The sequence below is a fragment of the Natator depressus genome, chromosome 1 (genome assembly GCF_965152275.1).
Source record: "Natator depressus isolate rNatDep1 chromosome 1, rNatDep2.hap1, whole genome shotgun sequence".
In the NCBI taxonomy this organism is placed as follows: domain Eukaryota; kingdom Metazoa; phylum Chordata; order Testudines; family Cheloniidae; genus Natator; species Natator depressus.
The window spans coordinates 104253043-104325131 of record NC_134234.1 but is presented as its reverse complement, the minus strand read 5'-3'; the positions used below and the strand labels follow the sequence as shown (position 1 = coordinate 104325131).

The 72089-nt window shown below is 42.6% G+C and overlaps 1 long non-coding RNA gene across 1 annotated transcript; it reads left to right on the top strand.

The window, feature by feature from the left end:
* Nucleotides 1-20976: 20976 nt before the first annotated feature.
* On the top strand, nt 20977-60324 carry LOC141982555 (uncharacterized). The gene is made up of 3 exons (XR_012638119.1): nt 20977-20987; nt 59826-59923; nt 60089-60324. It is a non-coding gene; the product is annotated as an uncharacterized LOC141982555 (long non-coding RNA).
* The last annotated feature ends 11765 nt before the right edge of the window (nt 60325-72089 follow it).

Genomic DNA, 72089 nt, shown 5'->3' with positions numbered 1-72089 from the left:
CTATCCTGAGATAATAACATATAAAATATGTAAAATATAATATATACTCTGTAAATCTTAAAATTTCTGATAAATAAGTGGTAAGAATGAAACCATGTAATGAAATATCCTAGGTTTTCCCTCCCGGATTATACCACCATTTCATTTCACAGAAGGTAAATTCCATCAATCAGCTTGTCCTTTGCTGCCAAGAAAAGAGCTTCAAGTTTATTTCTATAAAGAAGGTAATGATCAAATGGGCAAACAGTCAAAGTAAATAAATTAAATTAACAGCCAAAGGGAGGAAATATATCAGCTGTGGATTTTTCTCATCTAAAAATCTGAGAAGTCAACCTGATTGTGTTGTAAGGTTAATTTTAAAGAAGAAATTATATAGACAATGAAAACTTAGAAATGGGTAGGATTAAAATAAACCCAGTTTATTAATGTATGTCCATTGTATACCAGCAGCACTGTGCCATTAGGCCTGATCCTGCATCAGTTCTAAGCCTCTCATACCTCAACTTCCTTATAGTAGCTGAGGGGGCTCAAGATCTCAGGCCCGTAAGCGGGCAATGTTTAAGAAGATCATAGATCAGGCAAAGCATTCCCCATAAATTCCATTCCTGTAAATTCAACCCAAATTGGTGGTTTCAGCTGGGTTTCAATTTGATTTTCGGGGAGTCATTCAAACCAGAAACTCAAAGTGAAAATCAGTTACCCAGATTATGATCTCAGTTTCACCTGAGTAAACGTCAATTAACTTGGATTGGAATCTGGCCCAAAGTAAGCAAACCAGTGTGAACAAAAAATAGAATAAAGACTTGCACATATACCTCCCCCCCAAAAAAGAAAGTGCTAAATCTCTCAAAGCTCTAGTCTCACTGTGGATGAGCTAAGAAATGTGCTGTTATTGAGCACTGACTGTAATTGGAATATTTGACCTATACCAATGGACATCTCTATGCAGTCAGTGGGAGTTTGTGTGTGAAAGGACTGGAGAGATGTTGTACTAAATAATTTCCTAAAAACGCTATATGACAGCTGAAGAGGACAACTGAGAAGAGGATTGTCACAGTATCTAATCTAAGGCTCCATCCAGATCAAATTGAGATTCAGTAGAAATATTTCACCCACTTCTTAGTCCCTGCAATATCAGGTTGTGCTGCTTCGAAAACGGGTGCAGATTTCTTTCTAATGTAGCACTATGGATTGGAGAATATGTAACCATTAAATGATGGATCAATATTTATACCTTACACTACATCTAAATATTTTACTACATAAAACCAAATGACTGGCCAAATTAACCCCTGGACTAAGCAAGCACATCAGCATTAGCTTCAAAATAGTTATGCCCGTTTATGCCAGCGGTGACTTTGGACTGTAATTGCCATAAGACACTCCTGAGCACACACTTTGATGGATCTAGTCTCTTTTCAGGTGGGAGGATGCATTTAGTTCACTTCACCTTGTGCACCTGAGGCACGCTGATCCATCACTACACATGGTGTGTCACGTCTTGTGGCTTAAGTAAAGCTGTGCTGAAATGCTGTCAGCAATATATTTATTGACCAGCATAGCTCAGCTAAAAGAGAATTTATCTTCCTTAAACATGTGTTATCTTTGTTACCTAACTCATCATCATTTAAACAGCTTAAGTTCACACACATGAAAGACACATCGGCCAATACTGCCATGTGTACTTTGAAATCATCCATGAAGGAGGCTATATTGCCACTGCTTAATACTCAGATACTAGAAATGATTTACCTTCTGACACTTTTTTACATCACTTGAATGCTGACTGTTTAAAATAATGTATTTATTTCCCTAAGGAGGCTAAGTTTAGAGGTAGTATCTACTTTGCAGTTTTGCAGCTGGCTAGATTGAGGTCAAGTGATTCACCTGAGGTCACACAATGAATGAATGGCCGACAGAATGATTTTGAACCCAGGGCAGGACCTTTCAATCTCCCTGCTGTAACCACTGGAGCTCAATGTCTCCCTTGAATAAGTCTGAGTATTGGTGTCCAGTGAAGGTATAGATTTCATAGTCCCCTGTGAAATGAAAGTTTGCACTTACATTGTTTTAAAATTAGAGTAAGGCAGGAACAAATAGTTCAGTGTAGAGATGGCATTGCTTCCAATCAGCTTGAAGTACACTATGAAATTCTGAAGAAATGGGACTAACTACAAGCCCAGATCCAAACACTTCCAACTTCAGCCAGAACCTAACTTTGTGGTTTCAGAGCATCTCTAGTTTTGATCCACTCCACACTGGTTAAAAGTCTCACTTTATCTTTCAGGGAGCTCCCAGCACAATGGAAAATTCTGACAGAGTTAAATTTTCTTGCAGGGGGGGCATGATGTTTTGACCCTAACTATCTCACATGTCAAGCCTTAACTTATGACCCATAACAAGATCAGGCCCTTGGTATGAAAGTTCTTCAGGCCAGGGATACTAACTCTGCTTTCACTTCTGCTGGTTTTACAGATTTCAGTGGAATTATATCCAATTTACAACAGTGTAAGTGAGACCAGAATCAGGCCCATTATTTTTTGTCTGCAAAGCGCCAGGCATATTTATAGCATTGTGTAAGTAATGGATGATAATGCTATTAAAGATGAATACTTCCTCTTTCACAAAACCTTAAGACAAACAAAACAAAACAAAATCAGCAGAGAATACTAAATTGACACAAAGACAATGGCAGGATCTATAAAGGAATAAGTGCCATCTGAGTACCTGCTCTGGTACCGAGTCATCTCATCTGATGTCTACGAGCCTAATTTTCTTTTTCCCCTCTTGACTCATAAGACGACACTACATGGGATGCATCAATGTTATGTTTTTAATTTAGAGCAGACCCTGGAGTAAAATACCTCTTTACAAATCTTTTAAATAAGCACTCACATAATTTGGTTGCGTATGTGTGGCAAGGAGGGAGAGCAGGATAAGCATGATTAAAATTAAATTTGGATCATTAATAGCTGTTCATTTCAAAAACTCAGCTCTTCTCAGGCTGGCATCTAAAGTTTTCTTTCTTCTATTGTCAATTGCTTTGGAGTCATAGCTGGAATTGAAAGTTGTTCCTAAAGTGCCTTCCCGCATATCCATGTGTGCAGCCATTGTCAGTTCACATTCCATTATCTATATACAGAGCAAGGCCAACAGTAAAAGTAGAACAAAGCAAGAAACATCTAGAGAAGTGTAGGTGATGTAGGTCGTACCTAAATACACATACTATACTCCTCTAGGTTTATGTTCAGGCTGGGGCAGGTTACTTTCCCCAGTCTCATCTCAGTATGTCCCTTTATTTATTTATTAGTTTTTAACAAGACCCTATTGATTTTTGACTCAGTAAACTTTCTTGTTATGACGCTATATGAATCTATTTTGTCGTGGTGTAGCAAAAATTCTTCCTGGCATCTGCTCTGAATTTGTTTTTCTTTACTTATGTGTGCCTCTTTTTCCTATCATCTGGTTTGAACTGAAAATAGCAATTTGGAATATGGAGTAGTAATAATAACAACAACAACAACTATCTACATCTCCAGAGACCTCAGCAAGGATCACTTTATGTACTAACGACATGCAGCTACCTCAGATTGGAATACCACAGCCATTTTATACTACACAACAGTTTACAGAAGAGGAAATGAAACACACATTTATACACAGTTGAAATTACAGGGAAATTCTAGGGGTGCAGAATACAATTAACTTGGAAATTTGGCCAGAACGTTGGGACTGATAGCTGTACACTTGCAAAAAAAAAAAAGTGACTTGCGATCTTTAATAAGCATGAGTGGCCAAGTCTTCAGCTCTGTGTCTCATTTGAAAGACAGAGTATGTCTAGCGGCAGGTTGGTGGGGCAATGGTTCAGTATTGACTCAAAGGAGAGCATTAAGAAGACCTGATCCAACTCCCATTAAAGTCAATGGGAATCTTTCCATTGCTTTAAATAGGAGTTAGATCATAGCAAATCACCAACCCCACTGTCTATTACACCCTTTGTTTTTCCTTCACATTTTCCCAGTGATCAAACCCACCTCTTTTTAGTTTATGAGATCTGACAGGATCACAGCCTGAGGTGGTATGGCTTTTATCTCACATGCTGTAATTTAATCTACTCTGAAACCCTCTATTTACTGAGTTGTTTATCTTGTTCATTTAGCTTTCAGCAAAGAAAAGCTGGCTCAGTTACGCTACGCACTGTTTAAAATGTGTTTTTCATTTTCCCATGGGGATTTATTCTAAAAAAAATGCAGGCCTTGCTGAGAAATACAGTAGTTAATTCCATTGGTTTCATATGGCCTCAGGCTCTCTGCTGCTATATGCAAAAACATACCCTTCAATTTTCAAAGCAGTAACAAATAGAATTAGATGTGCGATTCTTCAGTCATACTTTGAGAATTTAAAAATTTATTGTCCACAACACTTAGGGTCCGATCCTTCTCCCACTGAAGTTAGTGGGAGTTTTCGCATTGACGTCAATAGAAGTAGCATTGGACTATTTTCAGCATAGATTTCAAAACAAAGGCATGAAATTGGCAGAAACAATAACTATGCCATAAATCAATAGAACAAATTTCCACATGGTAGCTTTTCAGTGAGATATGCAAACAAATTGGTTTGATCAATACAAGTATTTGAAAGAAATGGGGGAGGGGCAGAGGGAGAAATTCTCCAGAAGTGTTACTGGATGGTCAAATTTGATTCTCTTGACTCAGGAAAAGTCTTTTGTGTTTCACAAATTTACCTTATTTGTAACCAGATATGAGTGATCTCAGCCTGCATTACAACTTCAACTTAATTTCTAGAATTATAAATTATAAAATTATAGAACTGCCCATTGCACCATTGTTTACATTGGCACTGCTGGACCAGTGAAGGAAAATAGCCAGAAAAAGCATGGGGTAAACACATTACTACCACCAGGAATTGGTTTTGGAAAGTAACTTTGATTCTGTTTAGAGACTTGACCTGTACTAGTAGTGAATAATTAAAATTGGATTTCTCTGAATTAAAAAATCTTATTATTATTTTTTTCTACATAAACAAATAAAGGGATATATAGGCCTGAGTGACAGAGAGACTACTAAGAAAAACAACTGTATGCTGTCACAAATCCTCTTCTCAGCTGTCATATAGCTGCTTTTCAAAATAAAATAAATAAATAAATAAAAAGGGAAACATTTAGTACAACATCTGTCCTGCAGTCCTTTTGTCCACAAACTCCTGCTGACTGTGATGAGAGCTGTGCATGTGGAATGACAGATGAATCATTGTTTAGGCCCAGTTCCTCAAAGGTATTTCACCACCTACCTCCCATGGATTTCAATGGGACTTAAATGCTGAAATACCTTTGAGGATTTGGGCCTCAGCCAATAATATACCCCACATTCCAATCAGATATGTGACCAGCCCAATCAGGCAAAGTATATTTTCTATTTTCATATTTGTCTTCTGAATACCACTGCACGTTCCCGTGCCTGCTGGCATTTTGCCATCTCTATTTTAAGCTGTACACATGCACTGGGGACTGGGGAAATAGCTGCCTCTTCTTTTTAAGGGAAAAAAAAATCAGAGTGACTATTTAAACAATTTAGACTGTAAAATGTATATATACTTAAAAGGCTATACTGATTTTAATCAAACAAATTGTACTGCATCTTTGAGCTGGTTAAATTAACCTTGTGTTCCATATATTCAACTCTTATGGCCTGCACTGACCTCTTAGGCAAGGCAAATCAAATCAGCTGTGAACTGCTTGAACAAACTTGTCTGAACTGGCTGAGCAGTAAATTCTACCTCTGCAATATTTACTAGTGCGAGAAGCTGTACGTTAAACACTTCCTATACTTCCTTCAGAATTACCTATGGATCATCTAACCAAACTAGGCAAGGGCAAGCATTTGAACTAATTACCTGCAAATGATTCTTTGGATTGACCAAGTATTTCACCCCATCAACACTCTGGATCCCTGCTATAGCATGGAACAAGGGGTAAAAGTGTGATGTAAGAAAAGAGGAGATCATACAAGTGCTGTAGGACACCACAAATAAAAACTTTTAAAGTCTGCTGGAGAAGTTTCATTTAAAATGGTTCCCCCTCTCAACATACATATGGCATATGCTACAGATGGCTAGGCAATGATACACATACAGCTGTATGTCTCTTGTACACTTGGTCCAGCTTTATGTTGCCAGCTGGCCAGAAGCAGCCAGGTTTGCAGGATGATTTGATTCCCCACAGCTGTCGTACAAAGCAAGAGGTCAGCGGGAGGAGGAGCGGGGGATATAGTCGACTAATCCTCACCTATAACAGATAGAGATTGAGCCCAACACAGGGAACAACAGCTTCCCAGACAGCAAAGTTCTTAGTGTACAAACCCTTCATTTAAATGATGTGTTAATGTGAAGGTTAGGTTTGGATAAGGTTAGGTGACTGTGGAATCACTCACTGCATCAAGCTGTGAAAAATATATGAAATGAGTGATCCAAGCCTGGTGCACAGGGAGTATGGGATGCAGCTTTTTGTAATGTTCCTCCCCAGACCCCTTTATTGAGCCCACAGAGAGAAACAGCCAGGAAAACTCATTCTGACCAGCATATGCTGATGTCTCAACAAGCAAGCCGACTTCTGAAAGCCATTTTTACTCTCAAGAGATTTTTAAATTAGTAGTATAGTAAAGGCCTCTGTATTTGGAACCAAAGTTAACCTAAGTTAAGGGCCTCTGCACACTTCTAAGAGACTTCATTTTATAAATGTGTTTTGGATGTAAAAACCCAGTGATTCATTGTGACTAGGACTGCTAATTGTGAGTTTGTCTCGGTAACTTCCAGGAAAAGATGCTGGTTAGTCATGGTGCAAAGGCTAAAAATCACATACAGACTTTTCCAGAACCACATAGTAAAGTATTGTGTATTGGTGATCTATTTTAATAGCATGGATAACCAGAAATGGACAAATGTAATAGCAAATTATTTGAAAACAAACTTTTTAATAATGAATTACTTAGTTATGTGAAATTGAAAATTTTCAACTGTTTTTTGTTATTTCTGCTTTGTGAAGAGAGGTTGCTCACCTAAGTCACCTGGTATTGTTTCTGCTCCCTGACTGGATAACAAACTTTTACTCAGAGGAGGAGGGAAATGCTAACTTTCAAATGTCAGCTACTCTTCATTTTATTAGCCTGCAGGAGAGATATTTTCAAATTGTGCCACCTGTTAAACATTTTTCATGTTCTCTGTAGAGTTGGGAGATTATTTTTAAAATCAGCATGCTATCCTAATATTTTGCCTTATAACTTCATATAGGATAGAGGTAAAAGGGGTAAAATTTTCTTGGGCACTTAAGAGCCCAAGTCCAATTTTCAAAAGTGACTCATGCAATTTGGAGCCTAAGTCTCATTGACAGTCAATGGGATTTAGGCTACTAAGTGCCTATGTAATTTTTTGATCATGGGACTTAAGCACTTTTGAAAGGTACTTACCAATACAAACCAATGCAAACAACAACAGTATGGTGAACAGTGACTCACACCCAGTGATGTGGAAGGACAGACGGGGAGGAAGAAAATCTCTAATTTCAAGCAGGTCTCCCTCCTTCACATTCAGTCTGGGAGAAGAGGATGACCCCTCTGGAAAGCTGCTGCTCCTTCAGTGTTGTCTCCAAGCAGGACTCTATAAGTACTCATGTCCATATGTTCCTTCAGATTTTTTGACAAACTGGGACTCCTGAGGCACTTGAGTTCCTGCAGTGGCCTGGAGGACTCTTCTTCAAGCACAAGTAATAACCGACGAACAACTAGTCACCGTCAAGGTCATAGTCGGTGTAGGACATCCCACCCTACCTCTTCCCTCAGATCTCGATCAAATCATCTAAAGTAATTGGGTCAGTAATCACAGGTCATTTGATCTTCTATCCCCAGTATGGGAACTCTGAGTCCGTCACATGATTTCCCCTACACACGCAGAGGAGAATACTGACACATCTACATGTGCATTCTCAAACTCCCACACCTGTGCCAGGCACCTACATCACACGAAAGGAGAGAATGAGCAACACTTTAGGATGGACAAGAGTAAAGAAGATAGGAGCTGATCTCCTCTAGTCACCCATCTGGATGCAACCTTCTTCTGGGGAGGACACATTACACCCTTCCCTGGATAATAACTTCCCCATTCTGTGAGCTCCTAACTCCCTCAGACCCTACCACCCATAGCTAGTCAAGAACTTTTCCATAGGAACCCATCCCCACCAAATACAGGAAGGACTTATCTCCAGTCAGGATTGCTAGACTCAAAGCTCTAACTGGACACTTACCTCAGGGATGCTGGCAGCTGCTCTGTTCCCAGTTGGGCCACTGTTGCTTGCAGCGGTCTATGCTAAACAAGGTAAACTTGCCTGTCTCCATGTCTCAGGTCTGGGCTCGGATCCTCTTACAGCAGAAAACAAACCATGAGAAGATAGAGAGGTTCTTTGTCTGTAGAACACAACGTTCTTTATATACATTGTTTCTGACAATTTTATGTATATATGTAAGGGGATTGTTGCCCCCTTACTAACATTCAGTGAGGGTGTTTTGGCTGGCTACCTCCCAGTACTAAAAAGGGGGAAGGGTCGATGGGGAATCAGGACCCTGAGACTGACAGCCCCCATGAACAATGGGGAGAGGCCGATGCTCCAGGTCAGCCTGAATGATAGGGCGGGCAGGCTAATCAGGGAGTCGGGAGGCCAGGGAGGTCCCGACCTCCGGGTGAGCTGGATTTGCCTGGATCAGACAAAGTGGGGCCAAGCTAAGGAGAAAGCAGGGGCCCGAGCTGAGCTGGGGAACAGAACCATGTCAGATCCAGAGAGAGCAGACCCTGTCCTGGGAGCAGAGCTGCAGCCCCAAAGCTAGAGGCACAGCCCAGAGAGAGCAGACTTGCCCTGGGAAGAAAGCTGCAGCAACCAGAGCCAGAGGGGCCAGAAAAGCAGCCCACGAAGCAGGTCAGTGCTTGGAGCAGAGTCACAGAAGCAGCCTGCAGAGCAGACCTGTCCTGGGAGCAGGGCTGTAGCAACCAGAGCCAGAGGGGCCAGAAAAGCAGCCCAGGGAGCTGGAGGCAGAGCAGCAGAGACAGAGTGGTGGAGCTGGGGCTGGAGCAGTCCGGAGCTGGGTGCGGTGAGCAGCTGGGGACAGCAAGGGGGACCCTGGGCAGCAGGCCCAGCACAGGGAGACGCCTCAGCCAAGAGGCTCTGCAGGCCAGGCTTGGATCGTAACCCCGACAGGGCGGGGGCAATACTGGGAAGAAGTATCAGAGCCTCAGAGCCTGAGAGCGTGTGGCCACCACCAGAGTAAGTGTCCAACCCACAGCATCCCTGCAGCACACCAGGGCCTGAGAAGAAGGACTGGGACTTACAAGGAACAGACTGTGAACTGCCCTGACATTCCAGAAACACTGTTTGTAATGTTCCCTGCCACAGAGCGGGGTGATGTGTTTCCTTTAACCTTTCCCATTATTCCTTATTCTTTTTAAAATTAATTGTTGATTAAATAACTTGCATTTGCTTTAACTTGTATGTAATGGTCAGTGGGCCAGAGAAGTGCCCAGTGCAGAGAGAGTATCCCGGAGTGGGGACCCTGTCCTAGGTGACCACAGCAGGGTTGGGGGTCGAGCCCCCCAGGAATCCTGGGCCCAGCCTTGTTGGGGTTTCGAGGACTCTACCAGACAGGAGAGTGGAAGGGGAGTCCTCAAGGGCAGGGAGGCCACTGGGTTACCGAAGTGGGAGCGAGGACTCAGATCCTTTCGCTAGCCCACTTCACCGGGGTAGTGCAGAAGCCAGGAAAGTTCCCCATAAGAGCGGGGCTATTCCCCTGCTTACATATAACTAGGCTGCGCAATATATTAGCAATAGAGGTTGGGTTCTTGAGCCTGATTCCTTAATTTCCAGGCTAGAAGGGTCTGCAGCACTGTGGGATAGGCACTTTGGCCCCAATTCACAAAGTCTGTGTTTAAGCACCTAAATCTCAGTTTTAGGCTTTACTGCAATTCTCAAACTCCTGCCAAATCCTGTAGGCACCTAAACTCACTCACTGCTTACATTTTCTTGGTATAATTTCCCTAAGCACTTAAGTTTCTGCCTTTGGGCACATGCACAGTTGCCTCCCTTTAGGCGTCTGGATGCCTATCTCCTGCTTAAGCCCCATAGTGATTCATGAATCAGGGAAAATACGTGTTCATCTGCCTAACTTGCATAGCAGGCCTGATCCAGGAGGTGTGCTCAGACTGCAGCGATCAGATTGGGTCCCATCTAAAGTCTGGCCACCAGAGGAGAAGGAGGTGGTAGTGGTGCCCACCTTGTACATTTTAGCCCAGTGGTTGTTAGAGCACTCACCTGAGAGGTGGAAGGCCCCTGTTCAAATCCTTTCCCCCCATCATGGGCAGCTGGTGAACCAGCCACTGGGGGAAGGTTAGTCCCTGGCCCCTCCCCTTCTGCCTCCCATCCCCCACAGGAGCCCAGCTCAGAGTACACACACTCCGTGGTCCCTGATCCCCCTGCCCCAGAGTTCCAGGCAGGCCCCCCCTGCCCCAGAGCTCTGGGTGAGCCCCAACCGCAGCACCCCAAGCACTGGGTGGGTGGCGCAGCCCCAGAGCCAGCCATTCTGAGTCCTGGCAGCACACCGGCCCACCCCAACCCCAGCCAGCCTGGGCTAGGGAAGAGTGGGAAGTACGACACACACACAGCCTCTCCTGACCTATAATATCCACTGCCCATGCTCCCCATCAAGAAGTAGGTGGAATTGAACCTGGATTTCCCATATCCCAGATGAGTACTCTAACCACTGGGCTAAAAATTATAAGGTGGACACCATCTTCTCTTCCTCAGCCAGTCACGTGTGGAGCTAGGCACCTGCCTAAGTCATTTTCACATGCACCAGCTTAGGCCCCTGATTCCTGAAGAGGGGTCTCATTTATGAATCATTAGCAGAGATAGCACCTCCCTGAAGCCTAGACTTGGGTGTCTGTCTCCCTGAGGGGGTGGTGCTTAGGACACACACCTCTCATTGGCATCTCCCATTGGGTAGCTTAGGTGGCTCCCTGCAGAGAGTTCTGGCATTTGTGAATTGCATTCTAAGGTACCTGTCTCTCCCCATTCATTGTAGAGGAGCCTATGCACCTAACTCGGGCTTTGTGAATCACAGTGTGTTCCTGTGATGTTCTAGACACCTAAAAGTTAGGCATTGCAATGCTCTGCATCACCACACCTAAGTATCTTTGTGAATTGAGGCCTTTTCCCTGAAGTATTACTCTATTTCACTCTCTAACAATGACATCTATGGTAGCTGATTAAGGGCAGAATTGTGGCTGTGCAGAGCTGTGCCATCCCAGAGAGTAGCCTGGAATCTATTGTGCCCCTTCGAAGGGGATTAATGATCCAAGACTGACCTGGCACACAGAGGAAGTGCAGGTCCCCTTGTAGCTTGGCTGGAGCAGAAGGATTCAGGGTCATGGCCAACCTTTTGGAGTGCCTAAGGCTGATAATGGTTCTAGCTTTGTTAAGTCTCTGCACTTATCCAGCTGTAACTGCACTTTTACCTTATGCCTGTTCAAGGCCATAGGAGAAATATGCTTGCACCCTCTTCGTTCTCCTGAGTAAAAATAGGGAACCATCAGTCCTTCTGAAAATAGCATCAGGAGATCCAGAAGTTGCTGCACGTAGACTTCATGGGTGGCTGGGATGTCTCTTTTGTAATGTAAGAGAGGTGCTCAGGGATCAGAGTTTATCCTTTGCCTTTGGTGAGGAAAAAAAAGATGATCAGTGTGTGCTATTAACTGCTGTAGAAATTTGGCTGCCTTTCAAATAAAAAAAACATTGAAAAGGCTCACAGATCCTATCGGCTGCATGCAGAATCTGCTCCAGACTTCTTGTCAGATATTATTTTTCTGAGAGCTATGAAGGGTTTTCTCTGAGAGTTTTACATCCCAGAATGAAACCCGGATGGTCTGTGCCATCAGAGCAAAAACTTTTGATGATGCATTAACACGACACTGACCCAGCTGGCTGGTACACACTGTCACTCTGAAATCCCATTAATAGGAAGCCTGCGGACATGAACTCAGTTTGACTTTAAAGCTTCATGTGTTTCAATTAAAAGTGCATTTATTTAATTAATGCACATTTTAGAGAGAACATATCTTTTAAAAAGAAGCAGTGGATTTGACAGACTAACTTTGTCTACCTCTCTCCAAGTCAGCTGGGAAATACTGCTTTATTTATACGCAGTATACGCAAGGGGGAAATGGAAACCTTATAAGTGCCTACAGCAGGGCCACCGAGGAAAAATCCGCCCTGCTGAACCCAAACTGTAAGGTTTGAAGGTTGGCAGATTTGATATTGTTTGCAACTATTCAGCCAGCACTAATCTAATTTGAAGGTGCAAGCAGGAAGAATATTCTTTGGCCACAATGAAATGTATGTCAGCTGGCATCATTTCAATATAGGGACAATATTTTATGTAGTTTGGTAAATGGGACAAATTCTACCTTCAATTGAAACCTCATTGAAAGAAGCGTGTGAGTAAATGAGGAAAGTATTTAGTCAATAGAGGTACATCAGAGATGAATTTGCCTTACTACGTCTAAACACAATGAGCCTGATTTTCATTTACAGCAAGAGGTCCCTTAACACTGAGAGGTTTAACCCACTTTAAAAGTCACTTACCCAGCTCAATTTCTGGAGAATATTATGCTAGGAAAAACAATGCAGTGAATTTTGGAAGTCACCACTTATGCTGCTTTTATATATTGAAGTTTCTGGTACACAAACTGTAAAGTGAATTTTAAATAATTAGCTGCCATGGAGACTGCAGTTACAAATGCATACATCCTTCCTGAGACACTCTGGATGGTATCCACTCTTATCATCCTAGCGTAAACAGAGATTTAGTAACTGACAGACACACCACATAGATCTTATCTATCCTAGCAATAGCAAATTAGCATTTCACTGACTCATTCTTAGGTAGCTATCAACTTGGCTGGCAGCTGTGATTTTTCATATCCAGTACTTCTATTCAATACCATATGCCAGAGCTAGATCTTGGGATTCTGGCACCTTGGTTTTGTTGGACAAGTTCTTTGACATGTTTTTCTCCGTCATGTGAGGTGAAACAATTCAATTGCATTTGCACCTCGTATTGTCAGGATTATTTATTTACTTTGGATAGTTTTACAAATGGGACAATTCTGCAAAGTGATACAAATAAGAAGGCTTTGACACATCACAGGATAGTGATTAAGACTGCCCTGATGAATATGTAGAGTAGACCCAGAAGTATTACTTTTGGAACTGCTGTCATAAAGCTTTCTGTTGCCTAATGGAATGAGAGTTAATGTTCTTTGAATTAGAGGTTATGACCCGGTGATGAAGATATGAAACCTTCAAGGAGAGAGTAGGAGAAAAATAAAACACAATAAACTCCTTAAGAGACCATAATATAATACCAAATTGAATCATATTACTTCTTCATGTTTTGACTATGATCTAATGGAGAAACAGTTTAATATCTGATCTGCCCTCTGCTGTGGTACTGTAGCCAGACAGCCAGCCCCCCCCCCTCAGACCAGCATTGCTGGAAACACACGGGAGCCAAAACACCAGGGCACTCCAGCACAGCCTTTGAAGCTGAGAGAAGCACAGGTGTGCTGCGACAACGTGCCTCTGGGAACGTATACAACAATTGGGCTCACAGCAGGCAGAGGCGCTGTGACAGACATGGCTCTTAGCCCCTACTAAAACAGCATGATGCACACACACCAACATCCTAGGTGGGAAAATATTTACCCTGATAAAAGAAGTGTCCAGTAGTCGAAACTTATTGTTTCTCCCTTGCAAGTGTGAACTACTCTTGCGAGAGCTGGCGTCACCCCGACAGACCAGCCCCAATTTGGCATAGAAAGGAGAAAGAGAATAAAGGAGTACAGAGGTATAAGTAGGGGACCTACAGCACCATGATTTTTGAGTGCTTTTCACTATCTATCTGCTGGTCAGATAAGTGACAGCCTCCCAAGGCTTCTGCAGCTAAGAGGGTCCCTAAGCCTTGTCCCTTATTCGTCTTTCTGCGGAATTGAGTGACCGATCCTGGCTTGGCACCGCTGGAATCGAGAGATGCAAGGAGGGTAAGAAGCACCCACACCTGATCTCCTATCTTTAGTGTACACATATTTTGAAATAGAGCTCTATACTTTGTTTTCTTTCTTTGGGATTGTAGCTTCAGTTTTGTAACTTGTTTGTGTGTGTAACATCTCTACACTTAAATAAGTAGACACTAGCAATTTTGTAACCACATGATTAGAATCTAGTTTAATAAATTTTGGTAACCATTTATGCATAAGCCTGACTTGTTTCTCTGGTTTACTGTAAAGCAGCCAACACAATTAAAAGAACCTCAGCCGTTTTGGCTATAAAGCCTGGCCATTAGGTGAGAGTACTAAGAGCCTAGCGTTGAGTTGTGCCGCCTCCACGGGGCAAACTCTTGGGGCACCTGTCAGTCAATCCTGACTGCCGCTGCGAAGGAGCTCTGAGCTCTAGCAGTTAAAGTCACGGGTGTGGAGAGGCTCTTAGTGCTGCCATTGGGGCACCTGTCAGTCAGTGTTGACTGCCCGCTGCGAAGGAGCTCTGAGCTCTAGCAGTTAAAGTCACGGGTGGTTAGGACCTTGGGGCATCCGTCAGCCTAGCCCGGGCTGCCCGCCGCGAAGGGACAGTGCGTCCTAGCGGTTAAAGTCACGGATGGTATAAACGGGCATAGCTGGCACCTCACCAAACATCCCTGGCCATCGGCTAACAGATTTGGCGTCACGAACAGGATTGTGATATAGGCTGCACTACAGTAACACAATGAAACCAGTCATGATAAACACCACAGAATTCCCTGAGCTAGAGAAAAGTTTGACCCAAGAGGGATGGGGAAATCCTCTGTGGAGCAAAGAACTGCTGGAGAAATATTGGGGAAAACCAGCAGAGATCTGGCAGCATTTCTGTAACTGGAGAACTGCCTGCAAGATGAAGAAAGGGAAAGGAAAAGGTGCTTGTATATGGCTGCTTACTAACATTTGGCAAGCTGCCTGTAAAGATTATCATAGTCTGGCAATAGAATTTAATAGGCTACAACAGGAAAGGGACACACTGCGCAAGGAATGCCAGAATTTAGATACCAGAGTAAGAACACTGAATAGGGATATGGAACATCTTCAGAAAAGATTACTTCCCTTAATTGAGAAAGAAGGGATAGAACGAAGGGAAAAGCTGGAGATTAAAACACGCAGAATCAACCGGGCTAAAGTTGAGACTGCTCTCTGGCTAGACCCTGAGGAATGGGATGGAGATATTTGGGATTCAGCAGATGAGTCCCCCTCCTCTGAGGAGGAAGGTCCCTCTGTAAAATTAAGACCAGCTATCACACAGCACAAATCAGAAGAACATGAGGGAAATTTGAGTGGGGCAGAGCAGGATGAAGAAGGGGATGACAATGATCCATCCACCTCTTCAAAAACAAAGAGGGGAGGTAAAAAGGGAAAAGGGAATAAAGCTCCAACACACTTTACCAAAATTACCACCCGCCAATATACTCCCATGGAGTTAAAAACAATCCAGGGAGATTTTGCTAAAAAGCCTGAGGAAGGTATAATAGAGTGGCTGGTCCGCCTCTGGGACACTGGGGGTGGATATATACGCCTGACAGCCCAAGAAACTGAGCGCCTTAACTTAGGTGCAGGAATATTCCTGGAACATTCAGAGGGGAACACCCCTAAAACACTTTGGCTTGTCGATGGGCAAGAGGAATTTACCCAGCAGACCGAGATGAACCCACAGTAATGCACTGGACCAACATAGATGAGGTAAAAGCAGCTCTATTAACTGTGGCTGTCATTAGCATGCTTGGCCAAAACCCTCAAGAGTTAAACTATGAAAGTCCATGGGAGGGTCAGGTAAATGTAGATGATCTCAGACCCCTGCTTAAGGGAGCTCCGAGTAACCATAGGGCTATGGCACTGTCCCTTAGAACAGAAGCTGCAGCACATAACAGTACCTTTCGGGCACTGCTAAACCTTCTGGTGTCATACTTTAGAGAATTCGGAGACATCAGAGCACTGACAGGCAAAGCTAAGATGCGTTCCCTTCAGGGAAACAAGGGGGCACCATCTAAAGGACATAAAAACAAGCGAGAGCCAACCCAGGAGGAAAAGGAGCTTAGAGCCAAGTTGTGGAGACAATGTCTGGCTTTAGGTTATCCCAGAGAGGTGATAAATGGACTGCCCACAGAGCGGCTAAAATTATTCACCACCTTCAAAAGAGCTGACTGGGAGACAACTAATGCTAGTCCCAGTGCACCTCTGCAGCTCTCTCCTCCTCCCCCTCCTACAGACACTCTGTATACTCCATTGCTCCAGCAACTGCAAGAGTTACCAGAGCAGGGAAACTAGCTTGCAGTGGTCAATCTCCTCTCCTAATAAACCAGCTTAAATCCAAAGAGGAGAAAACAGCAGCAAAAGACCCCCGGATACATGTAACTGTAAATGACAAACACATTATTCCTTTCTTAATGGACACAGGGGCTCAAATGTCCATGATTAAGCGAGAAAGTTTTCAGGGCTTGCCACTTACTGGCCGAAAGCAGGTACTTGTTACAGGAGTAAATGGCAGTACCATAACTTACCCATTAGTTAAGATAAAACTGGATATCCCATTGCAACCCCAGCATCAGCCCCGAAAATATGAGGTGATTTTGGGCAATGCCAACATACTGGGCATGGACGTTTTAAGAGGAAAGAAGGGAAGGATTAATGGGGAAAGATGGGCTTTTGGAGTCAGTTCTGTTCCTCATGCCACCCACCTGGAAGAGGAAAGCCCTCCCCACTATTCTGTAAACTTACTTAGCAGCGCGCCTGCTCTCCCGCCCTCAACAGTAACAAACATAAAGCAGTATAATGTCCCAGCTGAGGCCATAAGCCCTGTTACTGACCTGATCAAAGATTTGGAACAGCGAGGAATTTTAATTTGTACCCACTCTCGCTTTAATTCTCCTGTGTGGCCCATCAAGAAGCCAAATGGCAAATGGAGACTCACTATAGACTATAGGAAGCTAAACAGTAACACTGGACCATTAACTGCAGCAGTCCCTAGCATAACAGATATTGTAAACACCATACAAACCTGGGATAAACCTTGGCTAGCAGTATTAGATGTAAAGGACATGTTCTTCATGGTCCCTTTGCAACCAGCTGACCAGGAAAGATTTGCTTTTACTTGGAGAGGTGTACAATACACTTTTACCCGAATGCCACAAGGGTTTAAACACTCACCCACTATTTGCCATGGGGCACTGGCAAAGGTCCTAGATGACCTTATACTGCCAGCCAATGTACAAACTGTGCAATACATTGATGACATCTTAATAGGTGGGAAAACCTCAGAAGAGGTACAGGAGGCTATGAATCAAATCAAAGGAGCACTAGAAGCCCTTAATTTAGAGTTACCAGCTGAGAAATGCCAAGGTCCCTCCCAAGAGATAAAATTCTTAGGTACTGTATGGATGGGAGGTAGGAGGTCTGTGCCTAATGACACTGTGCAAGAGCTAAATCAGGCACCCTCCCCTGAAAGTAAAGATCAATTGAGACAGATTTTGGGAACCCTGGGGTTTTGGAGAAAACATGTACCTGGCTTTGCCATTATAGCCAGACCATTGTACAATTTGTTAAAGAAAAGTGCTGCCTGGGAATGGGCTCCTGCCCATGAGGAAGCCCTCAGGCAACTGATAGGGGAGATACACACCTATCAGGCTCTGGGTCCCATACATCCTGAAGCCCCATTCCATTTGTACCTAACTGTGGGAGCCACTGGAATGTCTTATGCTCTCTGGCAAGAAAGTGACACTGCTCCCAGACGACCAATTCAGTTTGGTTCCAAGTCATGGCAAGGGTCACAGGCTAACTACACGCCTTATGAGAAGGTGCTCCTGGCAGCTTACACAGCCTTGAGAGAAACTGAGGAATTAACTCAGGATAAGGACATCACAATTCACACTCCTCTTCCAATCATTAAACCTATATTGGAAGGGAAAGAGTTACCACCTGGTGTAGCACAAAAAAATGACTATCCAAAGATGGGCACTTTACATACACCACAGGGTAGGTAGTGCAGACACTGCACAAAACCCCACTATGATTCAGGAATCCCTATGGAAAGTGGGAATGCCTGATGAATACCGCCTACCTCCACAGCAGTCTCCTATTAAGGATGCTGCCCCATTTGATCCTTCTAAGCCTGAGGGAGTATGGTTCACTGATGGCAGTGCCAGGCTGGTTAAAGGAAAATGGAAGGGAAAAGCTGCAGCAGTGCCTGCAGACACCTCTGCAGCACCCCTAACTGCTGAAATTGATGGGTCAGCACAACTTGCAGAATTGGCTGCAATTAAACTGGCTTGTGAAGCAGGAGCCACCGCAGTATATACGGATTCCTATGCGGTATGGGCAGGTGCCACTCAGTGGATCACTAACTGGAAAAATAACCACTGGGAAATAGGAGGTAAACCAGTATGGGGACTGGAATACTGGAAGTGGTTATATCAGCATGCCCTGCAACAACCCCTGTCTATAGGACATGTCTCAGCTCATCAGAGGAATAATACCCCAGCTGCACAGTTAAACAATTTAGCAGATGCAGCTGCCCAGCTCTTTACCACACAAGTAGAATGGGAACGCTTATATTCATGGTTACCTGATAATTTAGGACACACAGGAAGTGATGAGTTAGTGCGGCAAGCACATATCAGGGGGTGGCCTATCACCCACAGACAGGCTAGAGACCTGGTGCAAGCCTGCGCTATTTGTGCTGAGACTAGAAAACATATAGCAGAAGGACAAAGGTTTGCCAGGCTAAGAGATGGAAAAACACTATGGGCAACCTGGCAGGTCGACTATGTCGGACCACTGCCCACTACAAGGCAGAGGTGGAAATACATCTTGACTGGGGTAGAAATTGTTTCAGGGATTGGTTTTGCATATCCAACCCGATTGGCAACAGGGTTGTCCACAATTATGGGACTAAACCGCTTAACAGCAATTGTCCCAATGCCTCAAGAAATCCAATCAGATAATGGTTCGCATTTTAAGAATAAACTTGTAAGGGAATGGACCCTTAACCATGGAGTCCAATGGACCTTCCACCTCCCATATCGACCTCAATCTAATGGCATGGTCGAGCGCTGGAATGGGTTGCTAAAGAATCACTTGAAGCCTACTGATGGCACATGGGGAGACAGACTGGACGAAATGGTGCAGAGATTAAACAACAGACAGACTCCTACAGGAAGTCCAATCAGCAGGGGATTCTTCCCTACAGGGAAAGCTATCTCCCCTGCCAGAACACCACTGCACAGTTCCAAGTATGCTCCCGGAGACACTGTGGTGATTAAACACCCAGCCCTGGGAACCTTTACCTGCGTTTTGCACGCCTATAAAGAGAAAGGTGTATGGAGTGCCTTAAATGCTGATAAAAGGCTAATAACCATTACAGAGGCTTGGATCGCATCCAAGACCGGCTGACCATGTGATTTATTGCAGGAATGGTCCCATGGTTCTGAGCAACCTGCCAGCTAACCTGTCAGCAAAATGGACCATGCAGCAGACCTGTTTGATCACTAGAGACTACTATGGACTGTTGATATATTTGCCATTACTTATAATAGCAGGTGTAATTTTTGCTTTTGGTTTTAAAATAAGTTTTTTAGCTAGACCACGACCCACCAGAGATATGTTCCTGCAAGCCCTCATGATCCTTCTGTTGGCTCCAGTCACCTTGGCAATACCAGAACATCCTCTTCGGGGAGCAATCCAAACCATCGCCTCAGCTGCTGGTGCTACAAATTGCTGGATGTGCACCTTGCTAGATTCAACCAATGGACTGGGAATTGAATTTGTACCACTCAGCCAAATGATTGGTGGAACAAAAGCGACATCTTTTAGTGGGGACCGGCATGGTACACCAACAACCCTCGCACTGACTCGGGGGGGGTGGGACAATGGCATCGCACTGTTTGGGGACGGCCTGTGGAATATGTAACGGGATACACTTGGGATTTTCCCTCTCCCCGTTTTTACATTCGGTTGTAAATACTGTTTTAACCATTTTAATTATTGTAATTGTTTTTTGTGTAACTTTATGTATTATGAAGCGTTTGATTCAAACTGCTCTTTCCTCCACACAAATCAGATACCTAGAGCTAAAAAGGGATCCTAACCAATTCCGCGAACCCTCATCCTCTAATTTGGTTGTTGGGTATTTCTAGATTTCCCCAAGGAGGGCAAGAGGTGCTGGCATCACCGCCACCTTGCAATCTGGGATGTAGTGTGGTGCATCAGGGGGTGGAATGTAGCCAGACAGCCAGCCCCCCCCCTCAGACCAGCATTGCTGGAAACACACGGGAGCCAAAACACCAGGGCACTCCAGCACAGCCTTTGAAGCTGAGAGAAGCACACGTGTGCTGCGACAATGTGCCTCTGGGAACGTATACAACAATTGGGCTCACAGCAGGCAGAGGCGCTGTGACAGACATGGCTCTTAGCCCCTACTAAAACAGCATGATGCACACACACCAACATCCTAGGTGGGAAAATATTTACCCTGATAAAAGAAGTGTCCAGTAGTCGAAACTTATTGTTTCTCCCTTGCAAGTGTGAACTACTCTTGCGAGAGCTGGCGTCACCCCGACAGACCAGCCCCAATTTGGCATAGAAAGGAGAAAGAGAATAAAGGAGTACAGAGGTATAAGTAGGGGACCTACAGCACCATGATTTTTGAGTGCTTTTCACTATCTATCTGCTGGTCAGATAAGTGACAGCCTCCCAAGGCTTCTGCAGCTAAGAGGGTCCCTAAGCCTTGTCCCTTATTCGTCTTTCTGCGGAATTGAGTGACCGATCCTGGCTTGGCACCGCTGGAATCGAGAGATGCAAGGAGGGTAAGAAGCACCCACACCTGATCTCCTATCTTTAGTGTACACATATTTTGAAATAGAGCTCTATACTTTGTTTTCTTTCTTTGGGATTGTAGCTTCAGTTTTGTAACTTGTTTGTGTGTGTAACATCTCTACACTTAAATAAATAGGCACTAGCAATTTTGTAACCACATGATTAGAATCTAGTTTAATAAATTTTGGTAACCATTTATGCATAAGCCTGACTTGTTTCTCTGGTTTACTGTAAAGCAGCCAACACAATTAAAAGAACCTCAGCCGTTTTGGCTATAAAGCCTGGCCATTAGGTGAGAGTACTAAGAGCCTAGCGTTGAGTTGTGCCGCCTCCACGGGGCAAACTCTTGGGGCACCTGTCAGTCAATCCTGACTGCCCGCTGCGAAGGAGCTCTGAGCTCTAGCAGTTAAAGTCACGGGTGTGGAGAGGCTCTTAGTGCTGCCATTGGGGCACCTGTCAGTCAGTGTTGACTGCCCGCTGCGAAGGAGCTCTGAGCTCTAGCAGTTAAAGTCACGGGTGGTTAGGACCTTGGGGCATCCGTCAGCTAACCCGGGCTGCCCGCCGCGAAGGGACAGTGCGTCCTAGCGGTTAAAGTCACGGATGGTATAAACGGGCATAGCTGGCACCTCACCAAACATCCCTGGCCATCGGCTAACAGGTACTTACAGCCCCTTGTGAGTGCAGGATAAAAGAAATAATCTATAGTAATTTCCATCAGCAGAAGTCATCTGATGTTCTGAATACACCTACAACCCAGCAGCTATAATGGTATAATAGTATATAAGATGCTTTTTGACTAGGGAACTCCATCACCTCATTAAAATAGGAAGAAGCGGTAAAATGTGTCACATTTACAGAAACAAAAAAATCTGTAGCTAAATTAATTCAAAATTAAGTTGTTTTAAATTATTTGAGCAAACTTCTCTTCCTGGTAGTCTAAAAGGTCTTTCTAAAATGATGAGAAGTGAGTTCCAATGGTGTATAGGTCTCCAAATAAATGGCTATCTAAGCCCAGGTAATAGCTGGGTGAAGGTTATCATAAAAAACAACAAAATCACAAACAGTCTTTTGAATTTAACAAATTTGCTTCAGTTTTTTTCTCACATTTTTTTTTTTGGTCTGCTTTTGGTGAATACTATAGCAGATGAGTTTACCAACAGGAATGTTTACTGAGGTAAGAATTTTTAGCAAATATTATAGAGGATTCACAAAAAAATAATTTTGGAAGTGTAGCTGCATGTTTTCACACTGGAAATTTTATTCTACGTTAGGCTTTCACAGTCAGGGAACAGAAACATCATATGACCTGTCTATGCAATCAGAAAAGCTTGAATTTCAATATTCACAATGAGAAAAGGAGTACTATAAGGTGCCACTAGTACTCCTTTTCTTTTTGTGACTACAGACTAACACGGCTGCTACTCTGAAATACTCACAATGAATTGCTTTCAAGCAACCTGGAGATCAAGCATAGGTGCCGACTCCATGGGTTGGAGTTCCGGGGCTGGAGCACCCGCGGAAAAAAAATAGAGGGTGCTCAGCACCCACCAGAAGCCCAGCAGATCACCTCCGCCCCCTCCCCCCCCAGCGCCTCCCATCCCCAGCGGCCCTGCCGATCAGTTCCTCCCCCTCCTTCCCAGCCCCTCCTGACCGCTGCAATCAGCTGCTCTGAGACTTGCAGGAGGTGCTCTGGGGGAGGGGGCAGAACAGGGCGGGAAGACGCAGAGCAGGGATCAAGCACCACCGGAGAAATGAGGAAGCTGGTGCCTATGAGACCGAGCATTATTCATAGAAATTAGTGTGTAAATAGTGCTGAATAATGAATACATTTGAGAAAATTGTGGTTTGTTGGTGGAGAATTCAACACAAAGATGTGTTAAATTACTTATTAAATTGCTTTTATTTTTATTTATTTACAAATGGTTGGTTCACCTCTACCGCCCATAGAAATCCAGGAAATATTTATGTGGGTCTAATCTCAAAGGTGTGTTCTAATAAAAGCTGCTAGAAGTATTAATTAATGGAAGAACATATGGTCAGAATCAGTGGTCCCTTCTGCATGTTCCCGAGTCCCTTCCCTAGAGAGTATGTACCTTGGGAAACTCACAAGTGAAAGCTTGCAGAGATTCTGCATAACTTTTCCTCTCCTACAGGTTTTTCTGTTGGGGAGAATGATATGGCACACGGTTTTTACCTTTTTAAATTACATCTCTCTTTGTTTATAAAGACTTCAGTTTGAAAGCTGTTAAAAGTAATAATCCACATCTTTTTGAGGAATACAGCTCCATAATTTAATCATGCCCACAGGCAGCAAAGACACAGCAAATAATTGTCTTTGTGTCGTTCAAGCATGAAATGCCCAGCATTGTTTGAAACCTAATTCTAACTAACCTCTACTGTTCTGTCTCAGAAATCCCCTGATCACGGACGACTATAATCTCATTTCTCAGTCCCCTAAAAACACAGTTTGATGAAGTATCCCAGAAGGCAGAAGTTTTGTTTGCCTCTGCAAAGTAATTTTTTTCATGTCTGCAAGATTTCATATTTTCCATCTGTGTACCAAATCACAAATCCATTAATATTATAGCAGTTCAACAAGACATTCATTCATGTAATTACTTACATCTTAAAATGCCTGCTTTAATTCTGTGCAAACCACAACTGCATAAAGCAGACCAAAATGTCCAGAACTACTGTGGTTAAACACACATAATAAAACCCTGCAATGATAATGGAAGTGTTTTGGCATAAGGTACCTTTCTCGGACCAATGCCAATGCTTCTGCAGAGTGATAAGCACTTGTTGAGCCTCTTACTGTACTCTTCCCAGCTACCATCAAAAGCTTTGCCAGTTCACTCATTTATCACAAAAATCACTAGGTACAGGCACTTTGAAATCAATTAGCTGGGTAACGTTACCATTCTGTCACATAATTAAGAGTGTTCCTGTAAGAAGAGTAGGCACACACTAAAATGGTATTGTTAAAGGGCCAAATACTTCACTCTGAATCTGCAAGCAGGGGAGCAAAGAATAGCAGAGTCAGGTGGAAGGTTGTGTTCATATGTATCATGTGGTTTCAAATCACTCTGTAGTGTATGTGTTCTATGCTATACGGCGGAGGTGGGCAAACTTTTTGGCCTGAGGGCCACATCGGGGTTGCATAACTGTATGAAGGGCCAGGTAGGGAAGACTGTGCCTCCCCAAACAGCCTGGCCCCGGCTCCCTATCCGCCCCCTCCCACTTCCCATCCCCTGACTGCCCCCCTCAGAACCCCCGACCCATCCAACCCCCCCTGCTCCTTGTCCCCTGACTTCCCCCTCCCAGGATTTGGGCCTCAAACTTCCAGGAGCTTAACCCTCATCTAATATTAGAACTGCAGACAAGGAGGGGAAATCAGCATCCTGAGGGAATGGGGGGAAGAATTTGGATATTTTAAAAAAGGAAATGTGAGATTCTGCTACACTGTGATAAAATTAAGTGTTTTCTTCAAAAAACTATGCCTATTTGAATAGAACCTTCCTTTTCAAACATCATTTAATATAAATAAAAAAGGAGAAACTTATGCTCCTTGCCTTTAACACAGAATATGCAATAACTTTTATACTTAGGAAGTATCACTGTAAACTCAAATAGCATCGGACAGTTGATATTACTTTAAAAAAAATGGTGCCACTGTATAGTTTGAAAAACAAATTCATTTACCTAAGTACTGTAGTTTCACTAATGTTTTCTCCACATGTGGGGGGTGGAGGGAATGACCATGGGCACAGGTTGGGGGGGGGTTGCACCCCCAAACAGAGGTGAGGAATGGGGTTACTGCCATTGCCTCCCCCTCATTTCTGCAAGCACAGAGCTGCCCAGCTGAAGGAGGCTGCATCTCGCCTCCACTGATTCTGCAGCTGAACGCCGCCTCCTGGGTCCTAGTGTCAGTTCTGCTAACGATGTGTGTGCTGGGAGCCTTCCTGTGTTCTGTGCAACAGGGAGTGCCCGTGGTGGGTCTGGGTAAGGGGCGGTGGGGGAAAATGAGGGATGGGAGTGTGGATGTGGAGGGAAGAGGCAGTGAGGAATGATGGGGGAGTGGAATAGGGCACGGGGAGAGGAATGTGGAAGTGGGGGGGCAGAGATGGGGAAGAAAAGGGGAGAGAGGAATCGCAGAGGGAAGTGGGAGCCCAGCATGGGGCATCCCCTCAGCAGCAGCTGGGACTCCCCCGTTAAGCACCCATACCCCCCACTGAGCCCATCTCCCCACACCCAGACTCCCCCTGTGAGTCCCAACCACTTTCATCTGGATCCCCTGCAGTGCCCCCTTGTCCCTTCACCGGGAACCCCCCAATGAGCCCCTGTGCATCCAGATCTCCCACTGAGCTGCCCACACCCAGATTGTGCCACACAGAAACCTCTCACCCCACACATGGATCCCCCCACACTAAGCCCCTCCACACTTGAATCCTGCTGAGCTGAGCCTGTCCACCCACACCTGGTGCACCTGGCACAGAGGGGCAGGGCTGAGGGGTGTTTCTGGGGCAGGCCCGGCCCTTGCACTGTGTCAGGGTCAGGTGCAGCCTCACTACCGAGTCCCTGTACTGCGGGGAGGTGGGGGCTTCAGGGTGATCTCCCACCTCAATGAAGCCAGTGGCCTGTGCTCCCCACTGCCATGCTGCAGCCACATTTATATATTGACAAATAAAATTTGCAGAATTTTGAATTTTGTGTTCATAATTTTTTTTTTTGGCACAGAATTCCCTCACGAGTAACATACAGTAGCACCCTATATAATTTATGTCATATGATGTCTTACAGAAAACTATTTAATATTAAAAACAGTTAAAAAGCTGCAGACTTTGGTTTGGGATATAAGCTATACTCCGTATTTTTATGGAACTCCCAATCCAGTCAATAGAAGATGCACACTCTTAACAAGGGTAGAATAGAGATTTAGGGCCCAATCCTTCACGTTATAATGTGCACCCAGTGAAGCCATTGGGGCTCTGCACAGGGAAGTAACTTGAAGAACGGGGCCTAAGATGGGGTGGGAGGAGGAGTAAATTTAAAACAATTTCTAACCTCCCTCAGAAAGGGAACCCTCAAGCAAAAAAACAGATCACTGTAAGCAAAGAACTTCATACTGAAGAACATCAAGAAAACTATTTTACTCTGTGCAGTAGGTAGATAAGAATCGTGCTGATGCAATCAATGGAAAATAATGTAAACCAAGGATTTTAACATGAGGTGGAGGGTGGGGAGAAAGGGTTAATTTCATGTGAGTGCCTAAAAAAAAAAGTTCCTGAAAGTCATTGTAAAACATTCCAAGTATGGTGTATGAACACATGAGGCTTGATCTTTGAACATGTGGAGCACTTCTTGCAAAGTGCTCAATGCCTTTAACTCCTATTCAATGCAACAGTAGCTGAGTGCACTGAACAGCTTGTAGGATCAAACCCAGGGTGCACTTATTTATAAATCAAACACAGCAAAAAGTGTACCAGCACTATTGAAAATTAGCTTATTATGTTCAGGAGTATTATTTTCAGACATGAATAGTGAAAATCAACCTACCAACCATTAACAAATATATACTGGTTCAAAGCCAAATTCTAAGTCATTATCAATATACTATATATTCCAATTTACTTTTCTGAATTCACTTCAGAAATGGTTACAGAAGAGACAAGCTTTGGCGTACCACACACTTGAAGAAAAGCTCTGTCAAGCTTAACAGCTTCTCTCTCTCACCGACAGAAAGTGAAAGATATTACCTCACTCACCTTGTGTCCCTCATGCCCTGAGACCAACATGGCTATAACAACACTTCAAAAATGGTGTCATTTTTTACTTTACAAAAAGTCATTTCATGAGTGCCTTTGATTTTCTGTGTATATGCCCCTCATTAGTTCTTATGGTTATCCTATATTTTTAGCAGATAAATATATGTACGGCAAAACTGTATATACATTTTTGGGAAAAGTATACCAGCATATACAAAGAAAACAATCTTCCACTACTAAGGAACTTTAGAAGATAAGAGAATAGATTCCACCATCCTCTTGGTATCCTATTGGCTTTGCTGAATTCACAGTGATACTATAATAAAAGAACTCACTAAGCAGATTTTAAATTAACTGGCAATTTGAACTTTGAATGATCACTGATTTGTGACTGTTTAGGGAACATGATTGCTCAATTTAAAGATGGATAAAGAAAAAAAACTATTCTACTCTGACAAACCATTCTTCTGAGCAAATTGAATCTTTTTTCCCCCCCAGCGGAGAAATGATACTTAATCCACTGTAATGTAAAATCTTTATAAAAAGGACTCCTTACAGGAGCACTTAGGTCACCAGGTTAAAGAAAGTGAATACTATTCTTAATGGAAGATAAATGGTTGCCCTGTAGGGTTTTATCTGTCATACAAATCTCAAAAAGTATCTCATATAAAACTAGAGTTGAAAAGATTGTTGAAGGCAAGCTCCACCAGTCAACTCAACCAATACCTGTGGCTTACCTCCTGTGCCCTAAACATGTGAAATGTTTAAAATGTTTGGCAGGAAGCTTTTTCCCACATTTGGCTGGGCTTACTCAGTGAACCCAATGTGAGATAATCCAAAACAATTCTGGTTCAACAAAGGTTGGGAAAATATTATAGCGGACATAAAGCTTTGATGGAAAGCTTCTTTGATCTTAAGATTATAAAATACACAATTTCTAATCTGACAAATTTTTAGCTGCAAAGCATAATATCTAAACATTCCTCTTTTGTCATAACAGTTTAATCCTTTAAGAATGTGATTCAAACCATTAGGGAGCAAAGGTTACCACAAGATTTGTATGAAAGAGGAAACCTGTCTCAGACACCTATATAGAAAAATGTGAAGGCCGTTAAATTATATAACTAAACACTGTCTACAGATTGGCACTGCCAGGTCACATGCAGTTCAAGTTGTGTCAGATATTCAGTTCTCAGAGTTTTGCTGTAGATGAATACAGAATTAGTTATGTTTCTTTTTAACTTTTAGCTGGAGTTTAAAATCACGCAGATGGCAGTACATGAAAAATAGTGTCAATAATTATAACATTAATTAAAGACTCTTAAATTAAAATACACTTATTACCCGTTAGATGCATTAACTCTACCAAGAAAATTGCAAAAAATGCAAAGATATGTTGGCAATTATACAGACAATATTTTTTAGTACTACAAGTTTTACTCTTCCATCTACGTGCCAGTGAGTATGGTTGTCGGTCCTGATAAACTAAAAGGCTTTTATTTGAGTGCTCATTTAAGGGCCTAATCTTATAAACTGCTAATGGCTGCAACTGAATTGGACCCTTAACAATTTTCTACAGTTAGGCATCTAAATCTTTTTGTTCAGCACCTAACACAATGGGGTCCTGGTCTATGACTACGGGCCCTAGAAGCTATAGTAGTACAAATAATAATTAATAGTAGGGTAAGCAAAATTTTTCATCTGCAACTTTTTTCGCCAAAAAAAGCAGAGTCAGGTTAACAAAAATTTTCATGAATTCATGTCAAATTTGCTAAATTATTTCAATTAAAAAGAAAAACCTGAATGAAATCAGAAAAAAAAAATCATTTCAACATTTTCTAAATGAAACACTTTGATTTCTGATTTGAAACAACTTTTCATTTCGAAATTTACTTCAATTTTATTTAAAAGCAAAAAAAAGTTTTAAAAGCTCAAAAATTAAATGACCCAAACAAGTTTTTTGTTTTGCTTTTTACTTACTGGTACAGCCAGTGAACCAACAAATATTATTATATGCACAGCTCTATCCCTTATGTGGAGACTCCTTACATCTTCACACACGAGTACAGGCCCTCAATGAATGTTTTCCCCAAAGAGTTCTCTGAGTCCTTGGTGAATACAGTTTGGAAAATTAAAATTCATAGACAGATAAATCCAACATATTGCTTTAGCAGATATCATTCATTTTGGACAGCAGTACAATTAACCATTAAAGTACAATTAACCTCCCTTACCATTCTCCATTTTTCTGAAATAGTATAATATAATTCAAGATAACTAGGGTGACCATATTTCCCAAAGGGAAAACAGGACACTTCACAGGGCTGGACCATCCAAGCCCAGCCTGCTCCCTGCATGGGTCTGGTGTCACTGCTGATGCTGAGCTCTGCCTGCCCCCCCCCTCCACCCCCGATGCGGCTGACTGTTGCTGCTCATCGGAGCCCATCTCTCCCCCCCCCGCGCCACAGGGCTGGTCTTGCCGTTTCCCCCCCTCATGTTCCTCTGTGCCCTGCTAGGGGTACAGGCCCCACATTTTTGGAAAAAGTGGGCATTTGTCCTGTTCGTTCTTGGCAACTGATCATCAGTTGGCAAGAGCAAATGAGACAAATGCCCACTTTTGCCAAAAATGTCAGGATAGCTAGGACAAGGCTTAAAAAAGGGACTGTCCTGGCCAAAACTGGACATATGGTCACCCTAAAGATAATACAGAGTTCTTCGGTAGAATAATTTCTGAACCATATTGGTGTGCTCATATAACACAGAAAAGAATACATAAAATAATAATAAAAAAGAAATGTTTCTTCTGGTGCATTTCCTAGGCAAAGCCTCCCCAAAATTTAGCTACAAGTGAATTAAATCGACAAAGGGAATGTCTACCTCAAAAATCAGAATCCATTTTTACATGAAACACACGTAGGATTAAGGTAGACTGTATTTTAACCACAAAAATGGCTTGCAAAATGTTCTCATGAAGTATTCATGTGGAAGTTTCATTAAATATATTAAGTTGTTATATCCATCAGAATCAAAGAATAGTCATGGGGGAAAAAACTGTAGGAGATGAATACGGAGTTGAGAGAATGTTTAAACTGAAATAAGCTATACATACACCCATGTGACTGACCCAGAAGCATCTCTGATTTTGCCAGCACAGCTGTCTTTGGAGTCAGCCAAACAGCCACATTTCTCTGCCAAATAAAAATAAAAATATTCATAGCTTGGCATCTCAGTACTGCAATTAGTCAGTCACCATTCTGGATCTGTTATTTCAAGTTTTAAAACTATTCTTTCTGAAATTAATTTTTTGTTTCTAACTTCAGTTCTATACTGTATCTTGAATATTAATTATTGCCCAAAACAAAAGCACCTCCTCACTGAATGCTTGGCTGTTGCCTTTGGCCACATCCCTCTCCACTGGAGGTTTCACTGTCAAAATCTAATCTCCTCTCTTGAGAAAAACCCTCATTTGCAGCTACTGTCCCATCTGCATTCTCCCATTCCTCAGCAAGTTCCCTCAACCCCCAACTATCTGCCTGCCTTTTCTTGATGCTGTTAGATGTTGGCTTCAGCCAAACTGGATACTAAATATTTCAAGATTTGAAATCTTCCTTCTGGGTAAAGTGCCTCTCTAAATCCCAGACTATCACTCCTCTCATCTGTGGTTTTGCTATGGCCCCAAATCTGGGAGTCATCTTTGATCACAGACTCTTCCTTCCACCCCAAATTGTCCTTGTCTGCAGGTCTGCCGTTTAGTACAACCTGTAAACCCCTCCAATGATTTGTCTTTACTGTAATTCTGGTACTCTTGAGATTTCTATTCAGGTCTTAGCTACCGCCCACTTTATCTACTGACATTCCCTTGTTCATAGTCTTCCCAATTCAATACTCTCCATCTCGTATGGGGCTGCAGAATGCTGAACCCAGATTATCTCACTCCAGGAAATGAAACCATATTTCTATCCACCTCTGTAACATTCCTTGCCTTCCTCTCCAACTCCAACACAGTTCAAATTGTCCTCTTAACTTTTAAGTTTCCCCGTGGAGAGACTACACCTTTCTTTTACTGGCTCTTTAACACTTACCTCCTCACCCACTCAGTCCATTTCTCCACCTCACTGTTTTTTCCTTGTGACTAACGGAACCTCTGGGTATTTATTTTTTCTCTGTGCTGCCCTATGTCCCTGAAACTCTCTTCCCCATTTTATTGAACCATTGCAGTCCTTTCTTTTTACATTTCACCTTAAAACCTTACTCTTCACTTTAGCTCAAGACTGGCCTTTAAAAACTTTATTGAGGCTGCCTTGTGATAAATGGAAGAGTTTCAAAGAAACAAGGGGAAGGGTTGAGACCCAGTATAATAGTAGCAATCATACCTCATATCCCCAAGGATTTCCTTGCCTGAGGCTTTCACTCAAATAGAAAATAACTAACTCTGGCAATTCAGAGAGCTGAGCAAAAGATAATGTATTAGAATCCTCTCCAAAATGATCACTGAAGGGAAGACATTTGATGTGGCTAAATGAAGCACAAGTATATTCACATACCCCAGTTTACTCTATTTTAGGTTGACATGATACTCTGAAGAGTCAGCGTTGACTTTTTTTAAAAGTTAAGATGTTAAATGAGGTCAACAACATCAGACCAAGGTCAAGAAAGCCTGAATTGCAATTTTATGAGGATGGCATTCAATCTTCTGAAAGACCAATATTGCGGACCTTTGGCTGCTCTAACACAGGAAAAGATTTAACCTGGTTCATTTGGCTCACGAATGTTGCCCACTGAGCACCCTCATCTCCCATTGTCTTCAAATGGGAGTTGGGGATACTCAGCATCACCCAGGAGGGTCTGAGCACCATGCAGGATCAGGCCATCCTTTAGCAGAGAAGGGAAAAATGAAACCAAAGTTATAAGGACAGCATGCTGAAGGCCCTGTGAATCAGAATGGCTGTGCGAAAGAATGCTAGAAAATAGATATCTCCTACTACCGTTGAGGACTATGGAGGCCAGGACTTTCAGGAACTCTCTAAACCTGAGTTTCCTTCTGTATTTCTTTAATGGCTTCCTAAATAGGGGACACCAGATTCCTGGGATTTGGGAGCCATGATTTCTAGTCCACTTACCACAGATACTTCAGATTCTCTCTGGCTGTTTACTAATAGCTAGCAATTTAATAAAGGAGCAAACCTCCTTTCTGGGTTACAAGGTAGCTAACTGCCCTTTTTTCAGGCTGTTAATCAGTTAGCGACAGTTGGTCTCATTCAGAAGAAAAAAAATAACATTTCCAGTAGGACATGGAGATGGGCCCAACATTTTCTGAATTAGCTTTAAATTAAGGACTAAATGCTCCACTGGTCCAGAAGAGAACCCCCTTTGGACAGGAGGTGGAGAGTTGTCTCTGTAGGCTGCCTCCCACTTAGACGATTTTGGCAATGCCAGGAAACAAGGTTCAACACACACCTGTAAGAGAACTGCACTTGATGGTACAAGTAGGATGGGAAAAGCTGAATTGGCTGGGAATTGGAGCAGGGGCAAGTAGGAACAGAAGCATGGAGTGAGGAATGAGAACAAGGGAAACTGGTAAGTAGGGGCGTAGTCTGGGAATGGGGAGAAAAAAAGTAATGGGGTTGGTGAGGAACAGGTATGGAGTAAGAGGGGAATACTGGGAGCCAGTGAGAGCAGACTGGGGGACTGCAGGGTGTATTTCTAGAGCTGTGATGGGAATAATCAGGAGGGGAGAGGAGACTGAGAAGCAGCAGGTGAAAAAAGCCCAGTAAGCACTGCTGATGAAGAGACGGATCAAGGCTGCTGCCAGAGAGTTTTGCAAGGGACGAACTACAGCAATTTACTCAGCAAGATACTACAGTCAGAGCTACAGTTGATACTGTGGTGGCCGGTTCCCTTTTAGATCGCAAGCTCTTTGGGGCAGGGAATATAAGCTTTTTGGCCCAGAACCCCTTCCCTAGTTGTCCCCTTTTGCAGTAGACTGAAGCTAGACAGATATATATTAAATATTAGTTCTTTTCCCCAGAAGGCAAAAGAGTCTCTTCTTATAGCAAAATAATAAGGTTAAGTTATCATTCTTCGAAGGTGAAAGGGGCATTCCAATGAACTTCCCAGCAAGCACATAGGTGGAAGGTAGGTTGGAGAGAAGGCACAACGTTTTTCTTGAAACTTCTACTTCACACTGGACGTGTTCAGAGGCTTAACATGGTTATTAGTACGGTCACTCCCATATTCACATTGTGACAGCTTATTGGCACACACACTCCCATACCAGTGACTTGATATATATTCTTTTGTTGAGCTATTGGTCAAGAGATGTTGATTTACTTTTCAAAGTCACTTAATTGGTCAGTTATATTTTATTTCAGTCTTATGAGTATCCAGCTGGTTTCCTCAGGATACAGGCACTAAACATGACTCACTCCAAGATGATTATGTTTCAGCTTCAGCCAGGTGCAACTTGGACTTGGCAGCATTCATGATGCGGGTTCTGTGCTAATTCTTCAGTTAGTGACCTTCACGATGTGGGAGTTTGCAACGATTCTGCTGGCACTAATACAAATTCTGTCATACCACCATCTGCTCCTCATGGAGCTGAGTTTTCAACAGGTAGCTGGTATGTTTCAAATATTTCACATCAATCTTGATGAATTATCTGGTACATCTCATGCATCTTTCAGCCAGAACTACAACGATGGCTGTGCTGTGTGCATGGAACTGTAGTCCCTGGAGGTTAAGCCTGCCCCTACTGCCACTAACCAGGTGTCCATGGCTACACAGCTGTTTATACTCATGCTAGCTCAGTGAGAGCTAGCTTATGTTTACCCGAGCAGAGGAATCACACCCCTAGCACTCAGTGTAGGCGTAGCCTATGTTTTTATTGAGGAAACAAGTAGCAGTAAACAGATTTCAGAGTTATTCATCCTAACCTTTCCCATGGTCTCTCTCAAATGTACACATATTGACGAAGACATAACAGGATTTATTTTTTTTAAGCATTTTACACACATACACACGCACACACAGAGGCAATATTTTCTTACACACTTCAGTAACTTTAAATAGTTACCTCATCGTTATTTAAATCTTATTTCAGTGCTTATACCCATGTGTTTGATGTAACACTATACTGCCATGCAACTGTAGGGCTCAGTCCTGTGAGCTGGTGACCACCTCCAACTCCCACTGTCTTCAAGTTGCTGCAGGTACACACCCAATACACAATTACCACCTTGAAGAATCAGGCCATTATAGCTGGTGCAGTATAGAATTTCTGTGTCCCTCTACTTCATTGACTCAAATTTCCTTCTCCAGACCTCAAAAAAAAAAGGTCTCTCTTGCCTTCGAGTATCTGTTTATTTCTCCATCCTGCATGTGTTTCTTGTTTTATCTTTGTAAATACATTAAATTCTTTAATGTATTTGGGGATAGTTTGCATACGGGTTCTATGCAAAATAAGGGCCCCAGTCTGGGAGGTGCTGAGCAAAGGGAAGTCAAAGGGAACTGAGGGTATTCAGAACCTGCCGGGGTGTCAGCAAGTCATGGGGTTGGGCCCTAAAGAAGTACTGCAGTATATTAGTGTGACATCAAGCGGATGGGTGTAGCACTGCAGAGATAATTAAGCTAAGATGGTTTATAAATAAAGACCATCTTTATTAATATTTTTCATATTCCAGAAAGTAATTATTTAGGTTAAGCATTTGAAACACCTGCTTAAACTATTTTAATTCTTAAAAGAATCTCCTCCAGAAAATGATTGGGTCTAGAGGCTCAGTAGCTCTTCATAGATTCACATATAACAAAACACCTAATTCAAAAGACAAGGAGCTTGGTATAATATGCATATTTGTACAGTCAGCTTTAATCACACTACCTCCACAAATACAATTAGGCACAGACTGCTATAGTGAAACTGTTCTCACTTATATGTTCAGATTAGGAACAGGTAAGCTAGTTTGGTAAGACAAGAACCAACCTGAGTCTTCACTTCAAAACTTCAGCCAAACTTTTCAGATACTCAGATTAATATGATTATCTTTTTCCCCATTATTCTTCTTTCTTGCTGATATATTTCCAGGTTCCATCCAGCATCTTTCCTCATGGAACCTATGTCTGGGTCATCAGGTGGATCATGGAATGGGAAAACTTAAGTAGCTGAACATTATTTAATATGCAAAAAGGTTACCTTATATTTCCAATGGAAATACACTGAACATGCATCCCTCAAACTGCTTTGAATAATATTAAATTCACGGAAAAATTTTAAGACCATATCCAAAGCCCACTGAAATCAATTACCTTCTTTCCAATGATTCTTCATGGGTTTTTGCTCAGACCCATAATGCAATCAGCACTTTGTTTCAATGGGGATTGTCACAAAGGGATGTTCCAATGGTGTCTCTCTGCCTCAGTTTGTCCTGCACCATTTAAGTGTGTGTGTGTGTGTGTGTGTGAGTGCGTGTGCGCTTGTATTTATAGTTTACTATGTCACTGCATTCCCAGAGCAACAGAGTTAACGGGGTGTCACCAAAATTCTACAAGTGCTGGAGTTTTACATATATATCAATAAATATGCAATGCTGCCCTACCCTGGCCAAGGGAGCTGGTTGATGATTTATATTTATTCCAAATGAAAGCTTGCGACATTTCTTTTAAACCTCACTCTAAGCTATTCCTGAGCCAGCCCTCTTAGGAAATGTTGTGTCTAGATGCTTTAAATTTAGTTTATTGATTTGAAAGCCTGGCTGTGATTTATAATGCAAACCTCATGTATTTGCTCTGCCTTTTTGTTTAAAGCTTTATTTTAGGAAGTTTTCCTGAGAGAACAAGATTAAACAGAGCACACAACAAGTATAGTAGGGACAACAGTGGAGAGGGCTAACCTGCATAACCCCTACATAATCGCACTTGGAGGTAGAGAGGGGAGAATCCCAGACCCTATGGCTCCCTGGGACTCCTGTTCACACACTTCCAAGTCACTGGGACCTTCAGTCCTAGGGAGCCTAGAACCATAGGATCAGACTGGACCACAAGGGTCACCTAGTCTAACCCCCTACCAAGATGCAGGATGTGTTAGGTCTAAACCATCCAAGACAGATGGCTATCCAGCCTCCTTTTGAAAACCTCCAGTGAAAGAGCTTCCATGACCTCCCTAGACAGCCTGTTCCTACTGTTCTTACAGTTAGGAAGTTTCTTCTTGAGTTTTAATCTAAACCTGCTATGTTGTAGTTTGAACCTATAGCCTCTTGTCCTGTCCTCTATGGCAGTGGTTCTCAACCAGGGGTCCAAGGCCCTCTGAGGGGCCGTGAGCAGATTTCAGGGGATCCACCAAGCAGGGCGAGCATTAGAGTCACTGGGGTCCAGGGCAGAAAGCCAAAGCCCCACCGCCCCAAGCCCCACCACCTGGGGCTGAAGCTAAAGCCTGAACAACTTAGTTTCACTGGGCCCTGTGTGGCGTGGAGCCGCAGGCAATTGACCCACTTGCTATCCCCGATGCTGGCCCTGGCTTTTATATGCAGAAAAACAGTTGTTGTAGCACAGGTGGGTCATGGAGATTTTACAGTATATTGGGAGGGTGGGGGGGCTCAGAGAGAAAAAGGTTGAAAACTCCTGGCAAGAGAGAACAACATTTCTTTATTTTTTTTTACGGCAGCCTTTCAAATATTTGAAGACCGTTGTCATGTCCCCCTTTAATCTCATCTTTTCCAAACTAAATATACCCAGTTTCTTCAGCCTTTGCTCATATGGCTTGCAGTCCATCCCTTTGATCATCATCTTTGTCACTTGCCTCTGGATCCTTTCCAGTTTCTCCACGTCCTTTCCATACATTGGTGACCAAAATAGGACTCAGTACTCCAGCTGAGGCCTAAACAGTTCTGAGTAGAGTGGTACTATCACCTCCCATGACTTGCACGCTATGCCTCTGTTAATGCAACCTAAAATTACATTTGCTTTTTTTGCAACAGCATCGCATTGCTGACTTATGTTGAGGTGGTGATCCACCACAATTCCCAGACCCTTTTCAGCAGTGCTGCTGCCAAGCCAGTTTTCCCCCATTCTGTATTTGTGCATTTGGTTTTTCTTCCCAGTTCTCAATTTATCAAGATCCCTCTGAATTTTAGCTTTATCCTCCAAAGTATTGACAACCCCCCATAGCTTAGTGTCATCTCCAAACTTGATCAGTATGTTTATATTCTTACATCCAGGTCATTAATAAAGATGTTAAACACCAGACACAGAACAGGACCCTGTGGAACCCAACTTGAAACCTCCCTCCAATCTGACATCATTCCTTAATTGTTACTCTTTGTTTGCGGTTGTTTAGCCAATTATGTATCCGCTTAATGGTAGTTCCTGCAAGCCCGCATTTCTCCAGCTTGCTTGTCAGAATGTCATGTGGAACTGTGTCAAAAGCCTTGTTAAAGTTCAGGCATATTATGTACACCTCATTCCCCCTTTCCACCAAACCAGTTACCGTCTCAAAGAAGGAAATCAAGCTGGTTTGGCATGATTTGTTCTTAGTAAATCCATGCTGACTGCTAGTGATCACCCTTTCATCCTCTGGGTATTCGCAAATTGAATGTTTTATATATTTATCTCATAGGTTCACAGGTATTTCAGTCAGGCTGACTGGTCTATAGTTCCCCGGCTCCTCCTTTTTCCCCTTTTTAAAGATGGATCTACTCACACTGGTGTCCCAGAGCTCCCAGTTTAGTTTACCCTCAACCATGACCCACTGCTGTTTCTCTAGCAGCAGAAATCTTTTCCTCCTGTCTCCCCTCTATTCTTTCCTCTCAGGATGCTTGAGGGGTAGGACTAACCAAAGGATAGTGTAAAGTAACACAAGGCAAAGCAGTGCCGCGGGGGGAGGGGGAAAAGTGGGTTGAGTATCTTCATAGCTGAGGTCCAAAGGTTAGCAGATCCAGTATTCTGAACACTATTCAACTTTCTTTTGCTGCATTGGAAGGGGGAGATCTGGTAGATGGGAGGCATAGGAAAATAAGCTGGGAAGGAGGCAGGGCTTACTGTTTTAAAAGGCAGGATGGGATGTAGTGAGAAGAATGGGGTGCAGCGAGAATGGAGGGGGGAAAGAGTAAGCTGCAAAAAAAATAAAATAAAATAAAAAATGATTGTCAGTAGGGCCAAAACAGTGAGTAATGACAGATAGAGAAGAGATGGGTTTCAGAGTAACAGCCGTGTTAGTCTGTATTCGCGAAAAGGAGTACTTCATAGAATCATAGAATATCAGGGTTGGAAGGGACCCCAGAAGGTCATCTAGTCCAACCCCCTGCTCGAAGCAGGACCAATTCCCAGTTAAATCATCCCAGCCAGGGCTTTGTCAAGCCTGACCTTAAAAACCTCTAAGGAAGGAGATTCTACCACCTCCCTAGGTAACGCATTCCAGTGTTTCACCACCCTCTTAGTGAAAAAGTTTTTCCTAATATCCAGTCTAAACCTCCCCCATTGCAACTTGAGACCATTACTCCTCGTTCTGTCATCTGCTACCATTGAGAACAGTCTAGAGCCATCCTCTTTGGAACCCCCTTTCAGGTAGTTGAAAGCAGCTATCAAATCCCCCCTCATTCTTCTCTTCTGCAGACTAAACAATCCCAGCTCCCTCAGCCTCTCCTCATAAGTCATGTGCTCTAGACCCCTAATCATTTTTGTTGCCCTTCGCTGGACTCTCTCCAATTTATCCACATCCTTCTTGTAGTGTGGGGCCCAAAACTGGACACAGTACTCCAGATGAGGCCTCACCAGTGTCGAATAGAGGGGAACGATCACATCCCTCGATCTGCTGGCTATGCCCCTACTTATACATCCCAAAATGCCATTGGCCTTCTTGGCAACAAGGGCACACTGTTGACTCATATCCAGCTTCTCGTCCACTGTCACCCCTAGGTCCTTTTCCGCAGAACTGCTGCCTAGCCATTCGGTCCCTAGTCTGTAGCGGTGCATTGGATTCTTCCATCCTAAGTGCAGGACCCTGCACTTATCCTTATTGAACCTCATCAGATTTCTTTTGGCCCAATCCTCCAATTTGTCTAGGTCCTTCTGTATCCTATCCCTCCCCTCCAGCGTATCTACCACTCCTCCCAGTTTAGTATCATCTGCAAATTTGCTGAGAGTGCAATCCACACCATCCTCCAGATCATTTATGAAGATATTGAACAAAACCGGCCCCAGGACCGACCCCTGGGGCACTCCACTTGACACCGGCTGCCAACTAGACATGGAGCCATTTATCACTACCCGTTGAGCCCGACAATCTAGCCAGCTTTCTACCCACCTTATAGTGCATTCATCCAGCCCATACTTCTTTAACTTGCTGACAAGAATACTGTGGGAGACCGTGTCAAAAGCTTTGCTAAAGTCAAGAAACTTGACTTTACTTGTGGCACCTTAGAGACTAACCAATTTATTTGAGCATGAGCTTTCGTGAGCTACAGCTCACTTCATCGGATGCATACTGTGGAAACTGCAGAAGACATTATATACACAGAGACCATGAAACAATACCTCCTCCCACCCCACTCTCCTGCTGGTAATAGCTTATCTAAAGTGATCATCAAGTTGGGCCATTTCCAGCACAAATCCAGGTTTTCTCACCCTCCGCCCCCCCCACACACAAACTCACTCTCCTGCTGGCAATAGCTCATCCAAAGTGACCACTCTCCCCACAATGTGCATGACAATCAAGGTGGGCCATTTCCAGCATAAATCCAAGTTTAACCAGAACGTCTGGGGGGGGGTAGGAAAAAACAAGGGGAAATAGGCTACCCTGCATAATGACTTAGCCACTCCCAGTCTCTATTTAAGTCTAAATTAATAGTATCCAATTTGCAAATGAATTCCAATTCAGCAGTTTCTCTCTGGAGTCTGGATTTGAAGTTTTTTTGTTGTAAGAAAGGTGGGTGAGAAAACCTGGATTTGTGCTGGAAATGGCCCAACTTGATGATCACTTTAGATAAGCTATTACCAGCAGGAGAGTGGGGTGGGAGGAGGTATTGTTTCATGGTCTCTGTGTATATAATGTCTTCTGCAGTTTCCACAGTATGCATCCGATGAAGTGAGCTGTAGCTCACGAAAGCTCATGCTCAAATAAATTGGTTAGTCTCTAAGGTGCCACAAGTACTCCTTTTCTTTTAGAGAAGAGATGATGATAAATAAAAAACAAAGCAAAAGGTTAAGAATTTTAAAGGGAGGGGGCTGTAAAAAAAAAAGTCACTTCCTTTATCTTCTCCTTTGTATATTGTCAGGTTTTACACCTTTCTACAGTAAGGATTTTGGCCATCAGTGGCTGGCCACTAGTGCAAATTCCTCTTGTAGACAGGAACAGCCTCCATTTGCACTGATGATGGAGCTTCCCTCTTCTTGAAACTGTCTACATTACAGGGCTGCCCTCGTGCAGCTACATCAGTGGCTGTAACCAGTACAAATCCCTAGTGCAGTCAAAGTCGAAGATTGTATATTCTTCAGGGCAGGCAGCTAGAAGAAATTAAAACAGGTACAACAACAAGAGAAGATTGAAAGCAGACACCATACTTTGAATATATTGGATAAAATAATGAACTCAGCATAAAGACTGCCATGTACAAAAGCAAGAGATTACTGGCATTAACTCAATAACTGAGTGAAAGGTGAAATTTAATGGCCTGTGGTATACAAGAGGTCAGACTAGATGATCTAATGGTCTCTTTTGGCCTTAAACTATGTGAATCTAAACTCTATAAAATGAATTAATAGAAAAAAATTTGGATGAAACACTGAAATCTAGGAGTACATTACTGTCGTTGTTGGACTAATTATTATTATTAGCTGTATTACAGCAGTGCATAAAGACCCCAGTTCAGATCATTGTCCAACTGTGATAGGCACTGTCCACATAGTCACAGACAGTAACTATGCCAAGAAGCTTATAATCTATGTCTAAGCTTGGAGTTGGAGGTGTCACTCCGCACTCAAGGAGACACACATGTACTAGCTCTGACTGAGCTAGCACACTAAAAATAGAGTGTAGTACCAGCAGCATGAGCAGCGGAAGGGACTAGCCATTCTGAGTACATGCCTCGCATTTCGGAGGGGTATTTACGTGGGACAGCTAACCCCACCCACCATTTGCACTGACACAGCTACACTCTATTTATAGTACATTAGCTTGATCAGAACCAGGGCAGGTATTTCTTCTCAAACTGCAATTTACAACTCCAGTTCAAAGTATAGACATACCCTAAATATATAAGGAAGGTAAAAGGTGGGGGAGAAAACAGAAGCAAAGAGATGGTCACTATAGCAGGTCAGTGGCTGAGCCAGGAATAGAACACAGGTCTCCTGACTTCCAGTCCAGTGCCCCATCCACTCAACTGTTGGGTATCAAAAGGTACAAGGAGTGAGCACAAAAAAGAAAAGAAAAAGGTGACAAAGAAAGAGGAGCAGAGGAAGACATAAAAAGAGGACAGGAAAGAGGAAGTGTCTTTATTTTCAAAGGTGCTTAGCAGCACCTCTGAAAATCAGGCTAAGCAGAGCAATTTGGATGGATGGAGAGAGAGAGCGAGAGATGGAGAGATGATGGAGTTACATGTTGGTAGGTGTATTTATAAACTTGCACAAATGCCCCAGAGGAAAGAAACTCCTCCAGGTTATTGTTTGTTGGGTGGGTAGTCTTCTCCATGATAAGTGTTTTCGCTGAGGCTCCCAACAGAGGCAGAAATACATCCATCCTAAGGACTGGCAGAAAAGTAATGAATGATTCAGGTTTGATTTTTTAAAAGCTCAGGTAAAAAAATTGCTTGCCAACCAGTTTTCTTTCTCCGATATGTTTTGTTAATTAATTACAGTAAATTAATTCTGGCACTATGCAGCTCACTGGCAAGTTTGAAGCCAGATGGCATTTCTCTGTGCTTTCAAGTGAGGCTCAGTAGCATAGACCCAACAGGGGCTAACAAAAGCCACAACCTCGTGTTGAGGAAGCCCGAAGTATCATGGTATTTTTGTCATGAAAGTCATAGCTATGGCAAAAGACGCCCAATTCCTAAGGAAACACAAATAAGATGGAGATTTATGTGTGTACTTCTTCACAGCTTGGGTTCTATTATCACAATTCGAGAATCTAGATAATACTAGTTTAGAAAGAATTTATATTGAACAACTATAAGCTTCTAAGTTAATGGTCCCCATCTGATCTCTTCTAGCCATTTCAATTAACTCTTTCAGTACCTGTGTCAGACACTTTAGTGCTGTAGGTCTCAAAACATTCACGTTTGCTGGATGCTTTAAAAAGGGGTCACCTTGTTGGATTTTCCTTTGGCGATTTCTTGATTCAAATGGAATAAATGTTTGTTATTTTATAATTATCACTTCAGACCCTTCATTGAGATCCCAAGGAACCATTCTTCTATGGATGAGAAGACATTTCAGCAGTGCTAAAGCATGGGTTCTCATTCAGCTTGGGTATCACAATGACTAGGTGGGTTGTGACCACCTGCCTTGACAATATTGCTTATTAGGAAGGGGACCCCAGAGAGATCCTGGCAAGATGAGAGAAGGGTCCTAAAGGGGCCAATATGGAAAAGGGGGCTTGTGATGGTGAGGGCTGGTTCTGAGAGGGCTGAATTAGGCCATGTGGGCTCAATCAGCCAATTAAGCAGCAAATGAGGGAGATATAAGCTGTGTGTGGAGGGAGCTAATTGGGAGGAAGCTCACCTGTGAAGGAACAGGAGGGGCCTGTATAAAGTCTGGTAGCTGAGAGCAACTGGGGGCTGCAGGGAGGTAGTCTTCAGTCATTTCCTGGGAGGAGGGTTTGGGGACTACAGAGCTGAGGTAGCCTACAATCACTCGCTGCGAGGAGAGAGTTTGGGCTGGCTGACCCAGAAGAAGGTAGGAGAGGGCTCGGGGAAAGACAGCAGTGTTCAGGGGGGAACAGAACTGCACAGCTGATTAGAGGGTCCCGAGCTGGAACCCGGAGTAGAATGCAGGGTACAGATTCCCCTACCAGCCACTGAGAGGTGGGATATAGGGCACCCTGGGGCAGTGAAAGGGAAGACTGCCTGAGATCACTGCTGAGAGGGACTTTGATTCACACCTGTGTAGTGACCTGACTGGAGGGCCAAGTAATGAAGAAGAGGCTTCAGTTCCGGGAACGAGAGAGGGGCCACAGGAGAAGAAAGAAATGGCATGCAAGTGCAGGAAGGGGCATTGGCCGCACAGAGCTAATCCCCAAAACAGCCAGGAGGAGGTGCAATCCTGGAGTGAGTAGAGCACCCTGTCACAGAGTTGTAGTTTGGCAGAGTTCAAGACACACTGTGCTAATATATACAAAGTCTTTCTGGATGTTAAAAAGGCCCTATCCTGTTCCAATTAAAGTGATAAAACTTCCCATTGACTTCAATGAATGCATGATTAAGTCTGAACAATGAAATATTCAAAAGCACCTCTGTGATTTAGGAGACTAAGTCTTATTGAAAATCACTCTTGAAAATTGTACCTGAAATGAATAAGGCAGTGAAGTCCAGCCTTTTCAGCCTTATGGCTGAAGGTGTTTCAGAAAAGATGGACAGGCCACAATCATTACTTTGGCAAGTTTTTCCTGTCCTGTTCCATTCCCTGTGTGTCATTCAGGCAACATGAAAGTAGAAGAAACATCCCACAAGTCTCCTTTTGCAGATTCCTACAGTGTCAGCTGCGAGTCCCTAGAAAGCATAGAACAAGCTCAGCCAGCTCCATCCTATGCCTCCCAATCTGCAGCCCCTCCTGGCACAGGGGGTATATGAAGGATGCGAAGAGAGAGCGGATAGAGCAGAGGTGGGCAAACTATGGCCCGCAGGCCACATCCAGCCTGTGGGACCGTCCTGCTCGGCCCATGAGCTCCCAGCTGGGGAAGCTAGTCCCTGGCCCCGCCCCCGCTGTCCCTCCTCCCCCACAGCTTGAGCCTGCCCACCTCCCAGGCTTTCCAATAAGCCTGTCCTGCCGCCGGCATGGTAAGGGGATGGGGGTGGGGGTTGGATAAGGGGCAGGAGGTCCTGGGGGGCAGTCAGGGGACAGGGGGAGGTTGGATGGGGCAGAGGTTCGGGGGGGCGGACAGGGAGCAGGGGGCTGTTGGATGGGGGGGTGGAGTCCAGAGGGGGTTGGGGGGTCCTGGGAGGGGGGGACAGGGAGCAGGGGGGGCTGGATAGGGGGTGGGGTTCCAGGAATGGGCGGGCAGGGAACAAGGAGTGGGGGAGGGTTGGATGGGTCGGAGGTTCCGGGGGGCCTGTCAGGGGGCGGGGGTGTCGATAGGGGTCAGGGCGGTCAGGGAACAAGGTGCGGGGGGGGGAAGGGTTGGATGGATCGGGGGTTCTGAGGGGGGCAGTCAGGGGGCAGGAAGTGGGAGGGGGCGGATAGGGGGCAGGGGCCAGGCTATTTGCAGAAGCACAGCCTTCCCTACCCGGCCCTCCATATTGTTTTGCAACCCTGATGTGGCCCTTGGGCCAAAAAGTTTTCCCATCCCTGGGATAGAGTGCACTGCACTCTGACTATCCCCAGGTAGCGGGTGCATGGTTTCTTGGAGACCATAGGGAGCGAATCAGAGCAGCCCCCAGGCTGGCACAGAGAATCAGAGTCATAGTGGTTGTTTCCTGGCTACTGTCCCCTTTCGCTGGTTATGTGGAACTTTTTGCTAGCAGCTCTTCTACTCTCAGGCAGAGCCATCCAAGTTCCTGTGTTGCTCTCCCTGCAGCACCCATAGAGATGCAGGCAGTGGAGGACTTGAGCTACGTTTCTCCCTCCCCAGCAATGCAGCAGGGAAACAATTGCTCAGTGCTCCCGGCTCACACAGACCGGCCCCCTGGGCTGCTAGGGAAGGTGTGGAGGGCAGCAGAGGAAGCAGTGCCCCCTCCTCACTACAATGACATGTCTGATTTACACACTTCAGTTTAAGAATCACAGGACATGGCTCAGGGAGCACACATTCATTTCCTAATCAGATACACATTTTCTCCTTAACACAGCCACCCTCGAAAGCCACAGCTTGAACACCACTGAAGTGTTCATCCTGCCGGGCCAGCAAAAAGCCAACTGATGTTTCAATCCAAGCTAGAACTAGGATCATAGAAGTTCGAGATGGAACATACCTGTTCTGTTAGTACCTATATGCCACAATGATTGGTGCACTAGAAATAAAGACACCCAGGCAGGGGAATGGTACAGGTGTGACCTATCAGTCAAGATTATTTATCCTGTAGTGTAGTGCTGTACACTTCCCATTGCTTTCTCCAGTTTAGTTTTAAATCTGTCGGTGCGGTTGCTAAAATAGCTTCAGTTATCCTGCAAGGTGTTAATAAGATCACTGAGTACTTCAGGAACATTTCAGGTCATTTAATCATTTCCCCCTCTCGCAGCGTCCCCCAAAATTGTGAGGAAACATTGAAAAGAATGGAACACCCTAACTGCACAATTGCTGAATTTTTGTTCTGTGGTTACTAATAGCTGCCATTGGGGAAGTACTTCCTCAGCAGAGACAGGAGTAAATACAGTAAATGAATGCAAAGAGAGTGACACATCTCCAAACACTGATAAGGTAAGATTTTCCCAGGGGTTACGTGGGAGAGTGTGTAGTGGGAGCAGACGTGATTTGGGTACTGTCTGTGTCGCAGTAGGTGCTAGGAAGGAAGTCTCCAAATGGTCGATTTACCATGACTCTCATGCAGTCACATCACAAAGCACACAGGAGTGGGTTGAACCCTCCCGGCCCCTGTGAGAATCAATCTAAGGAAGCCTGATGCCATAGAGCTGTTTCCTGTGTATTGTGTGGGAAATCTGAGCAAGTGCAAACTGCAGGCAACAATGAGACAATAAATTATGATAAACAGGAAAAATTGCATGGGCTCCTGAAATCAATGGCTGGAGCTCATGAAGCATTCACAGCATTGATAAATGAATAAATAAAACAAAAACCACTTGGCTTTTAAAAGAATAGGTTATTTTATCTACACTGAAAGGCTCCTTTTCAGTCTGAAATTAATGCTCCTGTTAACTAAATGTGTGCAAAATAGAAACATCAGATGCACTAAATGGCTAAGATTGAGATTTTCAAAGCTGAATAGGTGATTTTAAAGGATGCGATTCCCATGTCTAAGGCCACGTCTCTACTAGCGAAATTACAGCCACACAGCTGTGCCAAGGCAGCTGCACCACTGTAAGAGGGCTCGTGTAGCAGCTCTATGCCAACGGGAGAGAGCTCTCCTCTCAACATAATAAAACCACCTAAATGAGCAGCAGTAGCTATGTCAGCAGGAGAAGCTCTCCTGCCGACATAGCGCTGTGCACACAAGCGCTTATTCCAGAAAAACTTGTCACGCGGGTGTGTTTGACATATGACATATGACAAAAATTAAATGGCAGTGCAGACAAGGCCTAAATCTCTTACTTGGCTTTGTAAATCTCAACCTATATTGCTTGCAGTATGTTCAGATTTCACTATCTGTGAACACTCACCTTCAGCAATCCATTGCATTGTGCATCCATGATTGCTATTCAGTGGATAAGAACTGGTCATATCTTGAACAGGAGTGGAGGCTCTCAAACTAGTCTGTTTTGCTGTTTTGGTTTTGGTTACAGAAACCTGCTAGCAGCAATCACTTGCTCTTCCAAGATGCAATTAAATACTCTAATGGTCAAATAGCACTCACTTTATGCACAGGCGCAGTGTCATCAAATTCAAAGGCACAAACACTGTGATGAAATCAGTGGGAGTTTGAGAGCACTCAGCTTCACAGAAGATGGTTAGCACCTTGCAGCATGGAGGGATTTGAAAGCACTAAGCCTGCCTCAGTAACTTTGCTATCTAGCTCAACCCAGCAAAGCACATAAGAACATGCTTAACTCTGAGCTGGGTGAGTAGTCCTTCTGAAGCACAATTTAAGTGCTTCCTGGATCACAGCCAGAATGCAGCACCTTGTAGGACTGAGCTCTCAAACCTGGGAATACCTATATGAGTTAGATAAGCAAGATTTGGCCCATGATGGAGAAGTTTTCTCTTCAGCAGTGAAGGGCCCATGGGAGTTTTGCTACTGATTTGAATAGGCTCAGAAGCAGACCCTGTATACTGAAATATTATAATCAATTATTGATTTTAATGCAGTTGTGCCGAAAAACAATGCAGTGGAATCTCTCCAAAATCCTGAACTAATTTAATATACATTCAATTTTAGATGCATAAAGAGCTTTTTATATAGTAGAAACTCAGAGTTATGAGGATGTTATGGTTGTTCTTTCAAAAGTTTACAACTGAACATTGACTTAATGCAGCTTTGAAACTTTACAATGCAGAAGAAAAATGCTGCTTTTAACCATCTTAATTTAAATGAAACAAGTACAGAAACAGTTTCTTTACCTTCTGAAAACTTTCTTTTAAACTTTCCCTTATTTTTAGTAGTTTACATTTAACACACTACTGTACTGTATTTGCTTCTTCTTTTTTCTTTTTTTTTCTTTTCTTTTTGTCTCTGCTGCTGCCTGATTGAATACTTCTGGTTCCAAATGAGGTGTTCATAAAGCTGGTGTTCATAACTCTGGAGTTCTACTTTATACATAATTGTTAAACTTTACATTTTGGAAAACTGTGTTAAAAAAAAGTCCAAACTGGTTTTGCTGCATTTTTAATAGTAAAATATTACAATACATTATTTTTTATTCAAGTTTCAGCAGATCCTTATCTTTGCAGTTTAATTTCACTCAACCTTCAATTTGTGATCAACACTCCTATGCGACTGGTTTTCTTTGCTAGTCTTTTGGGTTAGTGACATTAGACATGTTTCACTGTTCATGAATATCCACAAGCTATATCTCCATGAACTTTATATGCATATATACATACACACACACACACATCACAGAAGAAAGATAGCACCATTTATAGAACATACCATTTGTGTGCATCTTAATCTCAATAAATCTAATCTATAAAAATAATTTATTAAACATGTGGTTTGTAGAGAATGCATAATGTTGTGTGCCACAAAGGCTCTATTGGCATTCATTTCTGAGAAGCAGCGTAATTTATTTCCCACTTGAATTTCTTCTAAAAACACCATAACATGGGCTGGGTTCAATAACTCCTCAAAGGTTCCACCCTCCTGCTGCCTGACATTCCTCCAATGAGGCCCATACTTGGGTTCCATGGGCATGGAGAGGCATCTGCAGACTCGGAGGGAGGGGAACCAACATCACAATGGCTCTCATTCAAAACTGGATTTTTCTCTCTACTCAAATGGAATGAGGGCCGGACACACTATTCTAAAGCCTGAAGGATGGAGTCTAAGATTTTTATCCTAGAGGATAGTGGAATCGTGAGCCATATGCAACATATATTTATAAAGAATATTTGTTGCCAGTCAAAATGGACTGCTTTCCTGCTGGAAATTCAGAATTAGAGGCTGAAGTGAATGCAGCAGATGTGATATATTTGGATTTGAATACTGTATTTGATGCTGTGTCTCAAAGTCGTACATAAAAAATTAATTCAAATTGGCTTGGCTAGGAACACAGTCATGTGGACTGGAAACTGCCTAAAGAACTGTAAACAACAAGTAATGATAAATGGCACTGTGCTGAGCTGTGGGGAAGTGTCTGGTGGGCTACTCCTAGCATCAATGTTACATCCATCTTCACTGATGATTTGGAAGAGGGAGTAACATGTCGAAGTTCAGAAGAGATTAAATTACAGACACTGACATAGGCAGCGTGTACAGGTAAACCTCCCAAAACCCCGTGCTGCTGGGGAGGTATAGAATCATAGAATCATAGAATATCAGGGTTGGAAGGGACCCCAGAAGGTCATCTAGTCCAACCCCTGCTCGAAGCAGGACCAATTCCCAGTTAAATCATCCCAGCCAGGGCTTTGTCAAGCCTGACCTTAAAAACCTCTAAGGAAGGAGATTCTACCACCTCCCTAGGTAACGCATTCCAGTGTTTCACCACCCTCTTAGTGAAAAAGTTTTTCCTAATATCCAATCTAAACCTCCCCCATTGCAACTTGAGACCATTACTCCTCGTTCTGTCATCTGCTACCATTGAGAACAGTCTAGAGCCATCCTCTTTGGAACCCCCTTTCAGGTAGTTGAAAGCAGCTATCAAATCCCCCCTCATTCTTCTCTTCTGCAGACTAAACAATCCCAGCTCCCTCAGCCTCTCCTCATAAGTCATGTGCTCTAGACCCCTAATCATTTTTGTTGCCCTTCGCTGGACTCTCTCCAATTTATCCACATCCTTCTTGTAGTGTGGGGCCCAAAACTGGACACAGTACTCCAGATGAGGCCTCACCAGTGTCGAATAGAGGGGAACGATCACGTCCCTCGATCTGCTCACTATGCCCCTACTTATACATCCCAAAATGCCATTGGCCTTCTTGGCAACAAGGGCACACTGCTGACTCATATCCAGCTTCTCGTCCACTGTCACCCCTAGGTCCTTTTCCGCAGAACTGCTGCCTAGCCATTTGGTCCCTAGTCTGTAGCGGTGCATTGGATTCTTCCATCCTAAGTGTAGGACCCTGCACTTATCCTTATTGAACCTCATCAGATTTCTTTTGGCCCAATCCTCCAATTTGTCTAGGTCCTTCTGTATCCTATCCCTCCCCTCCAGTGTATCTACCACTCCTCCCAGTTTAGTATCATCCGCAAATTTGCTGAGAGTGCAATCCACACCATCCTCCAGATCATTTATGAAGATATTGAACAAAACCGTAGGGGAGCAGTGGCAGATTTGGGGTCTCTGAAAAATCTCCCCCCACCACAGCTCCAGGGCTGAAGGAGCTCTTGCTCCCCACCGTGGTTCCATGACTGCGATGGGGACATGGAGCTTTTCAGATCTCAGGACGGCAGGGGAAGGAGGAGCCTCAGGGGGAAGAGGTGGAGTGGAGCTGGAACAGGGGCAGGACCAAGGGCAGAAAGGGCAGAAGGGGAGAGGGGCCCTGAGCCAGGGCCAAATGCTCTCAGCCCCGCTCTGTGGCCCTGATCGAGCTCTCAGCCTGCCCGTCCCAGCCAGAGCCATGGGCAGGAGAAGCCGAGCTTTGAGCCCCTCCCCCCAGTGAGGACCACAGAGGGTTGAGAGCAGAGGGTAGGGGCCAGGCCTCAGATGGAAGAGGTGAGTAGAGGGTTAGCCTCCAAGGGGAAGCTTCACCTGCCGCCCATGGACACTGAAATCATATAAAGGGACCCAGGGATATTAGTACCATGGTAGAAAACAGTGGAAAAAGGCTCAGCTTGGAAAACAGAGGCTGATGCATGGCAGAGAAAATAATCAGACATACTGTTATCAATTAAGTGAAACCTGTTAGGCTGAAAAAGATTTAGGATGATCTCAGAGAGCAAATCAGATGTGAGGTTGCAATACATATGACAGCAAAAAAGGACAAAGAAATGTTAGCCTGAATACACAGAGGCTTCATGCAATGGAAAAGGAAAATAACAGCACTCTCTTTGTGACTTTGCTACCTCTCTTTAAATGTTGTGTTCAGCTCCAGGCATCTCACTGCCAGAAAAATACTGACAAACTGCAGGGAGTTCCAAATAAGCGATACAAACCGTTAAGAAGCTGCAGGGACTGACTTACAAAAATAGGATAAGGGGATTTAAATATGTATAAGGTTGGATAAGCAACAACAGAGGGTGGGTAACATGATAAAAGCCTCTAAATATTTGAATACCAAAGAAGGAGAGAACTTACTTAACACAACAAAAAGGGAGTAAAGAGAAAATTCCTGCAAACTTTCTCACGGCAAGATCCATGAGCTGATGGAATAGTTTCCTAAGGGAAGGGATAGAATCCCAGTCATTTGGCACATTTAGAATTAGACTAGACAAAACACTAGTAAAGTATTTTAGGGAGTTGTTCTGCACTACCAGGAGGATGGACTGGATGACTTGATCCGTACTTTCTAACTTCCTCAAGTGCAATTGCATTTTAAATTAAATCAAATTCTTTTGTAGTTTTTTCTTATTTGGAAAGGCAGTAACTTTATGTGTTTTAATTGGTTTGCACAGTTCTGAGAAATGTTTCCATTTAGCCTAATCAACTCCTGTCCTTGAATATCTATAAACATACCTTTGTGATAGAAGAAATATGTTTCTAGTTCTGTGGTCGCCCTTTTGCCATACTATCTCAGTGTTCACAGTATTCCTATATATCCCTAAATATTTCCTATATTAAGTACAGGAATCACCATACCAACACCATGTACTGTAATTGCAAAAGCAAAACTGGAAAGGTTTTTAAGGCTACCACTGCAGCTGTAAAATTGATCAGAAGAGGGCAGCGTATACCAGCACAAGCTCTGGAACAACTTTTTCCAGAAAATAACGTGCAAGAGTTTAGGGGGTCTTCAAGTTTAAGTGCATGTAGATTTGTTACCTGTGATGCATCACAATATATGAAACCACAGGAAGTTGTTACCTGCCCTTCCTCAAAGAGAATCCCTAGCCTCTCTAATGGCTACCTGACCCCAGGTTCTTTCACAAGGTGACCTCACCTGGTTTCACAACTTATATTTGCGCTGGAAACTGGTGCACATCCTATCCCCTCACTTCCTCCTTCCATCCCATCTCCTAGGCTCCATGTGTCAATATCTGAACTTGGATTTACTGGAGCAGAAAAGCAGATGAACAGGGATTGAATGAAAATCTCGTTTCACAGGTGAAGGGATGTGTTGCTATTTCATCCTCTCTGCTTTGCTTCTTCTATTTCTTCAAATCTGTTCGGAGACTAAAGATATTAGAGCTGGAAAGCTTCTCCTTGAGCTGGACTAGGATCCTACCTGCTGTGGTTGCCTACTCTTGCTGTCTCCTCTTCTGTTTTAGCCTTTCCCTAGCCAGGTCTGATTCTCTCCCTTCTTTTGTTTTAAGATAGCGTAGAGTTCATATTCTCACTAGTGCTGAGATTTCAAATCTATTGTCCCATGGCCTTCAACCCGTCTCATCGCACTCCGTCTGTCTAGCAGTTCAGGTCTCTTACTTTTCCATCTTTACAAAATTTTTCTTTTCCTTTTTTTCTTTCTCCATAAAATCACCAAGACGTTAGGCGTGGACTTTCCTGGGGGGGACAAAAAAAAAAAAGCCTCTGCAGTCCTTTGAAGGGGGTGCAAAGCATGGCATAAATGCTAAGTGATCTTTTTGTTACATTAGATCCCGTTACAGACATGCATGTGCAATCACATAGTCCCCACAAAGACAGTGCTTTCACAGGCACATTTTTCTTAGGGCTACATGAGGAAAGGAGAAGGCTCCAGTCTCAGCCTGTTTGCTTCTGTGAATTTGGCTGTTTAAATACCATTGGAATGAGCAGACAGAGTAATATTATTTGAGACTCCAACCAAGATGAGATCATGGTACAAGCCCATAATAAAACACAATCCCTGCCCTGAACAGCTTGCAATCTAACGTCCAGTCTACACTAGAAAATTAGGTTAGTTTAACCACATCAGTCAGGGGTACGAAAAATCCACACCCCTGAGTGGCATCGTTAAACCAATCTAAGTCTCTGTGTAGACAGTACTAGGATGAAGGAACAATTCTTCCATCAATCTAGCTACCACCTCTCCAGGAGGCGGATTACCTACACTGACAGGAGACTAGCTCCTGTTGGCATAAGTAGTGTCTACACTGAAATGCTACAGAGTTGCAGCTGTGTTTTAAGGATAGTGTTTTAATCCTTTGCTGTAGTGTTTTAAGGATAGGCAGTCCTAAATAGACAAAGACTGGAAGAGAAATCAGACATGTCCAGCGATTAGTCCAGTCACACAGCAGGTTCGTAACAGGCTCCATGATTAGAAACCAGCTCTCTTCTCCTCCTATTCTCTAGACCACACTGCTTCCCTGTAAGGAAAATGATGATAATAAGAATTTCAATCTGCTGTAGAGATGACTGAAAGAAGAGAGTTATAGAAGGAACTATTGCTGGCTCTGGTACATAAGAATACTGACTTTATTCTGTTTAGGTTTCTGTCTTTCCTCTATCATCATTGTATCTGGATATATCGAAAATAAATGAAAAGGGTGAACACCAAATTTTACTACAGAAATGCATTTACCAAGTGGCACAGCTAGGAATCTATATGGTAGTACTGTACCAAATAGTTATGGTATCAATCAATTACACTTAAGTAGAGCCTAGTTATACTGCACTGACTGATCAGACCTTTGCATATTTATGAACTTAATTAGCAGCCACATGTAAAATATTCAGAACTGTAACTTTTAATAGTTTCAACTCAATGGCTCATAGCCACCATCTTGAATTTTTCTTTCTTCTGAGGACTGAGGCTCCAGGCACATTGAAACTTCAAATTTCCCTGGCAAAAACATATATGAGTATTTCCCCATTTCAAAAGCAGCTGCAGATACTTGCTCCTTGAAGAGGGAATTCAAGATGATGGACACAAGATAGTGCCTATAGCCAAATTTAAAACAAGGACGTGCCATATATTATCCATTGATAAATACTGGGAAAAAAGCCCATTTGAAAACAGAATGTTACTAGACATCTTCTACACAAAACAGAAGCAAACCCAGCCTTCTTCTCCTTGGTGGCACAGAACCCTGCCTCCAACAGAAGCAGGGATCTTCTGCTGCATGTGTGTGAAAACTCACAAGATGCCTTCACGGGCGTGCACACCCCCTTGCTTTAGAGCTCAAGTCTGTGGAAGGTCTGGCATACCTCCACGCAGAAGGAATTTGGGACTCAGGTAGGGACATGCCAGGGAAAGGTCAGGGTGAGCATGTGGAACCACCACTATACGGAGAGTGGCACAGGTGACACAGAGGCACCTCATATCCTGACACTGAACTAACTACTATGGAACAGCTCCATTTCCCATCATGGATGGGCTGGATTCCTTGCTCCTCAATCCCTGAGAAACTCTCCAGAGCACAGTACAGCTGCTCAGGCAGACTGTGAAATGGGGAAGAATTTCGGCTTACATACTTTAAAAGCAAGTATTGGGGTCCCAATTAAAAAGAGAAGGGAACTGCCAGTAATGACAAAGCTAGTCCATTCATCAGTCACCACATGAGTGACATAGTCAGGGCTCCATAATCCGGGGAGGTTCCTAAGAAGATAGCATGAAAGGTTCACAGTGTAGTTAATATGTGTCAAAACAAAGGGACAGACCCTTGTGTGTAGTCAAGCTACACTTGACACTGAACCCAAAGGAAGGGTGCAAATGTGGCATTATGTGATCTTTCTGCCTCCTTACTCCCCAAATCTAGGGTTGCTCTGAGTTTCGTTGCATGGTAATGACCCTCCAGGTGCTGTTCCTCTGGCTCTGTAGCCCCAGAACACTGTCGATGTGCCCCCACAATGGAAAGGCGTTTGGTGTACAGGAGTGAATGGTGCAGCGTTGGCTAAGACAGTTTTACACTACTACTGGGTCCCCTAAAAAGAGGAATTTCCCAGATGGCTATTAAGCAAGCTCTTCACCTCCCTTGTGCTGCTAGAACAGTGCAAGACAGTCAGAGCAGGGCTGAGAATCTGACCCGAAGCTGAGTGTGTCTCATGAATACAAGTTTACAAAAGTCTGAAAACAGAAAAAAATCTTGAAACCAGAGCGGGTGGAAGAGACTTAAGAGACCTCATTCCTGACTGAGACTGTTCCAATAGCACACCACCCTTTCAGCATTGTATGTAAGAAAATTAGCATAATCTAAACCTGGATAATGGAAAGAAACATGCAGCGCAGTAGAAGCCATTGCAAGGGCTACATGGAGTGATAAATATAGCCCGGTGCCATTTGTCTGACAGTTTAGATGATGAACACAAGTAATTCTAACATACCTACATCTAACAGAGAAACAGTATAGGCCTCAGAATATGTCCCTGAGGGACACCTGATGACATGGGAGTCACAAAAACTCAAAGCAATAAATTGTATAAAATAAGAAAAGAGTGCAATTACAGCTTATGGTCAAAAGAGTCAAATGCCACATACAGGTTCAACAGTAACAAGTAAATACAGCAATAACCCTGCTGCACGTAGTCAGCACAGACAACATATGGATAGTCTTGGTAGAGAGAGAAAGAAAAGAAACCCAAACAAACATCCACAGTAAATGTCTACAGATCTATGGTGTTCCCTGCATCCACCTTTTCAACAACCTTTCACATAAACGATTAGAGAGAGTCCCAATTTTTTCAAAAATTAGCATCACATTTCCAATTGTAATTTCCAATTACTGCATGTATCTGTCGTGAGGGAAAGAACACTTCTTATATTCACTGAAAGAGAGAAAGACATCGAAACCAAATAGTCAATTAAGGGAAAAAGAAAGCAACCAGCAACAAAAGTCATGGAACAGACAAAATGTTTTGTGTGTTCAGACTACTTTATTCTGCTGGCTACTCTTCCCCTGTCCTTAATCTGTACATTGGCAATTTAGACTAAAAAAAATTTAGAGAAGGAAACACGTTTTCATACTCATCAATAAAGGTATTCACAGCACAGTTTCTGGATTTCATGTACAAGTGAACCCCAATTTTATGAAGGTCTTGGGGGGTACTCAAAACTTTTGGACTTTTCTACCGTCAGGAAAAAAACACAAAGACATCTAAGACAAATAAGAGTTTTGAAGTGCTGTATAATAAACAATAACTAATATCAATAAATATTTTCTGAGGAAAACACATGGTTGCAGTAGCTCTACAAAAAACTTTAAAATTAGGGTTGTCTGGAAATCAAGAATTCTATATCATGAAAAATGTCAAGATATCAGCATTTTGTTCCACATCAGAATGAAACTGAAACCTTTTTAAATTTTGCATGACAAAACATGAGACACCTGCCCCAGAATAGCCAAAATCCCAATAGTCACTCATCTTGGACCCAGATTCTGGGCTCTGTTCTGAATCAAGCAGAGCAGGGTCTTGAACCTGGCTCTCTCAGTACCTAATCACTGGGCTACTGACTATACTCAGATTGCTAACCAGAAAATCAAAATTCCATCCTGGACCTGAGTCAAAACTGATAAATTTATGTGAGGATCTGGTTTCGATGAACTGGTATTTTCTTATAAAAATGCTATGTTAAAAAGTTCCTACCAGCCCTAATTAAAATATTCATTGGACACTACCAGTTCAACATATGCCACAAATGGGTTCATTCTTAATAACAATGCTAGCACTGGCTACACAGCATTTAAACATAGGGAGCTGGAAATAACAGATGGAACAGAGATATGCAGAATTCTTAAATTCCACTACTTGTGAATATATTAGCATCTGACTGACAACTATAACATATTGAAATATTCACAGCAGCATTGTCTGTCTACCAAAAAGTTGATCAGTGAAATTTTAACCTGACACATTTTGTAAACATAATTTAAAAGCCTATACTTTTCAAAATGGTTGATTTTTCTCTAGAGCTGGGTGAGAAATGATTTTCCCATTCTGTGAAACTTTTGGATATTTAAAAAATATCCCTCTTCTGCACTGGGACAAAATTGAAACTTTTCAAAGTTTTTCATGACAAAAGTAGAAAGAGCACAGAACAGCCAGGTGTTTAGTGCACTCCTCTAGAATGTAGGAGAATAACAGAACAGGGGTTTGAATGTGGCTTTCCTACATCCCAGATGAGTGCCCTAACCACCAAGCTATTGGCTATTCTGGGGTGAGTGTAGCATTTAAAAAAAAATCCCCTCCCCCCACTTTTTATGGGGGAAGCGAAATTCATCATGTTAACTGTTATGAAACAGGTTTATTATCTGATCCTCCATGTTCAGCACCCTAAGATGTGCACAGAATTGATGGTCTGTCCATTTCAACATTAATTTACTTCGTCTTAAAACTGTATTTAAATTCCCAGGAATGCCTTTGTTTTTTTAAAAAAAGAAAAGGAGTACTTGTGGCACCTTAGAGACTAACAAATATTTTCCACTGAATGCATCCGATGAAGTGAGCTGTAGCTCACGAAAGCTTATGCTCAAATAAATTTGTTAGTCTCTAAGGTGCCACAAGTCCTCCTTTTCTTTTTGCGAATACAGACTAACACGGCTGCTACCCTGAAACCTTTGTTTTTTTATGTACTCTCCTCAGCCCCTCCCTCTTTGAAAATATGGCGACATCTTATCATTGTCACAAAAGCAAGCTGAAAAAACTTCAGTATTTCTACGGCTTTCAAAACATTTATTTTTCTTTTTAACCAAACTTCCTGAGATCCAAATATGAGAAACAATAGAGGGGAAAAAAACAAAAACAAAAACAAAACAAACAAAAGTACATAAAGGAACAATAGCAAAGGAAGATTTGACCATGTCAGATTAATTTCTATCGTAAAAATAACTGTCTATAAACTGATTCTGATCAACATTTCTAGTGTAAAGACTTTACAATAATAAAAGCTAGGAAACTCCAAATGTATTTGGAACGGAAGGTCTATGGTTTTGTTTCATGGGTCTACACACACACACACAAAATTATCCACCATATGATTATTTGTCTAGTTTTAATGATGTGCATGGAGAAACACACTAGTAAGGAAAAACAATCTATAATTTGAAAAATAACTGAAATTTATAACGAAGTCAGTGTGAGCAGGATTGGCCACATAGAAAGAAAAACTTGACCCACAGACAAGGGAATTTGATCCTGTATTATTAGGTGACAAACTGATAGTGGCAGAATCAAAATGAGGGTTTATAGTAAGAGAACAGAAATGCAGAAAAAGAGAACATATGTGGTGAAATCAGTTGCTGTGTGTACAGGCCATACACAATTTTTTTAGGGATGAGAAAACTGATGTGGATCATCAGTTTGCACATCAACCCATTAACCCCATGCTGGTTAACTGTATTTTTTCAGCTGGACAGGATTTAAGGCATGGTGAAGTTATGTTTTTGTTTTTCCAGACTAGATTTACAAGGAGGAAATTTAAAGTAAATTAAAACTAATAGCCATTCCTAAATAGGTATAAATTTGCTACGTGAACTTCTTAAGAATCTATTAAACAGATGAAGGATGAACTCAGAGTGGCTAGAATGAGGACGCAAAAGGCAATCTTTTTCAAATGGAGAATAAACTCTCAAAGGACAGAAAGAGGTCCCATCAGTTTTTAAGCTTGATAAACATGTTGGGAGAAGAGAGTGTGCGGAGAAGAGAGTGTGGTGCTCTAGTTAAGGCACATAGGAAACCTAGACTCAGTTCCTGGCTCTTCCAAAGACTCCCAAGCATCTGGCAGAGGAATTTTTAAAGGGGAGATTTGAGCACTCTGCAGGGAATTTGAACACTCCATTTTATACCCTCTGTATAGAAGAGGAATTTTCAAAGCCTAATATGGGCAGTCCTGAAATTTTAAAAATATGGCCTCTACTCTTGGCATGCACTGTGCCTTGTCTCCCTCACCAAGACATCCTCCCAACCCACCTGTCCACTTTCTGCAAACCCAGTCCTACATGATATTGTAGCAGTAAAACAAAGTGTATTAATGTCACCTTATGGCCAGTTACTGAGTGAGGCGTGCAAAATGTCCATCTCCTCACTGTTGCTTCAAGATCCTAATTTTGTAGGTCCCTCTCTGGTCTATTGCCATCTCCATCCCCCACCCTCAACACTCACCAACCACTGGGATGTGGCCAGTGGCTGGGCAACCCCCACCTATAAATGCAAAGTTTGATGCACTCTTCTTCGCAGCCCGTTGCCTTCTGCCTTGTCTTTTCCTTTTTTTTTTTCTTTTTTGCCTAGATGAATAATTTCCTCTCTCCTCCTCAGTGGCATAAACAACATAACACTAATCGTGTGTGGCCAGAAATTCTTTTCAGAGAATCCGACATTTTTGTAAATAGTTAGATAGGTATCAGTGTACTTAATACAAATACCGCAAAACAGGGTACTTGTTGCTTTTAAATATCCTCTGGCTTTTGTCCAAGGTTCCAGGTTAAACCCATTGTCAGTTACATTATTTGTGACCTGTCATATTGTGATCTTTCCTTCACAAAGATAAAACTTTAAAAATAACTTTTTATCTTCCCATGTCCCATTTCTAGTTTCTGCAGCAGCTAAGAACTTTGGTGAAGGATGGGGAATTATAGATGGAGCTGGGCCAACAATAAAATACCCAGTCTAACTTGGTATCTCCCAAGCAGTTGATTATATAGAGCTCTGATATTATTCCTGCGAGGCAAATCCCTGCGGCAAAATTTTGCAGCTAATCTCCATGCAACTCCACAGTCCCTTCACCGGAATTCCACTCAGATGAGATCTGTGGGGTGCAAAGCCAAGATGAACAGAGTGTCAGTGAGAAGCAAAAAAGTTGAGGCAGATGGGCAAATTGTCTGATTGGACATTTGTGGTTGACATGAAACTAAACACAGAGTAAAATTAACAGAGTGTAACAGAGGTTCTACTTTGCTCCTAGCATGTTCATAATGATTCATAAAAAGACCCTACTGTATAAGTACATTTACAGCAATGAAGCCTCCCAGCCAGTGTTAAATGTTCACAGACTTCCTTCTGACATAGTTGCAGAGCCCCCTTCTAGCTGGCAGCTGTGCAGTCTTTCTGCTGATGCCTGGCTTTTTTCATCAAGAGCTTGTTTTTCTAACCATTTAAATACATCAGTTTAGAGATAGATATGGTTAAATTGATGCTTATTTCTGTCAGTTCAACTGAGTACAGGAGAAACTAGTGTCCCTTTTGCTTAGCCCAGCTATAGGAAAGCTCATACAGGCAGAAGGACTTCTCATCCATTAATATAATGTGATTTTTTTAAAAAAATATTGAATCCAGACCAAGTTTACAATCACAATGTGGCTCACATAATTTAAGACTAGGTTATCTCTGGCCCATCAGGGTGTGTACCTAGGCCCAAGTAGCTCCTTCTCTCACCCTGTGAAATATCCAGCAACAGTCACTCATGCATTTAGCATGTACCCTGCCCTTGCATGACAGAAATCCTCTCTCTGGCTCAGTGTACCTCATATCCAGCCTCTTCTGCAAGCCTCTCCTTAAACACACCTGGCCTGTTTGAGTTGGTTTATTTCGGTGTAAGGGCCAGCTGAAATTCAAATGTAGACTATTTTACAAATCAAAAATCTCTATTAGTGCTTGCAGCCAAATGATTCGTATTGGTTCGATGGAAGAGCAGGCTGGGGACAGAAGTTTGGCTTAGCAACCACGCTGACAGAGCAGCTAAAGAGCAGGTAATGTTTCCAAGAAGAGGGACCTATGATTAATCTCTAGCAGATTAAAACTGAAATGTTGGTCTTCTTTCACCTCCCCCCCCCACTCCCACCCATACACATACCCGCCTTACTTTCCTTTTTTTGTTCTTTTGTCTTTTATTTTGTTGTCTTCTTACTTTTCAGGGGCGGAGGGGAAATCAACCTGGCTGAGCTAAACTTGTACTGTTTGTAAACTGAGCAGGACTCCAGGGGGTGAAATGTTAACATGGTTATCCTCTGCATATTCCGACTCCTAGAGGATGCATATTTGTAAGACACAGCCTGAATGTGCTATGCTGAGAGAGGATACTGTGGTCCACATCTTCAGCTGGGGTAGATTGGCATATGGCTCCATGGATTCTGCTGGAACACCATTAATTTACACCAAGATCGTGACCTGGTTTGTTTTGTTTTTACTATACATCAGGAGACCTAAACTCTGTCACCACTCTCATGGTGGATCAGACATTCCCTCCCTGCAGTTTACACTAATTAGCATCCAGTTTCTTTTCTCCTGTCTAGGCAAATTCAAATTTTCCCTTACAGTGATTTCAAAACTCACAATTGTATACAGAGGTCTTTCCTGATTAGAAACTTTGTTTTCAGTGGCAATTTTTGAAATGCTTCTCAGCAAAACAAATTCCCACCCTACCCCTTTCCACAGTGTAAAACACATGAGGGTTTTACAGATGGATATTTGTATATTAAACAGCTAAGAGAAGTCATTCAAATACTTGTTACTGTGCAGAACTGGTTAGTTAAAATACAAGAGCTGTTGCCAAGAAACAGGCAGTGTTCCCCCACCCATCACCCCTAAAGTGACAGGAATGCCTGAGGTAATTGTTTTTACAAAGGTAAGAAAGTACTTGAAATTCAATTCACTGTATACAGATTTAGGCCCTTCAGGTAGCAAGAGAGGTCTGTGGTAATGAGATCCTAGTTCAATCATTTACATTTCTTTGGTGGTTATTTTCTTATGCAAATTTTCAGATTTTTCACAACATAGAAACAGACAACAGACAGAAGACTGAATGAGTTGTCTTCCCCGTTAATGAAAACATCTAGTCTTTCCTTACCAATGGATCTACAAAAGGATATGTGTTTGGATTATTATATCCAAACCACTTTGATGTTCACATCACACTGAGTTTTGGAAAACAACCCTGTTATCTGTAATTGTAACTGAGGAGTTCTTTCCTTCAGAGTAATAACACAGCCACTTAATCAAAGGCTGCAAAGCCAAATATGCTATAAGAAGTCATGATGAAGGCCAAAGTTATATAGCGGCTACAGTGTTTCTCTTTACAGATCTCCAAAGTTAAAGTGTGGACTGTATCTGAGGGGGGAAAAGGGGGTGTTTGTACAGGTTATCTATTATCTACTTGATACATTAACAGGAGAGAACCCCAGTTTATGTCAAAGAGAAAAGGTTACTGCAGCTCACTGCATTTTCCACTTTATGCATCCGATGAAGTGAGCTGTAGCTCACAAAAGCTTATGCTCAAATAAATTGGTTAGTCTCTAAGGTGCCACAAGTCCTCCTTTTCTTTTTGCGAATACAGACTAACACAGCTGCTACTCTGAAACCTGCATTTATGAGATCTGTCTTCTTTTACAAGACGCATGACACCAACCTGGTGAGGTGGTGATGGAGGAGATAAAATAAGGAAGTAAAAACTAGGGGGAGCCTTCATCATCTCTTTTAGACAAACCCTAGGAAAGGAAAACAAAACAAAACACTAACTGCCTGGTACTTACTCCCATATTGTGCAAGCAGAACAAAAACAACTTGAGAAGATAGAGGGACTATGAGGTAATTGTTCTATTCTCAAAGCAAATGGTGATCTGCAATTTAACTTGCTTTTTTGTGTCTTTTCTCACTCTGTCTGAGGGTAGCTGCCGCTACAAGCCTTCAGGAATATGACCCCATTTTGTTGGATGTCACAAAAGATCAAACTGAACTTTCCTTGGCCTAAAGATCTGCAGAACTCTGTAATGAAGTGTTAATCTCTGCACAACTGTAAGGCTGAAATTATATTTTGCTCTCTAAAATACAGCTTGGTGTAAATTCTTGTGGGACGTTTTGAAAATTCCTGCAAGATTTTTCTCTACAACATCTCACATTGTGTTAAATTTAATTTACTTTATTTATTTATTTTCTTAAGGAAAGCTTTTTAAAATACTGCAAACATTTACTAGTTAAAAAAACAAATATATAACATCTCAATAGAGCCAAATTTTGCCCATAATTACAGGTGGGTACACACATGTAACTAAGACGATAACTTAGCTTATTATTTATTATTAACCATTTATAGTGTGGTTGCACTTAGTGACCTCAAGGAAGTTGGGTGCCTTTTGTGTTAGGCACTGCAAATAGTAAATGACAATCTCTGCCCCAAAGAGATTGCAATTTCCAAGGTTATTACGAAACCCTATATGCATTTTTACCATGCACTTTTTGTACTTTTAAGAGCTCAAACATATTTCTAAATGTCTTTTGTGTTTCATCATCTGCTAACCTTTTTCATAACATATTGAATGTGCTTCTAGCATTCCTGAACACACTTCTAGCATTACTGAACACATTCCCATCAACTCATGAGAAAACAAGTGATTAAGCAGAACAGGGCTCTCCTGACAGGCTGACTGTATATGTCATATTTGTCTCCATTCTTAGCTATTTATGCTGCTCATCATTTATATGTTTAATTACAAAAGAAAATTTCTCTGCACTGTAATCATGTGCAAGCACACACTTTTCCCCCAACAAAAAGAGTTATTCTTCCATTCAGTTAATAAAATGTTTTTTCCCTTGAATGAATCCATGTGTAACTAAAGGAAGATATCTGAAAGTATAGTTTTCATAATGCTGGGAAATTTAAAATTAAAAATCTCAAAGGGTATTCTTTTAGAATAATCATATTGCATCCTTCCAAGCTTAAATAATAACACTCCAGAGAAAAGAAATATGATCGTTCTATGAATATTTCTGTTCCATTTTGCCTACATTTAGAAGCAAAAACATTTCCACAGTTGAAAGGAAACCAAATTTTCAAGGTTTTTTTTTTTTTTTTTTTTTTACAATGGAACAGATACAGTTTTTGAGGCAATGTTTTCATTGCAAAAAAAAAAGTGCATTTTTGAATCAAGATAGCTAACTCAAGATAGCTATCTTCTCAATGTAAATTCCTAGTGGAGAAAAGAAACTGTAGTTTTACCTCAATGAAACTGGTTGAAGTAGACCATAGGTGGGGGCAATTGAACTGATCTCAACTATCTACGTTCAGATAAAGACAGCCTTCATAGATTCATGTATTCCAAGGCTAGAAGGAATCATTGTGATCATCATGTATAACACAAGCCAGAGAACTTCCCAAAAATAATTGCTAGAGCATACCTTTTAGAAAAAACATCTAATCTTGATTTAAAAATTGTCAGTGATGGAGAATTCATCACAACCCTTGGTAGGCTGTTACAGTAGTTAATTACACTCACTGTTAAAAATAGATGCTTTATTTCCAATATGCATTTGTCTAGCTTCAACTCCCAACTAGACTTTGGATCATGTTATACCTTTCTCTACTAGATTGAGGAGAGTATTATTAAATATTTGTTCCCCATGTAGATGCTTTTAGGCTGTAATCCATTAATCCCTTACCTTTCTTTTTGTAAAGTTAAATAGATTCAGCTCCTTGAGTATCACTGTAAGGCATGTTTTTAATCCGGTAATCATTCTCATGGCTCTTCTCTGAACCGTCTCCAATTTATCAGCATCCTTCCTGAATTGTGGACACCAGAACTGGCCACAATATTCCAGCAGCAGTCATAACAGTGCCATATACAAAGGTAAAATAACCTCTCTACCCTTACTCAAGATTCCCCTGTTTATGTATCCAAGGATAGCATTAGCTTTTTTGGCCACAGCGTCACACTGGGAACTTCTGTTCAGCTGATTATCCACCATGACCCCCACATCTTTTTAAGAATTACTGCTTCCCAGGATAGATTCCCTCATCCTGTATTATGCCCTTTATTCTGTATTTCTGTATTTATCCTGTATTATGGCCTCTATGTTCTTTATTCCTAGATATATACATTTACATTTAGACTTATTAAAGCACATATTGTTTGCTTGCAGCCAGTTTACCAAGAGATCCAAATTGCTCTGTAGCAGTAAACTGTCCTTTTAATTATTTAACTCGTCCCCAATTTTTTTACCATCTGTAAACTTTATCAGTGATTATTTTATGTTTTCTTCCAGATCATTAATAAAAATGGTAAACAACAGAGCCAAGAACCGATCCCTGCATGACACCACTAAACACATCTTTTTGATGATAAACTCTTTTACGACTACATTTTGAGATTTATCAGCTAGCTTTTAATCCATTTAATATGTGCCATGTTAACTTTATATCTTTGTGCGGGTTTATTTTTTAATCAAAATGTCTGCAGTACCAAGTCAAATGCCTTCCAGAAGTCTAAGTATATTACATCAACAATTACCTTTATCAACCAAACTTGTAACTTCTAAAACAGATCAATTTAGTTTGACAGAATCTATTTTCTGTAAACCTATGTTGATTGGCATTCATTATATTACCTGTATTTGGTCTCCACCAGGATTTTCTATTAAGAGAGCTACCTCAAGTTAGCTATCGCTATGTAAAAGCACATCTATTTTTGCAGTAGGTAAATCTTGGGGAAGTCCTGCATAAATTTTTGTCTTTGTAGTAAGCTTTCCCCAATGGGGTCTGAATCCTGATTAGGATCTCTGGGTTCAAGAGTAATGTAAGTAATAAATAATAACACTGGAAAGATTCCGTTTGGATGAATACCCAACACTATGGATACATATCTGAACATGAGTTTGTTGAATAAAAATGGCACAGGAACAGGCTTCTTCTATTTTCTGCTTCAGGTCAGTCCAGAAAACCTGAAAAAAACAACCTCTTGTGGGGCATTTCAATACTTTTGTTTCCTTTCCTAACCATAGCTTGGAAATGCAAAGATGCTTGAAAAAGGAAAATAATCTGAAATATATATAAATATTTGAGCTGCACCTGAGTCTTTTTCTGATATTTGAAAAAGTGTGTTTAATATTTAGAAATGGGATCTGTATGGGCCAAAAGCTTAGAAGAAAATCTTTCCCTAATAGACCAATAAAGTATAATATGAAAAAACTGAGATAAAATGGATGTATAAATATTGTTTTAAAAGCTCTGAGGAGCACACGCAAACATACACACATGCAAGCACAAAATCAGATTCTTTACTCATATTTCTTCCATTTAGTCAAGTATTTATGTGCCTTTAAACACTGCTCTCTTGGCATGAACATCATTGCTATGTAGAGGGGTTCGGACAAGGGCTTAGCAACAACTGTATAAGCAGAACACGGAGTGAAAAAGGAATTTTATTCTCCTCTACCAAGTCAAAAAACTATGCAAGGTGCAGCAGGCCTTCTAGATATGAAAACTTCCTGAAGTTCTGTCTGACAAGGGATATTTTAGACTACCTTCCCTGTCACACAAAAATCCAAACTCTTCTTCCACAGGGAGTCTTTATGGGTCTGAAGTACAGCCCTGAAAATAAATACGAGTCATACAGATCATACAGCAGGTCACACTAGGGAACTTTGTGCATCTTCTAAAAACGAGATAGGACTGGTGGAATGTTACTTTGCTTTAGATCAAGAGAACAATTTAGGCTCCAATCAACCCTAAGGGCTTGGAGTGGGGGAGGGGAGGAATGCTGATATAAGGCCTCATCATATGTTTTTTGGAGGAGCATTGGCCTACATGATCTATGTTTTGACCTGTCTGTTTTTCAGCTAAGGAGAGTGAGGGCCTATGGGCAAGCTTTCACTTTTACCTTTGAACACTTTATTGAGCCAAAACACAAATGTAACCCCCTCAAGGGTACAGAAATTCAAATGTGCTATTCTGTACTTCAGGGCAAACGAATTTTAGACCCAATTGCGACCAAAAAGGAAAGGTATGTCATGCCATTATGGCAACTCCATATAATTCATTATACTAGCTGTAGTGTGTACATCAATGGGTCAGTGAGATTGAACTGTGTTATGTAGTATGATGTGCCCCTGTAGAACCTAGTGAAAATGAGATGTATTTAATACTGTATCACAGATCTAAAGAGACTGAGCAGTTTACAGGATTAATAATAATACTAATAATTTTAAATAAACATTCTTAAACATTCTGAAGTAGGAGCTCTTTGTTACTTTTTGTGAGTAGAAATGGGTATTCCAAACAAATATTCCACAGAAAGGGCAAACACAATTTTATTTCCTCTAATGGAAAAAAGGGAAACCGGAAAAGCCTATTGGGCTAAATTCTTCATTCACTTATGCCCGTGTCTGTCACAGAATGGAAAATCAGGCCCACAGAAGCTTGATTTCTTTCTCCATGTCTGCCTTGTGTCTTTGGCATGCACAGAAAATATGATTAGCTTTTTAATTCTCAATTGGTTGGCTGGCAGATTCAGTAGTAAACAGACAAACAAAAATGTTTTTAATAAAATATGCTCTCCTGGCCAATTCTGGGGGAGTTGGGCAGAAGGCAGCTGAGCAGGAAAATATATGTTTGTCAGGTTCTCCTGAGGGTTATCTGTTGTTTACTTTAATCTTCCCTGAATTGCTGATTGCTGCCTTCCCCTCTCTGAGGTATAAAGAGGTTGCTTTTAATATATTTATATGTGCATGCACTATACACACAAAGCATAATCCTTAACATCAGAGGCTCTCTCTTTCTCTGGATGCTATTCATCTTACCATAAACTGAAAAGAGAACAGGTTTGCCTCAGACAGCTCTTCTTAAGATTCTTCTATCCAGCTTAGTTCAACAACAATATATTTCATCTTTGTCAGGAGGGATAAGTGAAGACTTAATATATCATAGTAAAGGTGCTGAAATGTTGATACGTCTCATGTAGTGAATACCTTGGACTCAACTCTGGCGCTGCAATAACACTTTAAAATACTTACAGCAGCTGCTGGCTTAGTTGGTAACCAAACTACTTTTAACTTTTATCATCAGAAGTCAGTGGTGTTATTAGGAATCTGATTCCATTCCTGGCTATTGGAACTCTAGGGTGAGTGTAAAAAACAAACAAACAAAAAAAAACACCTCAGGCTTTTACCCAGTTTCATGTTCTGCCAAATATAGGGCTAGTCAATTGCTTGCAACACAAGCTAAGCAGGAAGGGCAAGGGACAGCCCATGATGCCATGCACAATGAGACTTGCTGCAAAATCCTATTATATATTTTAAAAAACAATCCTATAGTGGTCCTTAATTTACCGGGGGCCATTTCATCCCTGTCTCTTCCCTGGGTGACTGAGGAGATGGTGATGAGTAATGAGGGACAAACAACAAGGCAGGATACGAACAGCCTTCTCATTTGCACTCTTTACAAACTTGGGGGAACTCAGGGATGGCTCCCTCTATGCCATGAATATCACCTCAAAAAGGGCAAAAAGCAGCAAGGAGTAAACTGGGCCATGGCCTTAGCACCCACATAGCTAGCTGGCTACAGAGAGGAGAACAGGGGAGGAGAACAGCTTGCACACTGCCCTGCACACCAGGAGCTTGAAGAGGGATAGTGCTTTCTGAGGTACGATGCTTCTCAGAAATCCCTATGGGGTGATGAAACACCACACTGCTCCAGGACAAGTCTGTGCCTCAAAGGCACAATCTGGCCCATACATATTGACTTTATTTGATAAAGACACAAAAATCTATGAGTTAGACACAGCAAACAATACACCAAGAGGTAAAAGAATTCTGAGTCTACCTAGTCTGACCTACAAATACACACAAAAATCATCACCCTACAAAATCATTCCACCTTCCCCCAGTGCTACAAAGTGCTATTTCTCTCTTTCTACCTCAGTACTTATATGCCCCTAATCACCATAATACCTGAGCACCTCACAAGTATTTTGAAACAGAAAAAAGAAATAATACACTCTCTTTCCTCCATCCTAGCTGATAGGAAAAATGGTTTGAGTAGTTTAAAAGTTTTTGGTTGGTTGATGTGTGTGTGTGAGAGTTAGAGACAGTGTATTGGGTGTCTGTCTGTATATGTGTGTGAATAAATGATTGAGAGAAAGCTCAGTCAAAAACATGAGTTTTTTCATTCAGTTACAAAAGTAGTGAGGTCCGTGGTCATTCCACACTCTACGTCCAGCTCCTGTAAATGTTCTGTTTCCTGCACGCATGAGCTTCCCCACTTGGATCAACAGTGTGGTGGCTCCAGCGGAGGGACAATGGGGGTGGAGAGAAAGGTGATCTCAGGTAGCTAGGACCAATGCTACTTAGTCTTTCTATGACTCAGTTCATCTTCTGTAAACTGGGGTAATAATTCCTATCAGTCTCATATTTTTAGATTGTAAACACTTTGGGACAAGGACTATCCTACACAGCGCCTAGCCCAACAGGACCCCAATCCCAGCTGGTACCTGTCTATGCAAGAAAAGAAAGAAAAAAAATAAGGGTTTGTCTACACTGCAAAAAAAACACCTGTAGCACTGAGTCTCAGAGCCTGGGTCAGCTGACTTGGGCATGCAGGGCTCAGGCTATGGTGCTGAAAGTAGCTGTATAGACATTTGGGCTAGGGCTGGAGCCCCAGGCTTTGAGACCCTCCCCTCTTGTGGAATCTCAGAGCCCAGGCTGCAGCCTGAACATCTACACTGCAGCTTTATAGCCGCACAGCCCAAGCACTATGAGCCTGAGTCAGCTGACCCAGGCCAGCCACAGCTGTGGCCCCAGTCTTTTAGTGCAGTACAAACTTACCCTTAAAGTAGGGTTTCCAACTTTCTACTCACACAAAACTGAACATCCTTGCCTGGCCCCCTGTCCCACCCCTCCGAAGCCCTGCCCCTTCTCTGAGGCCCCCTCCCTCTGTCATTCGCTCTCCCAACCCTCACTCATTCATTTTCACAGGGCTGGGATGGGGTGAGGGCTCCGGCTGGGGGTGCGGGTGCGGGCTCTGGGGGTGGGGTCAGAAATGAGGAGTTTGGGGGGGAGGGGGGGAGGGGGCTCCGGGCTGAGGCAGTGGGTTGGGATGCGGGAGGGGGTCAAGGCTCCAGCTGGGGGTGCAGGCTCTGAGGTGGGGCTAGGGATGAGGGGTTTGAGGTGCAGGAGGGGGCTCCAGGCTGGGGGGTGGAGCTGAGGGGTTCAGAGTATGCCGGGGGCTCCGGGCTGAGGCAGGGGATTGGAGGGTGGGAGAGAGTACAGACTCTGGGCTGGGGGTGCGGGTTCTTGGGTGTGGCCATAAATGAGTGGTTCAAGGTGGGGGAGGGGCTCCGGGCTGAGGTGCAGGGGGGTGAGGGCTCTGCCTGGGATTGTGGGCTCTGGCTGGGGGTGTGGGCATGAGGGATTTGGGGTGCAGGAGGAGGCTCCAGGCTGGGGATGAGGGGTTCAGAGTGCAGAGTGGGGGTGGAAGCGCCTCCAGGCTAGGGCAGGTGATTAGGCTGCAGGGGTGTGAAGGCTCTGGCTGGGGGTGCAGACTCTGGGGTGGGACTGGGAATGAGGGGTTTGGGGTGTAGGAGGGTGCTCTGGGCTGGGACCGAGGGGTTTGGAGGGCAATCAGGACTGGGGCAGGAGGTTGGGGCATGGGAGGGAGTCAGGAGGGCAGGAGGTTGGGGTGTGGGAGTGAGTCAGAGGGGCAGGCTCCAGGCAGCACTTACCTCAGGCAGCTCCCAGAACCAGCAGCATGTTCACCCACAGGCTCCTATGCAGAGGTGCAGCCAGGAGGCTCTACACGCTTCCCTGTATGCAGGCACCACCTCCACAGCCAATGGGAGCTGCAGAGCTGGTGCTTAGGGCAGTGCCAGAGTGCAGAGGCCCCTAGCTGCCCCTACACCTAGAAGCCGGAAGGGGGACATGCCATTGTTTCTGGGAGCCACATGGAGCTGCGGCAGTCAGGGAGCCTGCCTTAGCCCCGCTGCACCGCCGACCGGACTTTTAATGGCCTGGTCAGTGGTACTGCCTGAAGCCGCCAGGGTCCCTTTTCAACTGCGTGTTGCAGTTGAAAACCGGATACCTGGCAACCCTACCTTACAGTTCAACTAGGATTAAAGAGAAATCTTTTCTTTAAGAAAAGGACTGTATGGGCTGAATATTAGGAAAACTTCCTGATAATGAGATATATAATTATTCTGAACAGTCTCCCCAGGGAAGTAGTGAACGCCCCAACATTTAGGAAACTTTAAAACCTAAACTAGATAAAGCACTAGCAAACGTACTGCAGGGAATACTCCTGCACTGGATGTGAGGTGACTGGATGATGTAATAAGTGTTTTTTATCATCTATAATTTCATTGACATTTATGTACTCACTGGATGAAAGACAAATACTCATTTTATGTACACTGACAGTCCTGCCACCTGTAAGGGTTAGATCACATTTATTTCCTCAGTCCAATCCTGAATAGGAAGCTGAAGGTCCTATGTCTTGTTAGTAGACTCAAACTTGTTTGATTCAACTAAACTAAAATATTGATTTGGGGACTGTTAGCCCAATGTACTCAAATGTAAAAAATATATACATAAATGAAGATAAACCAGGCATCTCTAATCACTGTTTGTTTTACACTTCATGATTAATTTAAGTAATTACTTTAAGGACTAAAATGTCATCTTTGATCATTAGCTCACTATTCAATTACTGTGTAACAGACTTGTATTTGAGTTTGCAACAAAGCAGTTCTGATTGCACATTGTGTGGGATTTCTAATGTGTCATTGAATGCCTACTTTGTTCATCCCTGAGTTGTCAGAGGCCTGTTTTCTATGTTTAACCCTTTCTCAGTAAGATATTTTTCAAGGCGATTCTCTTTGATGCATTATTGAAGTTGACCAGATAGTTATTGTAGTTACAGTTAAGTCAGCATTCATGCATTCAGAACCTTATTGACTCAGTTGCAATGACACAGATTTTCCCACACTGTTTACTTGACACTTGTAAGTCCAGTCTGTACCAACTTCCATTGTATTAAGCAAACAGCCCTACTGCACTAAAATTCCACTCATTGTTAACACTGAAGCAACAGGATTTTCTCCAGTTCACAGACAGCAGAACCTATTGTTATCAGAAAACTCTCTTGAGATGGAATCTGAAAAGAATCATATGACCCAGAAAAGGATTAGCCTTCAGGAAGTCTTTGGGCTTTGCCATTTTGTGAAGACATGCCCCGAGGGAACAGAAAATAACAAAGTAAAGCATATTTCTGGACTGACGCCCATTCCAAAATAGATTTTATGCACTTTTAGTTGTGTAAAAACAGAACTCCACAATTAACAGTTATTAAATGAGACTATGATTTAGGCCAGAGGGATTGTAGAAAATTTAACATGAGTGATGCCAATAAAATTTAAATACCAGAGTTTCTAACTGAAAAGAGGAAACAGAATCATCTTTGTGAATGTGACTATAGTTATTAAACTAGAGGCCAATGACACAACATGCTGATACACACCAATCTACGGGTGTTGTCGGAGTCCTCAAGGGTCTCTCTCATGAGGAGAGATTTCAATTGTTTCAGATTAATTTTCCACTTTGTCCTTCACAATGTGCTGTCTTTCATGTTTTCTGGATCATGCCTTTCAATTTTAGAAACTGAATGAAGTTTTAGATCCATGCAAGCAGTCTGCCCATAAAACAAAAACTGTTGAACTCCAGTTTAAAAAAAGGAGGAGGAGGGGAAATCACTTCTCACTTCTACTGACTGATATCTAAGAAAATGGTATTTGCTTACTACTGAATATATACAATTCAAAGTCTATTGAAAATTTTGGAGAAACAAAGTGTACATGAAAGACTTACATCTGTCCACAACTGACCCAAAAAAAGATAAATCTGTTCCCTTGGCTAGATTGAAAAATGCACATCTCTCTACACTATGTAACAACTTATATATTTTATTTTCCATCACTACTAGACCTTGCTGTAAATATTCACTGGCATATAATACTCAACAAACAGAAAGGTCTAAATTGTGGCATTTAGACACAGCCCTGCATTGGGGATGAAGTGTAGCCATACTGCCCCCAAGGGAATGCTAGAGACATTCTGCCCAGAAAGGCAGAACACTTCCTAAGATTCTTTCACAATCCACTA